The sequence below is a fragment of the Tamandua tetradactyla genome, chromosome 25, assembly GCF_023851605.1.
Source record: "Tamandua tetradactyla isolate mTamTet1 chromosome 25, mTamTet1.pri, whole genome shotgun sequence".
Lineage (NCBI taxonomy): Eukaryota > Metazoa > Chordata > Mammalia > Pilosa > Myrmecophagidae > Tamandua > Tamandua tetradactyla.
In genome coordinates this window covers 34,265,111-34,326,058 of record NC_135351.1, presented here as the reverse complement: position 1 = coordinate 34,326,058, position 60,948 = coordinate 34,265,111, and the positions used below count along the sequence as shown (strand labels likewise).

The window sequence follows — 60,948 nt, the reverse complement described above, 5'->3', positions numbered from 1 at the left end:
TAGCATATGAGGCTTCCCAAGCCCCATTCACAGGTGACCCTGAAGGACAGTGGTGAAGGAAAATCCCCCCATTGAGCAAAATTTGATCAATATATTTGGTTGTTCACCATGTCTGGAATGAGAAATGGCCAGAAGTAGAGATCTACCTTTATTCATGGGTGGTTGCTAATGGTTTGTCCAGTGCTCAGATATGGATTAGAAGATTTGTGACAAGTAAGGTCTATGGGTGTACTTCTCTGAATGGGAAGGTATCTGTGTCCTATGAATGCCCACTAAAGGTATCCACTTCAGAGAAGACTCTTAATCAGGTGAACAAAATGTCATACTGTGGGTTTCAATGAGTCTCTTTTCCTAGCCACCCCTGTGCTTGCCCAATGAATGATGCAAAAATGACCGTGTGGTAGGGATAGAGACTATGCATGGGTTCATCAAGACAGACTTCTCCTTACCAAGGCTAACCTGGCTGACACTACTTCTGAGTGCCTAACTAGCCAGCCGAGATCAAATTAGGTCCCTGATATGGCACCATTCTCCAAGGTCATAAGCAAACAACCTAGTGGTTGATTGATTGCCTTGGACCACTTCCATTATGGAGGGAGCAAAGATTCATCCTCACTGGAATAAACACATATTCTGGAAATGGATTTGCCTTCACTGACCATAATGTTTCTGCTTGCACTGCTATCTGTGAACTCAAAAAATGCCTTATATACCACCAGGACATTCCATGCAATGTTGTATCTGATCAGTGACCTCATTTCATAGCGAAGGAAGTGCAGCAATGGGACTGTGCCTATGGGATTAACTGGTCTTATTACATACACAATCATCTAGATACAACTAGTTTAACTGAAAGAAGAAATGACTTACGGAAGACTCAGTACTGGTCCCAATTAGGAGACAATGCTTGGGAATGATGGGATTCTGTTTTATAGGTTGTTTTGAACCATAGACCATTATATGGTGCTATCTCCCCCAAGCCAAAACACATTTGAGTCAAGAAATGGAAGTGGGACTGTCTCTTCTCATACTTTTACCAAATAATTCATTCTCAGAATTTTTCCTTCTTTACCTGGCAACGTTGACCACTGCTGGTTTGGAGATCTTAGTCCCCAGGGGGAGATGCTTCCATCAGGGGACACAACAATGGTTCCAGTAAGTTGGAAGATAAGACTATCACCTAGACTTCTAATGCAACTGAACCAAAAATCAGAAACAGGGAATAGTCTACTGGCTGGAGTGGTTGATCCTGTTTTCCAAGGGAAAATTGCTTTGTTTCTATACAGTGGAGGCAAGGAGAATGATCTACAACTCAGGGGATTCTCTGGGGTTCTTCTTAGTGCATCCATGTATGATATTAAGGATAATGGAAAACTTCAGTAACCAAAAATAAAAGATACAATGTTTGAGGTACTCCAAGTCTTTGGGTCACTCCACCATGTAAAGAATCCCAACCAACTGAGGTTCTAGTTAACAGTAGGGGAAATACAGAATGGGTAGTGAAAGAAGGATGCTAGAGAAATTAATTATATCCTTGTGAACAATTACAGAGACAAAGACTGTAATGTCTTTACATATTTCCTATTGGTTTGTTATATGTGTTTATTTGTATTTATTCCCCATTTTCTCCTTATCATTGATTTCTACTTTTATTATATATTCAAATTGTTAGAAATTAACCTTACAATTTAGTCTTTAGGTAACAGAATATTCGGTGGTACTATGACTGAATTTAAGGCTTGATTAATATAGCCAGTGATGCATGGAATAATGCATAATATTTTGTATGTCCTCATTCTGGAGGAAGGGCAAGATGAGAACTACACGTGGTTGTATCTTGCCAGGTAGAAACACAGTATTTTTTTCTTTTTTCTTTTTTTTTTGTAGAAGAGCATATATAGAAGCTGGATAGTCAGGCAGGTTCCCTTAGTGTATATGCCTCCTGCAACACATGAGCTTCCCCAGTGCCCATCTCCTGCAGCTCTCTCCCCTGTCCCTGCCATCCCCTCTCCCTCAGGTGGTTTTGTAGCAGAGTGCCCCCAGTGAGAAACGTCCCTGTGAACTGCTTTCCTTAGCACTAGAAGGAGAGATTTCCAGCCAATTATGTCTGCAAAACATCATGGCAAGTCCTCTGTCATCCAGAGAGCCACAGTCATGCCCTCTCCAACAGGTCTGAATCTCAGCCATGTAAAGAGGGGAGAAGGCTCTTCCCCGGGTGCGCCATCTCAGCCTTAAGCCTAGCGGCTGCTCCTTATCTGTGCTATTCCTATGATCTTTAGAGTTCTCTTTACTTCTTAATAGCCAGTCACTCAATATTCCAATCCCCTGTTATAGGGGATAATTCTTTATGTTATACTGTCTCTGTCCAAATTACTGTGTGATTTATCTCTTCATTGGACTCAGACTGATGCATTACACCACCTTCCTGGCTGTGTGGTTGATTTGGAAGTGGACATGTGCCCAAGCCCAGCCAAGGAGTGTCCTGCCCAAGGTTTTACTGGGGTAGAAACTGGGGAAAAGAGCAATTTCCTTTTCTGGTGGTGAAACTGGGAAGATGTGACTTAAGAGCTATAAACTGACATTCTCCTCTGCAAGGAAGAGAATAACGCTTACTACAGAGGACAAAACCGACATGGAGAGAGAAGCAGAGACAGAAGATGGAGAGAAAAAGAGAAGCCCATGTAAAACTGCTTGCATGGAAAGACCCAGTGGCATAATGATTAATTCATCTTAAATTTATCTGTAAGTTTAACAGCATCCCAATACATGGGCAGAACTACCTTTTATGGAATTATTCAGATTCTAAATTTCATCTGGAAAAGAAAATGCAAGAGCATATCATAGAAAATTTTGCAAAAGAAGAACATTACTACTGCCAGAAATAAAAACACACTAAAAAGCCATAAATAATGCACTGTTTTATGGCATTTGTCATATGTATCCTTGGCTCTGTTAGATTTTATCATTGAAAGATGATAAAAAAGATCCTTGGCTCTGTTAGATTTTATCATTGAATCTGTATCCATCTAGTTTGCTTATAGATGATTATGTAACTTTCTACACAGATGGTATATGAGTACATATCTTTGTTTCAATTCAGAAAATACACGCACAAACAAGCACATACACACACACAAAGTGGTCTCCATTTGTTCCCCTCTTCCTACCAGCCCACTGCCCTCCTCAGAAACAGCACTCTAATGTGACATCTAATTTATATGCTCCAGAAGTTTTCCACTGTTTTAGATTTCTGTTTGACACTTCATCCAGGATGTTGGTGCTGCTATGAATTTATTTTTCTGCTTGTATTTTCTCTGTCATTTTAATAGATGTTTGGAGGGGCACAGAGGTAAATATGGGTCTTTATATCACCTACTGGAAGCTATTTTGGTTGGTCATTTGATAAATAATTCACAAGATAAAGCTGCCAGAAATTTGTATGTCCTAAACAACATTATTTTGAAATATATTAAGTAAAAGTATTATTTAGAAATGAAATTCACCCTTTAGTGGTAGAAAAGTTACCCACTTTATTTTCATTCTGGAAACTGTATCATACTTAGCAACTCAGTTAAGTTTGGGGGTATAAGTTGTTACAAGAAGAGTGTCTGGAAGACTTGTGTTGTTCGAAAGAGGGGTTAAGGTGTGCTTAATTTTAAACCTTGAGTTGTTAAATATGATTACTAAAAGAATATTACTAATCCTAAAAGAATAAAATTACTATATAAGTAACCTGTCTAGCAGAAGGCAAAAATAGAAGAAGAAAATGAATATGTAAACAAATATAAAGAAAGTCAAGAAAGGAGAAAAAGAAGCACAGAAAAATAAAACAAATAGAAAGTACAAAGTAAGATAGAAACAAGTCCTAAATTTCCAGTAAGCATAGTTCATGTGAATGGATTGAACTCACCAGTAAAAAGACAGAAAATACAATAATACATGAAAAATAATTCAACCATGTTCTGTGTATAAACATATTGAGCTTACCAGAGAAGGACAAAAATTTTTTCATTGGATTTAAAATATAAACAGTTCTGATTGACTAAGATGGCAGTGTGAGATGTTTCCCACAGAATCTTTGAACAACTAGAAAAACTGGAAGAGCTATCTTCCTCAAAACACCAGAAAACAGTTAAAAAGTTACAGTAACTGGACAAGAATCAAATGAAGGAAACAAGATTTAAAAACAGAAGGCAAGTCTCATGGCACCCTTGTTGGTCCCTCCCAGGCACCCCACCCCACCATGCAGTTTGGAGCCAGCCTGTGCTCCCACTGTGGGGCCCTGGTTCTACTTTGGAAAGAACAGAGTCACCCCCTATGGGGTGACTCTGTACATACTGGGGTGTCTGTGTGTGGGTGCCCATCTGTGAGGTGGCAGCCTGCAAGACAGAACCAGGAAACTTGTCTTGTGCTCACCCTCCAAAAATGTATCTTGCAGGAAGAAGTAGCTTATAAGAAACAATTAAGTAAAAACGGCCTGGGGCAAAGCCTTACCTGCTTCAAGTCATACAACAGGGCTTCTGGGCGGGAATGAGAGTCTATTTCATAAGGAGTGGACAAGGCATTTGAATTCCTATATATGGAGGAATTCTTAAGCCCCCGTAGTGAGCATAAGACCAGGGCAAGACAGGCTCTGAGATGTCAGAGTGAATCCTGCTCTTCACTTTCTTGATAGAAGGGCTAAATTCTGAAGGAGAGCACCAGCCAAGGCAGAGCCAGTTCGCAATGACTGCGAAAAGTGATTTTGCATTGGTTTGTTTGTTTTATTACTCCTGGCATGCAAGGAAATCTCTGCTATATCACCTGCAGAGCTAGACACAAAAGGAAGAGAAAACTCTGGAACTAAATCGCAGAGTTAACAATTTAAAAATTTTAAAATGTACAATATGCAATGAAAGAATACAGGAAAAAGAAAGAGGAAATGATGGCCCATACAAAGGAACACATAAAAATCCAGATACCATCAACAAAGATGGCCAGACTTTGGACATACCAGAAAAAGACTCTAAAAAAAAAATCATCTTTGATATGCTTAAAGAGATAAAGAAAAACAAAGAGAAATAGCTAAAGGATATCAAGAAAACAATGAATGAACAATATAAGGATCCCAATAAAGAGATAAAAATTTTAAAAGGAACCAAACAGAAATATCAGAGTGTGAAGATCACAATAACCCTAGAGGGTTTCAAGGACAGATTGGAGTTGGCAGAAGAAAGAATCAGTGATCTTGAAGGCAAGACATTTGAAATGACTCAGGCTGAGGAGCAGAAAGGGAAAAAAGAATAAAAAAAGCAAACAGAGCATAAGCGATCTGTGGGATACCATCAGATGTATTAATGTACACGTTATGGGAGTTCCAGAAGGAGAAGAAAGAGAGAAAGGGGCAGAAGGACTATTCAAAGAAATAATGGCAGAAAACTTGCCAAATTTAATGAGAGACATGAATATGAATATTCAAGAAGTTCAATGAACACCAAACAAGATAAACCTGAAGAGAACCATGCCCAGACACATATTAGTCAAACTTTCAAATGCCAAGGACAAAGAGAAACTTCTGAAAGTACAGGAGAAAAACAAAAGGGAGTCCTAGTAATCCTAAGTGCTAATTTCTCATCAGAAATCTTGGAGGCAAGAAGGCAGTAGGGTAAAATATTTAAAGTGCTGAAAGGAAACCACTGCTGACCAATAATTTCATATCTTGTGAGACTGTCTTTCAAAACTGAGGGGGAAATTAAGACATTCCAAGATAAACAAAAGCTGAGGGATTTCATCACTAGATGGGCCCCACCTTCTGGTGATTCTTCAGAAAGTTAATAGTAGAATTACTGTATGACTTGGTGTGCCAGTTTGAAAGTACTATACACTCTAGAAAAGCTATGTTTTAATCCTAACCCAATCTTGTGGGAGCAACTGTTTCTTTTAATCCTGATTCAATACTGTAGGCTGGAAACTTTTGTTAGATTATATCCACAGAGATGTGACACCCCCAATTGTGGGTATAATCTTTTGATTAGATGGCGATGTGACCCTTCTAGGTGGGTCTTGATCAGATTTCTAGAATCTTTAAAAGCAGAAGCATTTTGGAGAGCTGAAACAATAAAAGTGATAGAAACCACAGAAGCCTCAGAGCCAACAGAAGCTTCACATCAGAACTGACAGACGTGGACACATGGAAAACAGACACAGATGTTTGGAGATGCTTGGAGGCCAGCAGACATTGCCATGAGATGTTAAGCAAGCCAGAACCTGGAAAGAGGCAAGGGAAGCCAAGAGATGAAAGCCAGCCCCAGAGAAGCAAAGTGAGGGACCCCGACAGGAATAGAGACTGAAAGCAGTAGAGCCCAGGAACAAGGGACCAACAGATACCAGCCATATGACTTCCCAGTTGACAGAGATGTTCCAGACACATTGGACTTTCTTCAGTGAAGGTAACCTCTTGTTGGTGCCTTCATTTGAACACTTTCACTTTCTTAGAACTGTAAATCTGTAACTTATTAAATTCCCCTTAATAAAAGCCATTCCAGTTCTGGTATATTGCATTCTGGTAGCTTGCAAACTAACATACCTGACAATCTCACTTAGAAGTGAGGCAGGAACTCAGATATTTGCCCTTGATGTAAGTAGCATTATTGATAATTCCTAAAAGGTGAAAGCAATCTGAGTGCCCACCAACCAATGAATGGATAAACAAAATGTGATAAATACATACAATGGAATATTATTTAGCCATGAAAAGAAATGAAGTTTGGATATATGCAACAACATGGACAAACACTGAAGACATCATGTTTAGTGAAATATGCCACACATAGTAGAAAATATTATATGATATCACTGATATGAAATAATTAGAATAAGCAAACTCACAGTCAGAATATAGCCTACCAGGGGATGGGGTGGGGCTAGGGAATAAGGAGTTAAGGCTTAAAATGCTCAAAGCTCCTATTTGAAATTATAGAAATGTTTTGATAATGGATTGTGGCAATGGTAATAAAACATTGTGAACATAATTAACAGCACTAAAATATATACTTGAATATGGTTAAATGGGAAATTTTGTATATGTACTACCACAATAAAAAAAAATTTTAATGTAAGACTATGCAACACAATCAGTGAGCCCTAAAGCAAACTATGGGCCATAGTTTGTAATACAATTATAGCAATATTCTTTCATAAATTGTAACAAAGTAACCACACTAATGCAAAGCATTAATAATATGGAAGAGTGGGTGTGGAAGTGTTCTAGTTTCCTAGCTGCTGGAATGCAATATACCAGAAACAGAATGGCTTTTAAAAAAAGGGAATTTAAAGAGTTGCTAGTTTACAGTTCTAAGGTTGAGAAAATGGCCCAATAAAACAAGTCTATAGAAATGTCCAATCAAAGGCATCCAGGGAAAGACACCTTGGTTCAAGAAGGCCAATGAAGTTCAGGATTTCTCTCTCATCTGGAAGGGCACATGGCAAACACAGTCAGAGTTTTTCTCTCATCTGGAAAGGCAGATGGTAAATACAATCAGGGTTCCTCTGTCATCTGGAAGGGCATATGGCAAACACGGTGTCATCTGCTAGCTTCTTCTCCTGCCTTCTTGTTTCATGAAGCTCCCCGGAAGGCGTTTTCCTTCTTCATCTCCAACGGTCACTGGCTGGTGGACTTTGCTTCTTGTGGCTATGTCGTTCTGCTCTGCTCTCTCTGAATCTGTCATTCTCCAGAATGTTTCCTCTTTTATAGGACCTCAGAAACTTACCAAGACCCACCCAAATGGGCAGAGATATGTTGTCACCTCATCCAGCTTAACAACCACACTTGATTAAATCACACCTCCAAGGAGATGATCTAATTATAGTTTCAAACATACAGTATTGAATAGGGATTATTCTACCTTTACGAAATGGGATTTTGATTAAAACATGGCTTTTCTAGGGGACATATATCCTTTCAAACCAGTGCAGGGAGGTATAGGGGAACTCTTTAATTCAGTTTGCTAAGGTTGCCGGAATGCAATGTACTAGGAATGGATTGGCTTTTTTTTTTTTCATTAAAAAAAATTAACAAAACATTTAGAAATCATTCCATTCTACATGTACAATCGGTAATTCTTAATATCATCACATATTTGCATATTCATCATTTCTTAGTACATTTGCATCGATTTAGAAAAAGAAATAAAAAGACAACAGAATAAGAATTAAAACGATAATGGATAGAAAAAAAAACCTATACCTCACATGCAGCTTCATTCAATGTTTTAACATAATTGCATTACAATTAGGTAGTATTGTGCTGTCCATTTCTGAGTTTTTATATCCAGTCCTGTTGCACAGTCTGTATCCCTTCAGCTCCAATTACCCCTTCTCTTATTTTTTTTTTAATTAACAGAAAAAAAGAAATTAACCCAACATTTAGAAATCATACCATTCTACATATGCAATCAGTAATTCTTAACATCATCACATAGATGCATGATCATCGTTTCTTAGTACATTTGCATCGGTTTAGAAGAACTAGCAACACAACCGAAAAAGATATAGAATGTTAATATAGAGAAAAAAATAAAAGTAATAGTAGTAAAAACAAAACAAAACAAAACAAAACTGGATTGGCTTTTATAAAGGGAATTTATTAAGGTACAAGTTACAATTCTAAGTCCATGAAAATGTCCAAATTAAGGCATCATCAAGAGGCTATCTTCTCGGAGAAAAGGCAGCGTCCGTCTTCCTCTGTCACATGGGAAGACGTCTGCTGACCCTCCTGGATTGGTTTCAAAATGGCTCTCTCAGATCCCATGGGTCCTTGTGGCTTCTACTGGGGAGCTTTCCTTCTGCATCTCTAAGACATCTGTGTCTGGTTTCATCTCTTTGCTCTTTATTTCAGCTCTAGCTCTTTCTCTCTCCATGAACTCTTAAGGACCACAGTAAACTAACTGAAGCATCTTGAATGGGTGGGGTCTCCATATAATCAAAAGGTCCCATCTCCATGGAAACAAGCTAACAAAAGGTCTGACCCAAACAAAGCTCTGCTCCCACAAGATTGGATTGGGATTGAAAGAACATGGCTTTTCTGGGGTACATAACAGTTTCAAACCAGCACACTCTGTGTTTTCAGCATGATTTTTCCATGTATCTACAATTTTTATAATAAAAAATAAACAAGCAAAAAACCGTATATTGTCTGCAAAAGTTTATTATCTATTTTTAATGAATGCAAAGGTTGAATGCTAAAAAATGAAAATGATTCCAGGTGCATACTAACTATAAAAGTTGGTAGCTAATTAATATCAGAAAAAAATGAAATATAAAGTTATAGGTTTATGATGAGAAATTGATGAATAAATCAGAGTGAGTATATATATACTTGAATGTGGTTAAACTTCTCTGAACTATTGATAGATAAAGCAGACAAAAATTAATAGATATATAGGGGATTTAATTAGCACAATTGCAAACTTGTTAAGAATAAAGCCTAAGAATTCATTAGCTAAACATACAACTTAACAAGTTAGAAAAAGAAAAACTGAAGAAATGCTAAGAAAGTTTAAAAAATACGAAGATAAAGACAGAAACTAGGGAAATAGAAAACAGAGAAAATAGAGAGGATTCTATTGATTTTTTTTTTAAAGTAATAAAACCGACAATACTCAGGTGAGTCTGACCAAGAAAAGCAAGAGATAAAACCAGGATAAACCCAATCAGTAATGAAAAAGTAAGTCCTGATATAGCAACGATTAGAAAGGATATTGCCATGGATAACTTTATACTAATACATTTGAGCATTCTGAGAAATGGATAGTTTCTTAGGAAAAAAATAACTTAGCTAAAGCAACTCAGGAAGGAAAAAAAATGGACTTCTGGATTCTAGAAATTGGCCAAACTTCCTGCTAAAAATAACTAAAAATGCTGGGGGGAAAAAATCTATAAGCCTTTCATAAGAGCATGAACTGAAAAGAGAATAGGAAACTGAGACCAAAATTAAGAACAAGAAGAACCAAGAGACATAAATAAGCATTAAAAGGTGCCTTTGTTCTTTGGGTATCTGCTAAACTGAGAGTTTGAACTTTTATTGTGATGTTCTCACTAGGTGAAGGGGACAACAAATGCCCAGGGGTTGTATAAGGTGGAAAGTTGAGTAGGAGGTCCTACTGGCACTAAGGTGGGATATGAAAGGCCTATATCCTGAGGGTAGGAATATACCTACAGTTAACTTGCCTTCTTACAGCTATTTTCATCACCTCTGTGGTTCAGGGAATTTCAGGCTTTTAATTTATATTTAGGTGTTCCTCCCACACCAATAGTACCCCTGGATGCCTAGCAGAAACAAACAGACCCTTTCTCTAGGAAAGTAGATGCTTATTAGCCTTCAAATTATTCTTATAAATAAATTTTCGAGTACAATTCTTAGCACATGCATATCCAGACTTAAAATGAGCACACTGAAAAGCACCATGCATCTTTGGTGAGACCTGGCTGTGTAAGTCCATGGGAACCAGCTTCAGAAACCCTTTGCATGAAGATAGTGCCAAAGCGAAGAAGGAAGCTCCTGCCCCTCCCCAAACCAAAACCAAAGCAAAAGCTTTGAAAGCCAGGAAGGTAGTACTGAAAGACACCCACAGCCACAAAAAGAAGATCCACACTTCACCCAAATTCTGCCAGCCCAAGACGCTGCATCTCAGAAGACAACCCAAATATCCTTGGAAGAATGCCTCCAGGAGAAACAGGCTTGACCACCATGCCATCATCAAGTTCCCTTTGACCACTGAGTCAGCCTGAAGAAGACTGAAGACAACAAAACACTTGTGTTCATTGTGGATGTCAAGGCCAATAAGCACCAGAGCAAACAGGCTGTGAAGACGCTCTATGACATTGATGTGGTCAAGGTCAACACTCTGATCAGGTCTGATGGAGCGAAGAAGGCATATGTTCCACTGGCTCCTGACTATGATGCTTTGGATGTTACCAACAAAATTGGGATCATCTAAACTGAGTTCAGCTGGCAAATTCTAAATATAAGTTTTTTGACTATAAAAAATAAAATAAAGTAACATGAGCACATAAGAAAAGATGATTATATGAGCAAAACCAGCAGTTTTAATAGACAACAGAAACAAAACCACAAATACTTAATATTTGGATTTAGCAGGTTACGAAACAGGTAATAAAACAACTATGTTTCTTATTTAAAAAATAAAAGATTAATTGGAATTATCTGCAGGAAAAAATTATATAGCAGATTCAAAAAATGACAAAGTGGATGACTAACTATATGCTAACAAACTGGACAACTTAGATGAAATGGACAAATTTCTGGAAACATGAACTAATGATGCTGACTCAAGAAGAAATAGAAGATCCTAACAAACCAATTACAAGCAAAGAGATTCAATCAATCATCAAAAATTTTCCTGCAAAGAAAAGTCCAGGGTCAGACGGCTTTACAAGGGAATTTTAACAAACATTTCAAAAAAGCTAATACCTATTCTGCTCAAACTCCTCCAAAAAACTGAAGAAATAGCAACACTACTGAACTCATTTTATGAAACTAACATCCCTTTAATTTCAAAACCAGACAATGATGTTACAATCAAGGAAAAGTAAAGACCAGTCTCCTTAAATGAATATGAATGCAAAAATTCTTAACAAAATTTTAGCAAATTGAATCCAACAATATGTTAAAAGAATTGAACATCACAACCAAGTGGGATTTGTACCAGGAATGCAAGGGTGGTTCAACCCAAGAGAGTTAATGTTATACATCACATTAACAAATCAAAAGGGAAAAAAATCACATGATCATATCAATTGATGCTGAAAAAGCATTTGACAAAAGTCAGCACCCTTTTCTGTAAAAACTCTTCAAAAGGTAGGAATCAAAGGAAACTTCCTTAATATCATAAAAGGTATATATGAAAAACTCACAGCCAGCATTATTCTCAACAGTGAGAGATTGAAAGCATTCCTTCTAAGATTGGGCACAAAACAAGGGTGCCCATTGTCACTACTATTATTCAATATTGTACTAGATGTTCTAGCTAGAGTGATATGGCAGAAGAAAGTAATAAAAGGCATCCAAATAGGAAGGAAGTAAAACTTTCATTATTTTCAAATGTCATGATCCTATATGTGGAAAATCCTGAGAAATCTATGATAAAGCTACTTGAGCTGATAAACAAATTCAGCACAGTGATGGGATACAAGATTAATATACAAAAATCTGTAATGTTTCTATGTATAAGTAATGGCATTGATGAGGAGACCATTGAGAAAAAAAAACATTTAAAATAGCCATTAAAATAATCAAGTATTTAGGAATAAACTTCACCAGGGATGTAAAGGACTTGTATATAGAAAACAATAAACCATTGCTGAGGGAAATAGAGGAAAATCTTAATAGATAGAAAGATATTCCATACTCATGGATAGGAAGGTTAAATGTTGTTAAGCTGTTAATTCTACCCAAACTGATCTACAGATTCAATGCAATATCAATGAATTCCAACGACATATTTTGAAAATTTGGAAAAGCAAGTTATCAAATTTGTTTGGAAGCGAAAGAAACATTGAATAGCTAAAGACGTCTTAAAAAGGAAGAGTGAAGAGGATTATTAACACTTTCCAACTTTAAAGCTTACTATAGAGCCACGGTGGTCAAAATAGCATGGTACTGGCACAAAGATAGAAGTATTGATCAGTGGAACTGAATTAAGAGCACAGAGATTGATCATAAAATCTATGGTCAATTAATCTTTGACAAGGCCTCCAAATCTCTTGAATTTGGACAGAATAATGTTTTCAATAAATGGGCATGAGAACTGGATACTGATAACCAACAGTGGGGTTCAATCTTTTGTTAAAACCATCAACTGAGTTCTTAATTTCAGATATTGTATTGTTTGGGTCCATTTGATTTTTTTTTCAAAAGATACTGATTAACACAAAGAGGGCCCTTATCTTAAACCCTATACAAAAATGAACTCAAAATGGATCAAAGACCTAAATATGAGTCAGTATGATAAAACTCCTAGAGGAAAACATCTTCAAAATCTAGTGATAGGAGGTAGCTTCTTGAACTTTACACCCAAAGCACAAGCCAGAAAAGAAAAAATAGATCAATAGTATAATCAAAAGCTTCTGTGTCTCAAAGGAATTTGTCAAAAAGGTGAAGAGGCAGCTAACTCAATGGAAGAAAATATTTGGTAACACATATCAGATAAACATTTGGTATCATGTGTATATAAAGAAATTACACAACTTAAAAACAAAAAACAAATAACCTAATTATAAAATGGATCAGAGATATGAATAAACATTTTTCCAAAGAGCAAATACAAATTGCTAAAAAGCATATGAATAGATGCTCATCTTCATTAGCTGTAAGGGAAATGTAAATCAAAGCTACAATGAGATATCTCACATCTATAAGAATGGCTGCTATTAAACAAAGAGGAAACTATAAATGTTAGAGAAGATGTGGAGAAATTGGAACAGTTATTTACTGTTGGTGGGAATATATAGTGGTACAGCCACCGCGGAAGACAGTTTGGCAGTTCCTCAGAAAACTAAATATTAAGTTGCCCTATGACCCAGCAATAGTACTACTTGTTATATACCCAGAAGAGCTGAAAGCAATTACACGAATAGACATTTGTACACCAATGTTCATAGTGGCGCTAGTCATAGTTTTCAAAAGATGGAAATAACCCAAGTGCCCCTCAACTGATGAGTGGATAAACAAAATGTGGTGTGTATACACATGCTAGAATATTATGCAGCAGTAAGATGAAATGATGTCCTGAAGCATGTGACAACATGGATGAACCCAGAGGATATAATGCTGAATGAAATAAGCCAGACACAAAAGGTTAGATATAGCATGATTTCCCTATTATGACTCTTGTAAAGAGAGCAAACTCCAAATCATATGGCCCAGGAAGAAAATCTGTATTCATATATAGCACTGAACTAGATGTTGCATCTCTGCAGCTAGAGAAAGCAAATGACTTCACAAGCAACAACTTCCATATGTTTCACGCTTTTAACATTGACTATTCATAATAAGGATTTTTAAAAAAAAGACATAGCTCACGGTAAACAAAAAAAAAAAAGAAAAAGAAAAAGAAAAAAAAAAAGAAATACAAAGAGATTCAGTGTAGCCTTTATCATTTTTCCCAATAGCAACATTTTGCAAAACACAATCAAGATATTGACATTGATACAATCCATTGAATTAAAAAAAGAATGTCCTATTTTTCATGGAGAAGGGTGAGTGAAATCTGATCTTTTTTTTTTTTTACTTTTTATTTTGAAAAAAAAAAAGAATCAAATGGACCCAAATAATACAGTATCTGAAATTAAGAACTCAGTTGATGGTTTTAACAGAAGATTGAACCCCACTTGAAAACAAATTAATCAACTAGAAGATAGGTCAGAAAAGTAATGTAAAAAATGAAACAGAAAGATAAAAATATAGAATAGAAGGTAAGAAAAATAGAAGAATAGGGAAGGAAGGATTAACACACATTTAATCATAATTCAGGAAAGAGAGGATAGAGAAAATGGGACAGAATATCTGGAGAGATAATGCCTGAAAATTTTCCAGGACAGGTGAAAGATATGAATGCACAGACTGAAAAAGCCTAATGAATTTCAAGGAGGATGGATAAAAAGAAACCCATATCTTAAAACTTCCTAGTGAAGTAGCAGAAAAAGAAATCCAAAAAAGAAAATCTCAAATGCGTAATAAGCAAAGAAGGAAGGCTTAAATTAGCATTCAACAAAACATTAAGACCAGCAAAAGAAGCTTACATAATTTAAAGAGAAATTAATTAAATGAAAAGCAATCATACAAGAGAAGAAATAGAGCCAAAAAAATGGTTCTATGAAATGACGAATGAATTTACAAATATCTGTTTAATTGAAATGGAGTAAAAGATAGAAAATGTACAAATAATTACTATCAGGAATATAAAAAAGGGGGTATCATTACAGATTCTGGGAGAAACTCAATATATAAAGTAAGTACTTTTTTCCCAAATTGACTTACAGATTGAGTACAATTCCAGCTGAGATCCCTACAAAGTTTTTAGAGGAATTTGACACACACTCTTGAAGCAGAACAAGATTGGAGGAAAGTGTGATACTTTTCTTTCCAGTTAATAAGAATCATTACAAAGCTGAATGGTTAAATGATGAGTTTTTGGTACAGGATTAGTTAAATTGACCAGTAAAAACAGAATAAAGAGTCAAAAAATATACTCACTCAAATAGGGGAACTTGATATATGTGTCAGAGGTTACATTACGATGGGGAAAGGATTGATATTACCAAATGATGTTTGGTATTAGTAAGATTGGTCATCTGTAAGGAAAATAAAATAGGACACTTTATACCATACAGAAAAATCACTTCCAAGTTGATTAAAGCCTTAAGTGTGAAAAGCAAAATTTTAAGACTTTTAAAGTAAGAGAATAATGGAATAATAACTTTATAATCTCAGGACAGGGAAGTTTCTCTCTTTTTTTTTTTTCACATGGGCAGGCACCGGGAATCGAACCCGGGTCCTCGGGCTTGGCAGGCAAGCATTCTTACCTGCTGAGCCACCGTGGCCCGGGAAGTTTCTCTTAAACAAGATATAAAAAGGCACTAATCATAAAATAGTTTAATTTTACATTAAAGTTAATAATCCCAGCCCATGAAAAACACCTTAATGAAATAGAAAAACAAACTACAAATGAGAAGGATTTATTTGCAACATACAGAAATGCCAAAGTTATTGTAGTATCCAGTTTAAATGAAAAATTTCTATAAATCAATTTTTCCCAGTAGAAAAATGGGAAAACATACGAAGAAGCATTTCACAGTAGAGGTAACATGCTAGTATGAACAAATGCATGAATAAAACATAAGGAAAAAGGTCAGTCTTAGTGGTCATCAGGATAGCTCTGGACACCCAGGGCACACGTATAGGGGCACTCAAAGCCCTATCATCACAATAGGAAAAACTTATAAACAACTGAAATGTCTCTTGAAAGGAGAATGGATAAATTGTGGGTGTGCTTATACGAAGGAATATTGTATAGCAGAAAAGTAAATAAACTAAAGCCATAAGCAATCACATGGGTTCATTCTAGCAATGTAATATTGAGTGTCATGAGCAAGTTGCAAACACTGCATAGAGTTTGATACCAGCTCAAAGACAAACAAAACTAAGCTCACGTAAAGCTTAGTACAGCAAGGATAAAAAAATAAATAAAAACGACTTTTAAAAAAGTAAAGGTATTTTAAACGCAAAATTTAGGAAACCGTTTTTTCTTTTAATTTAATTTATGTTGCATTATGAAACCAAAATGACATATAAACGTAAACATCCTTAACAAAGAAACATTCCATGTGCGGTGTACAATCAATATACTACTATGCAATATTATCGCATAGTAGCATATTCATCACCACGATCGATTTTTATAACATATGCATCACTCCAGAAAAAGAAATAAAAAAAAAAATAAAAACTCACATATATCATACCCCTTATCCCTCCCTCTCACTGACCACTAGTATTTCCATCTACTCAATAGATTTTAACCTTTGTTCCCCCTATTTTTTCCCTATACTCCCTTACCACACCCTTTCATTGCGCACTAGTATTTCAATCTACTCAATTTATTTTAACCTTTTGTTCCCCCTATTATTTGTTTATTTTTAGTCCATATTTTTTACTCATCTTTCAATATCGTGGATAAAAGGAGCATCAGATACAAGGTTTTCACAATCACATAGTCACATTGCAAAAGCTATATCATTATAAATTCATCTCCAAGAAACATGGCTACTGGAACACAGCTCTACATTTCAGGCACTTCCCTCTAGCCTCTCTAATTAACCTTTAACTAAAAAGGGGATATCTATAAAATGCGTAAGAATAACCTCCAGGATAATATCTCGACTCTGAGGAAACTGTTTTTTACTTCTGTTGTGAGGCAAGGGGATGGGATGAGAAGTCAGATTTTTTTTTTTTATCATTTGTGATGTCTCCCACGTTTGTATTATTTGTCATGCTTTCAATAGCAGCATATTCATTAAAGTCAAGATAAGTCAAGGAACTTCCTATCACCATCATTTTTTGTGTGTGTTCATTCTAGAAGTTCTAGCCAGCATAAGGAGAAAAAAAAAGGAAATATTAGTAATAACCACAGAGTAAAATGATTTTTATTTGCATATGATGGTATTGTCTGGAAAATCCAATACAACCAAATTAAAACAAAACTAATGAAACTTCAATAAGGTGACCAATCACAGGTAAAATAGGTGCCATATATTGGGTATTGCTGTGTGTCAGAAGCTCTGCTGGACACTTCGCATTTGTTGTTTCAATGAATTCTCAAAAACAACCCTATAATGTATGTTAGTATCCCTAAGAAGATGAGGAAAAGTTGAATAACTTGCTCCAGTGGCAGAAAAATGTGAACATCTCTGTCTGATTCCAAAGTTTGCATCCTTAAATATTTTGGTATATTGTCTCCAAATAAATATTCAAACTGAGAGATTTTCTCAATAGCAAAAATAACCATTGATCAGGAAGTTTGTCCAAGGAAAAATACTTCAAATGGAAAACATTATCAAAGCAGGGGAAGTATGTGTCATAACTAAAGTAAATACACTTCAAATGGTCCAAATATATATGCGGGGTGATCAAGATTTTCCTCTCCTGAACAATGCTGCTAAAGACATTACAAATTCTTCTTCTATGACCCTCTTTTTTCTAGATACTTTCCAGAATGTTACCCTTCTGTTAACTTATCTTTTTTTTAGACAGACTACAATATTATTGATAGGTATTGCTTTCCCCCACTGAAACTATGCCTTGATTAGTTTGCTGTATTTACATTTCTCCTCTAAGCAGCTGTTAAAGTGAATTCCATTAACAATTGGATCTCTCTAGTTTTCCTCTGAGATGGCAGTTTGATAGGTAAGGAGATCTTAGCACATTTTCTAGGGTATGGATAAAAAATGCTTAACCAGTGTTTTCTAGATCATTTATAACTGCTCACAATCTTCCTCAATTCCTTTTGTCCTGGAAACCCACCAACTTTCAAGTAGGTTGGATTAGCTTCTTGTTTTTGTATGTTCCACTTGGAAAGTGCTGGGAACATCCCACCTCTCAGCCTCCCTCACTTCTTTACTACTCTCGGGAGTGTGTTTTTTTCACCAGCTGCTGAGGACTTTGTCTACCATCATCCTCTCAGTTCTAAGCCTAATTTTAACAGGTTCAGGTTCCGAGTTGCATCAGTTTTGGAACTGTAAATTGTAACTGTAAGGGATTTGGGGGATTATCTAATCCAGTTTTGTAAATGAGGAAACACAGTTCCACCCTATTTTTCCTACTAGTTTCTTTCAAACCTCATTCTACAAAACTTGATGTTATGAGTTGAACTGTTTCCCCCCAAAGACATGTAGAAGTTCTAACCCCCACGACCTCAGCATGTGACCTTATTTGGAAGTAAGATCATTTCAGACTGGATTAGTTAAATTAAAATGAGGTTATACGGAGTAGGGTGATCTCTACTCCAGCATGACTGGTATCCTCATAAGAAGGGGAGATGACGCTCTGGCAGAAATTGGGAGAACACATGTGAGGTCTGAGGCAGATGTTGAAGTGCCAAGCGACACCAAGGATTGCTGACGACTGCCAGAGCCAGGGAGAAGAAGGGACCAGATTCTTCCCTACAGAGTTCAGGCCGCATGGCCCTGCCAACACCTTGATTTCACACTTCTCACCTCTAGAATTGTGAGAAAATACCTTTCTCTAGTTGTAAGTCATCCGGTTTGTGGGACATTGTTACAGAAACCTTAGGGAACTAACACAGTTCTGCCACGGATGATGATACCTATTCAGGAACAATGAAGATCCCTGCTGTGAAATGACAGGAAAGGAAATGGGAGAGAACAAGGCTGCCACCGTGTGTTCTGTTGCATAAACGGTAAGTAGGGGAAATTAGACAAGATGAATTTCCATTCATTAGAACTGAAATTACCAGCCTTTTGTAACTGTTATTCTACATCAGGGTTCTCCAGGGAAACAGAACCAACAGGAGATATATAGTATATAAATGTTATGAGGTATGTTATAGCAATTAGCTCACACGGGGATCGGCAAATCCAAATTCCACAGGGCAGGCTACAGGTTGGGGATGCTAATGAAGGTTTTTAATGAGTTTCCCAGGAGAAGCTGGTTGGCTAAAGTACAAATGGAAATTCTTCTTTCTGACTACTGAAATCCTCAGTTCTCCCTTTAAGGCGTTTGAATGATTGGATGAGGAGTTTCCTCTCCTTGCTGATGGCATTCTTCTTTGTTGGTTGTAGATGTAATCAATGGTAGATGCAATTAACTTACTGATGATTTAAATCCATGAAATATCCTCACAGCAATAATCAAACCAGGGCTTACTTGATCAAACAACTGGGCAGCATCACCTAGCCAAGTTGACTCATGAACTTAATCATTGCGGTTACCATGACTCACTTAGTGAGATTTACAAGAAAATGGAATCCTCCCCAGGTTACAATAGTAACCTCCCTGGTGGAGTTGCTTCACCTAACCATGGAGCTGTCAAAAGTCTGTGACAGGTGTTTATGGATTGAGGCCCACAAAAGGCCCTTAGGCATGTATGCTTTATCTTAAAAATAGTCTTAGATATAAACAATTTAATTTTATAAAACTAAATTATGTAATTTATATTATTTATTAAACATATATGTAATCCGTGTTAGGATATTAGATTTCACAAGTTCCTTTTCTTCATTCCTACTTTGTTTCACAATCAGATAATTTTGGCTTGCTAGTCACGTGACATAAATGAGATAATTTAATCAAGTGGCATTTAACGACTGCTAAGTGAAGCAAGTAAAATTATTTTGCATATATTCAGTCAGCCTCGCTATTTTGCTTTCAGTGGTAAAGTATGTTCTGTTGTAATTTGAGTGTTGCAGAAATGTGCGCCGGGATCTATTTCTGGTTAAACACAAAATGGAAGCATGAGGGAGGCTCACAGCTTGAGTTACACAGAGGCGTGCACTGTGGGTGTAACCCTCCTAGCAAGTAGACCTGGAGTAAGAAGCAAAAATATTGTAAAATATGTAAAAAAATATTTCTACATCAGCTGCTATTCTGGTCCTAGACAAAGGCAAATTGATCATGCGGAGTAACCCCATGACCACCCTACCACCTGGAATTAAAGAGAATGGGCAGGGTCACCATATCAATAACTCTTTCCCTGCTAATCTAAAAGATTTGGAGATGGGCTGCCCCTCTGCAAAACAGCTTGACCTTCTTAAATGAACCTATCCTCTTAAAGGAGCAGTATCCTTTATTAATTGAAAGCAGCCGAAAACTAAGTTAGTCCCATTTGCTACTTTTAAAAATAAAAAATCTATAATATTTGTAGTAAAAACAAAAGCATAACAGAGGGGAAGCAAAGGGCAACCATATGGGCGCTGGCCTCACAGAGAGGTTCAGAACTGGAGCTCTGGAGTCAGACCTATTTGATTCTAGTTCTAGTGCTAACCGCTTAGGTGGTGTGCTTGGTCAAGTCATTTACCCTCAACAGTCCTCAGTTTCTTCATCTGAAAAGTGGGTCTTCTATGTCTAGCACTTAATTAGTGTTCCAAGAATGGTCAGCTAACAGAACCGCCTGGCAGCAGAGATGTGTACACCAGTTTCAGGAAGGCTCACGGTGAAATTATTACATTTCCTAGAGAAAAACCTTACTTCTGTTGCATTTATTAGTAATTCACAGAAAAGTTGTGTCATCCAAAAAGTAACCGCTGGTGGATTTCACAGAGGCAGGAACTTAGTTGAGGCACCACATTTTCAGCCTAGAACCTGACTTTTCTTAGCACTCCACGAAATCATTAGTTCCTTGGTGACAGATTCAGGCCGAGTTAGCGAACACAGCACCGATTCTCTAGGAAGATGGTCTCAGGTTTTTTGATCTGTCACTTACTGGCTGTGTGTCTTGGAGTGCCAGTCTCCTTGCATGTAAGACAAAAATAAGAATATTAGCAAGTACTTATGTATAGCTTACTATGTAATATGGTGCTCATTAGGTAATCCCACTTGAGAGAGAATGTATGTAAGCACGTCTTAAGAACATTTCAATAAATATTTCTTTCCCCTAGGAATTTGTTGACGCTGAAGAAACCTGGAATTTGATTACTATTTTGTAAGACTAGAAAGATAAGAACATAGGAGTAATTGTTTTGGTGGTATATTAGTTATCAATTTATTGCCCCTTAGCTCCAAATCCTCTTTGATTGCCTGCTTTAGGCATTTCTCTTTTCCAGCTCACACCATATTGAGCTTTGTCAGCAGGGGGTGCTGGAGGGACACTGAAGGTAGAAGAGGCTCCTCTTTTTGGTCCTTTTGAGAGCCTCTCAGCCTGCTACTGCAGTCAGGCTCCAGCCAGCATTGACTGGTGACCAACAGAATACAATTCCACCCAGCAGCTCCTCAGGACTTCTCCCCACAGTGGACATCTCCTCCCTGCAGTAGACTTCTCCTTCTTGCAGTGGACTTCTCCCTACAGTGGACTTCTCCTCCATCGGATTTCTTTTCTATCAGCGGATTTATCCTCCATCCAGGGGATTTCTCCTTCCTGCAGAGGACTGCTCCTCCATCCAGGGTACTTCTCCATCCAGTGGATTCCTCCAGTGTGGCCTAAAGACCAGCCTTGGGGTAGGACCTCTCTTCCAAGTTTGCTCCCTCTGAATACCCTCCCTCAACTCTATGGTACTTGTTAGCATTCTCCCTTAATAACTAATCCTCTGCAATGTTCAATCATTTTTTTAAAAATAATCTTTCCTTGTTCAAACTACTATATAGTTCCTGTCCTCTAATTTGATCCTGGCTATAAAAGTGGTCCTTGACCTTACCTCTGAAAACACAATCAACCTTTTTTTTCTACCAATAAAGTACATTCTTGTGATAAAATTTTCTCTGTCCTTCACATCTTTCTGGGAAGTTATGACCATACAATGAAAATTTGGCTTCTTCATGCCAACCACAACCCGTTCTTGACTCAGATGTATAAATTTCAGTCGACAGTCAACACTGATGGGAGCCTGCAAATGTTGTGCCTTTTCTGGTTATAAGTTGATTTAATTAGAACAATTTGTACCATTCTAGAATCCACCTCACTCACACTGCTGCTTACACCTTCCAGCGGAGGAGACTGGGGAAAGCTTCATGGAAAATGTGCCATTTGATTTAGACCTTCAAGGAAGGATTTTACAAAACTGAAATATGCCTACAATAATGGGAATATTCTAGGCAAAAGGACTAGATGCAGAGGCATTCCTGTTTGCTAACAGCAAACATTTTGATAGGGAAGAAGTGCTGGGAAGGAGTTAGAATGGGATCGTGGAAGGTCTTGAATGCCAGACCAAGAAACACAAGAGGCACAGTGTGTTCCATGAAGATTTAGATTCAGAGGAGGACATATTGAATTCAAGAATGAGTCTAAGAACTAAACAAAGATTCGGAATGAGAAAATTATTACAGTAACCAAAAAATGAAGCAATTTGGACCAAAATGAGGCATGGGAGATTAGGGCAATTGGAATGGAAGGAATGGCTATATAAAAACATTGCAAAGAAAGAATACACTAGACACTGCATGGATAGCTATAAGAGAAGATTCCAGGTAACCCACTGTGTGTGGAAACAGAAACAGACCATTGCAGGGAAAAAGCATTAGTACTGATTTTCCAACCCAGCTTGAGTGTGTTGTGAGTCATAGAAAGTCCCTATAATAAACATAACTGGATATGCTGATGTAGACCAGATACTTCTTTTCATTTGTTTCCCCACTCTCTTGTTGCCTCTTTAAAAAGTATTTGGGGGAGGGGAGGAAAGTTCATATTCTCCCAGATGAAAACTTGGCAGATCTCATAATTAGTATTATTCTTAGATAGTAGACAGTTCCGTGGATCAGGGAGTCTTAGAATGTCAACCCCAAGCTCTTAAACCAACTCTGAACTACATTATATGTTAAAGCTCAACTCCCCAGCTTGGGTTGAGTGGGAAGCTCAACTTCCCACTTGAGAGTGGAAGTGGAAAAGGCACACACGGTAGGCTTCATCTCAGTTTCTCCCCCTTTTTCCTTTTCCTCTACCTCAAGCATTACCAATTTCGTCCTCTCAAATGTTGAAACAGGAAAGGATGGTCTGGAGATTCATAAAAGAGTGGATAGGATCTAGCCTGAAGAAGGCATCACTATAAGCTGGCCAACATTCTCGGCCTGACAGATGTCTGCAGTCCCCTTCTTATGAGCATTAACCCTTGTTCCACATAGGTGTATTTACATTTCAGGTAGCCACTTGAGGCTCTTTCTGATGACTTTTACCTTACCACCTGGGCCCCTCTGCCTCTCTAGTAGTCCATTTGGATTAGACCCAAGATGACTCCTCGTCTGCTCTCTCTCCTGTGGGTGCCAAGCTCTGGACATACAGATGTCAGCACAGCATTCTTTTCTTGGTCTTGCCATGGAGGAAGTTATGTTTATGGCCTGAGGCAGAGCCAGACCTTACACAACCCTCCTGCTGCTGCAGAAACAGCATCTGAAGCTCCCTCAGTAGCCCCAAAGGCTCCTACTCCCCACCAAGAGATGGCAGCTCAGTCCCAAACCACACACAGTATCTCCTTCCAAAGTTGTTCTCACAAAATCTACTTTCTTTCTACACTTTCCTGTTCCTTTTACATTTTTTTATTTGGTTGAGGGGCCAACAGTCATAAAGTCAAATTTGCAGACCATTTTCTTTTTTACGTCTTCATATCTGACTCTATTTTGAGTCTTATGCCAGTTATATCATACTGGCATGAAGTATGAAGTTTCTATGAAGTCTTCATAGAAACTTCAATTTGAATATTCTCTTACACAAGGCTAATCCCAATGATGAAACTATTTTCTAAATTTCTTCTTTCACAAAGCATAACTTCGAGCAATTCTATAATTTTTAAATTTTATATTTAAATTGAAATTGAGGAAGCACTAAATTTATATGTATTTTCATTCCCTTGTTTTAGGAATACTTTCAGACAGCTTCATAGATTTGGTTTATTCATTTCTAGTGTGGCTGCTGTAAGAAGTTTAAGCCACATAGTGGTTTAAAACAAATGTATTATCTTGCAGTTCTGGAGGTCAGAAATCTGAAATGGGTTTCAATGGGCTAAAGTCAAGATAGGGCTCCATCCTTCTGGGAGCGTTAGGCGAGAATCTGTTTTCTTGTCTTTTCCAGTTTCCAGAGCTACCAGTATTTTGGCTTGCGGCCCCACCATCTTCAAATCCAGCAGTGGCCAGTTGAGATTTCCCACATCACATAACTAGGACACTGACTCTTCTGTCTCCCTCCTCCACATTTAAGGACCCATGGGTTTGCTTGGACACACCCAGATAATCCAGTATAATTTTCTTATCATAAAGTTGGCTGATTGGCAACCTTAATTCCATCTGCGGCTTTAATTCTTTTTGTCATGTGTATTGGTCAGGGTTCAACCAGAGAAGCAGAACCAATAGGAGATACTGATATTTCTTGTAAGAAATCAGTGTATGTGATTGAGGAGGCTGGCTGGATAAGTCTAAATCCACAGCAAATGCCATCAGAAAGTGTAGGCTAGAGCTTTGGGGCAAGGACTGAAGGTGCTGTCCACAGGTAACATTTCTCCTTCCTCCAAGAACCCTTAGCTCTGCCATTAAAGCCTTTCAGTGGATTGAATCGGGCCCACCCAGATAATTCAGATTATCCAGACAATCTTCCTTGCTTAAAGTCAATTGATAAGGGACTTTAATCCACATCTATGAAGTAATTTCACAGCAATAACTGGATTTGTATTTGTTTAAGTAACTGGGCCTTTAACATAACCAAGTTGACATATAAAAAGACCATCACAGTCCACCTCTTGTCAACATGGCACCCATTCACATCTCTTTAAACCATATTTAATCTCTAAAGACAACAACAAAGTCATACACCCACCTAACATGATACAATTATTTTCTATACAATAGAAACCATATAATCCTTTCCCAGGAAAAGGATGCAAAATCCTTGGATGAAATCTACTTGTCTCTTTTGATATCATATATCTTAAATACCATGAGGTAAATTTAGCTATCACTAATTCATCCTACGTTAGATAATAAGGGGAGAAGAGAGGAAAGAAAACAAAAATATTTCCATGATATAAATATGTATGTATGTATATATAAGTATATATTCAAAAAAATAAAGAAGAAATACTCCTATTACAGTTCTCATTTCTACACCTGGTCACATGGTCATAGCTGGTATTTATAGCTACCTTCTTCCACTACATATTCTGTATTCCCTTCACCCTTGGCAAACACCTTGGATGAATGTAGCTCTCCATCTGCTGGGGTGACACAAACCTTCATTCCTAGAGGGTATGGCTCATTGGTAGTCCTGCCTGGACTGGGTTGTTGTAGTTTTCCACTTACTTTAATCACAGGGCATGGTAGTACTAAGAGACACCCTAAGGATCTCTTTATTCCAGGTAAACTCTTCTTTACCTCCTTTGTACAGTAGCAGTCCAATTTCCCCCTTGGTAGTCAGAATGAATCATCCCAGCCAGTAAAATAACACCTTTCTTCACCTGTTGATTCAGAGGCATGAGGAGCTCAAAGTGGTCAGGTGGCAGCCTTAACTTCCAGTCCATTGCAATCATTGCTGTGTCTTCAGGGGGAAGACCTCCTCCCTTTTGAACTAAGACCACTAGACCAGCAGAGCATAAGGTTGTGGGACAGGAACCAAAAAAAGTTTATTGCATCGCTAAAGGTAATATTAAGTGATGCCACTATTTCTACTCCTTGGTTCCTGGACTGTTGGAGAAATAGTTTATAATGGCACAAAATAAATTATATTTAGTGCCTCATCATCTTGCTTGGTTTAGTCACCAGTTCCTCTTTTGAGTGACCACCCCAGTTAGCCCTGACCTGGACATAACCAGTACTAGCAAGGCCTCTACCTCCATGTGATTTCGATGAGAAGTGCAGCCCTCCATCTCCCCAAATAGCCCTCACCACTTCTGTCCTTCATACTGCATAATTTCTTAGCAGGGCATGTGCTTCCGTATGGCTTGGATGATAAAATATGCCACCAACTTCCCCAACTGGCCTTTGCTGCTGCTTCTTTTCACATCATATGGTTTAAACCTGCCATTCCCAGATCCATGGGAAAGCACTACTCTTCCCCTCAGAGTCACAATAAAGGCAAGAGCCTGGGGCCCATACTCTGGCTTCCTCCCTGCCCCTCTCCTGACCCTCTTGGAATCCTAGGTTAAATAAGCCCCGGGCCCCCCTGCTGCCCTCATTCTACCTCTCCCCTTCCAGGGTCATTGAACTAACAAGGTTGGCTTCTTTCATGCACTCTCAGCTGTCTGGCTATCTGTGTATTTCATCACCCAAAGAACTTCCACGTAACATCCAAAATACAGTACCATAGATTGGATGTTCATTTAGAACAAACACATACTGACTCTTAGAGAACATTTGCTGCAGCCCCACGAGACATTACCTACCTGGTGCTGTAACTGAGTCTTCAAAAGGCCATTTCAGCATTTCATCTATTCAGCTGCTTCAGGATGATGAGGGACATGGTAAGACCAGGGAATTCTGTAAGCATGTGCCCATTCCCATACTTCATTTGCTGGGAATTGAGTTCCTGGACTAGACACACTGCTGTGTGGAAACAATAGATGAGACATTCCTTAAGTCTACTCCAGAGCACAGGCTGAAGCTGCTGTTCACAGGTGGAATTTCTTCTTCATTAAGGAAGCCTCAGTTTTGCTTTTAAGTTCTTTCAATGGATAAAATCAGATGCTCCCAGATTATCCTGAATTACTGTTTACTTAAAGTCAGCTAATTGCAGATGTTAACCAAACTATAAGATACCGTCACAGCAACACCTAGAGTAGTTTCTGACTGTGCAAGTGAAAACTTTAACCTGGTCCAATTGACATGTCAAAAAGATGACCGTACCATATAACAACACATTCACAAGTTTCAGGGATTAGAACACATACCTCTTTGGAAGGCCATTGTTCAACCTGTACATATGAACAATACAAGCCAGGCTAAAATTTAAAAAAAATGAAAGAAGAAGTATGAAAAAGGAAAAGGGGAATGAAAGGGTTAAGAAGGAGCCTGTGTTGGAGTTGGTATTTGCTGAATATTCACTATGATCTTTCCAGCTATGATTTGTCCATGATCTTTTAAACATATGCGCAAAAAGGTGATGCATTATATCCTTCACAGTATTAAAAAGAGAAAACAGGCCAGTTGGCAGGAGAAACACAATCATGGCTGGTATTCCGGAATATCAGTGAAATTGGTGAGCATACTTTGTCAGATAATATATAATGTTCTTGACAATACTCAGAATAAACACAGTAACACATAATATACATCAATAAATGATGATATTTTATATCATATTTTGTATATAACCCAGCAGAATTGAGTAAATGATTTCCTACCCACAGACAATCTTATGTGGTAGCCAGTTCTCTGCTACGTGGCTTTATAATCAAGGACAGATTTAAAAATTTTTAGCAGCTAGGATGTGTATGCTTCTGGCTAGTCTCTGTTTTGGTTGATTCTCTCAACTGAAATTCAGGAAGAGTTGCAGGCATCTGGTTTGTTTCCAGTTACGGGTTATTAAAAATAAAGTTCCTATAAACATTCATTTTTTTGTGTGTGAAGACATGCCTTCATTTCTCTGGAATAAATATCTGGGGGTACAACTGCGAGGTCATTTGGAAACTGCATGTTTAGTTTGTTTAAAAGAAACTACCAAACTATTTTCCAGATTATCTGTACCATTTTACATTCCCACCAGCAAAGTATTAGTGGCAGTGTCTCTGCATCCTTGCCAGCATTTCTTATTTCAGCCTTTCTGAGAGGCATGTAGTGATATTTCAGTTTGATTCAAATTTGTATTTCCTTAATGACTAATGGAGTTGAATATCTTTCCTTGTACTTATTTGTTATCTGTATTACCTTGTTCAGTGAAATGTCTCTTCGTATCTTCTATGTTCTAATGAAATTGTTTACTGGTTTTCTGTTGAGTTTTGAGAGGTCTTTATATATGTTAGATGTTTGTCTTTTGTTGGATATATAGTTTGCAAATATATCCTCACAGTTTGCACCTTGTTTTTTGCCCTCTTCACAGGGTTCTTTCATGGAGCAAAAGTTTTAATTATTAAGAAGCCCAATTTATCATTTTTTTCCTTTTTTGTATCATGCTTTTAGTGTCTAGTCTAAGAACTCTGCCTGGTCTTAGATCCTAAAGATTTTCTCCTATGTTTTTTAAGTTGCATTTTACATTTTATGATTTAAGCCCATGGTCCATTTTGCGTTAATTTTCTATATGGTGTGAGATTTAGGTTGAGGTTTTTATTTTTTGCTTTATTTTTGCATATGTCTGTCCAATTACTCCATGGCCGTTTGTTGGAAAGACTATCCTTCCTTCATTGAATTGCTTTTGTACATTTATCTAAAAACAGTTGGGGGTGGGCCATGGTGGTTCAGCAGGCAGAGTTCTCACATGCCATGCCAGAAACCTGGGTTTGATTCCCAGTGCCTGCCCATGCAAAAACAAAAACAAAACAATTGGGCATATCTGTATAGGTCTGCTTATGGGTTCGTTCTTCTGTAGCATTGATCTATGTGTCTATCTTTCTGTCAGTTCACACTGCCTTGAGTATTCTAGCTAAAAGATAAGTCTTGAAATAGATTGATTCTTCCCATTTTATTCTTCTATTTCTAAATGGTTTTAGCTATTCTAATTCCTTTGACTTTCCTTTAAACTTTATAATTATCTTGTCTACATCTACAAAAAAATTGTTGGATTTTGATGGTGTGCCAGTTTGAAACCGTTTTGTACCCAAGAAAAGCCAAGTTCTTTAATCCTCTTTCAGTATTGCTGGGAAGGAACTTTCTTATTGTTTCCATGGAGATGTTACCCACCCAATTGTGGGTGGTAACTTTTGATTAAATGGTTTCCATGGAGATGTGTCTCCACCCATTCAAGGTGGAGTTGCTTACTGGAGCCCTTTAAGAGGGAAGCACTTTGGCAAAAACTCAGAGCCAACAGGATCAAAAGAGCCCACAGTGCCAACAGAGCTCGCATAGCCAGAGACCTTTGGAGATGCAGAGGGAAGGTACCCCCAGGGAAGCCTTATGAAGTGAGGAGAGGAAAGTAGCAGATGTTGCCATGTGTCTTCCCAGCTGAGAGATGTGTCCAGAACCCAAAGACCCCAGCAGACGCCAGCCACATGACTTCCCAACTGACAGGGATGTTCTGGACAACATCAGCATTCCTTGAGTGAAGGTAACCTCTCGTTGGTGCCTTAACTTGGAAATTTTCATGGCCTTAAAACAGTAAATTTGCAATTTAATGAATCCCTTTTTAAAAAGCCATTCCATTTCTGGTATATTGCATTCTGGCAGCTTACAAACTAAAACATATAAGAATTGTGTTAACCCTATATATGAGGTTGCAGAAAACTGACATCTTTACTGTGTTGTGTCTTCTACTCTGTCTTAGTTTCTAGGATACGAAGATAAATACCAAATAATAGGTTGATTTAACTGACAATAATTTATTGGCTTATGATTTTGGGGCTGGAAAAAGTCTAAATTGAGGTTTCCTCAAGGCAGCCCTTTCTCTCAAAAGACTGTGGTGCTCTGGGTTGGCTGCCAGCAATCTTTGGTGTTCCTTGGCTTTTCTATCATATGGTAATGCACATGGTTATGCCTTCTCCTTTCTCTTCCGGGTTCCCTTCACTTCCAGCTTCTTCTCCTACGTTTGGATTTCTCATCATAAAATTTCCAGTAATAGGGATAAGACCCAACCTCATTCAATTGGACCATTCCTTAATTTAAAATAACATCTTTGAAAGGTCCTATTTATAGTGGATTCATACACACATGAATGGATCAAGACTAAGAACATGTTTCTTTCTTAGTAAAGAATTCAACCTACTACACACTCCATGAACATGGTATATTTCTCCATTTTAAAAAAAGTCTTCTTTGGTTTCTTTCATCAACATTTTGACATCTTCAGCATACAAGCTCTATACATGGTTTACTGGGTTTGCACCTAAGTATTTCATTTTTATTTTTTAGCAATTGTAAATGTATTTTAATTTTGGTGTCCTTATGTTCATCTCTGATATATGGAAATACAATTGAATTCTATATGTTTATCTTATATCCTTCAACCTTGCTGAACTAACTTATAAATTTTAGGAGTTCATTTGGTGTTTTTGTTTGTTTGTTGGATTTTGGTGCATTCCTTGGTATCTTCTATATGGAAAATCATGCTATATCTATGCTAGTTTGGTAGCTGCTGGAATTCAGCATACCAGAAATGGAATCACTTTTTACAAAGGAGAATTCAATAAATTGCTAGTTTACAGTTCTAAGGCCATGAAAATGCCCCAATTGAAGCAAGTCTATAAAAATGCCTAAATTAAGGCACCAACAAGAGGTTACCTTCACTCAAGAAAGGCCAATGAAGTTCAAGATTTCTCTCTCAACTGGAAAGGCCCATGGTAAACATGGTGACATCTTCTAGCTTTCTCTCCAGGCTTCTTGTTTCATAAAGCTCCCCCAGGAACATATATATACCTTCTTCATCTCCAACGGTCTCTGGCTGCATGGGCTCTGTGATTTTCATGGCTGTCTCGTTATTTTTCAAAACGCTTCCTCTTTTAAAGAATTCCAGTAAACTAATCAAGACACACCTCTAATAAATGTTAATACTCACAGTTGGGTGTTTCAGAGCTCCATGGAGGTAATCTAATTAAATTTCCAACATACAGCATTGAATAGAGTTTAAAAGAAACAGCTGCCCCACAAGATTGGATTAAGATTAGCCACCTCTCTTCTAGGGTGCATAATCCTTTCAAACCAGCACACTATCTTAATAGGATCTTTGAAGACACTATTTACAAATGAGTTTACACCCACAGGACTGAGGGTCAGGATTTGAATATGTCATCATTGGGGACATGATTCAATCCATAACAATGGACAATATTGAATTTGCCCTTAAAAAAAGGGTTGGGAATGCTTTATTTTCTACCTAAAATATCCTTAGGGATCTGCTCCTCATCAGGAAATGGAAATTTGACATAGCATAGTAGTGGTAGAAAAATAAAACTGGTTTATGTTCTTATCCCTATGATGTTGAAACTGTTAAGTCAACATGTGACATACACATGTATGCATGCATGTATGTATGTGTATATATACTTGTTAGCATATATGTTTATGGATTTTTCTTTCCCTAAGCACAGAAAACTATTTGCAAGGATCTGCCCTCCATTATTAATAGTGGTCAAAATCAATAGGTTTTTAATTTTATAAATGAAAAAGTTTCCCTTATCAACAAACAGAAATCAGACCACACATTTGATAAAGGTGAAAAAGGCTTCCAGGATGGATGAGAACAAATCTGCCCCATTTGTCCTGCACCCAACCCAGCGCTCTGAGCACACCAGCTCAAGTAGTGAGTGCCCTCTTTTTGCCTCATGAATTCCTAGGAATACGACCCCATATGGGGTTGTAAAATGCAGGAATTTCTGGTGGACTGGCCGTAGGAGCCCAGTTGGAGAGTCGGGGATGTCCCCTCACAGTCCTCAGAGGGGTGGTCTCTGGCCCGCTTACCACGTCCCTGCTGCGGGAAAGACTGACCTCTGGAACCAGTGTCAGTTTCTTGGGAGAGAAGACGCCCCAAGGGTTGCTTCCCCTTCTCTGCTGATCTTCCTGGAACAGATCTCTGGGGGTCTTTTCACGACCAACTATAAAGAATCCCCTCGCTCTGCGACTGGCTCAAAGACTCAGCCTGGAGGGTGCTCTCCCGGGACCCCGTTCCTTCAGCACCGCAGCCGTCAGCCCAGGAGCAGGTCCCACCCAGTTTCTCACCTCCCCCGCGCCAAGGCGCTCTTCCTCCTCCATCTCCAGCCCCTGCTGCGCGCAGCTACTCTTCTTTTCTGCAAGGTGACGCTTCTTCCGCGGACTCCACAGCCGTCCCCTCCAGTCTAGATTGCTTTGGGAAACAGGTCATCAGGCACGGACGTGCATTAGTTCTGATGTTGAGCAGAGTTCACGCTGTTTCTCAAAGGACTAGTGAGCCTGAGCCAACCAAGGGGCGCCCCTGGGTCCCGGTTCTTTAAGTCCCTCAACATTTCCTAACAAAGTTAATAAAGGAAACAGTGACCAGACCATTCAGCGGAGCCTCTAGGGGGCGGTGGTGCCTAAGGCCAGTTGTCAGCATCCCTGGCAGCCAGAAGACCCAAATAAACCGGTCTGAACTGTCTTTTCGCACGGTTCTTGGACACTTCTTTGGGCAGAAAACTGTGTTTATTTTTATTTTTACTTATTTATTTTTGTAAAAGCTTCATGAATAAAGTTACCAAGTCTAGGTTTGAAACCAGACTGGAAAAATAACAATAAGGTATCTTTGACAAAGATTTAGAAGAATAATATTCAATGCTCACAAAGGCTTATTGTAATAAGCATTCTCATACACTACTGTGGAGAGTTTAAATGGATACAGCCTTTCTGGAAAGCAATATGGCAATATTTATAAATAATCACTTGCAGGACTAGCTCTTAAAGAAAACAATCCAAGAGACAATCAAAGACATAAGGATATATTAAGATGTTCAGTGCAGTATTATTTATCATAGGAAATGTTCCAAAATAGAGGATTATTTACATAAACTATGGTTTATGCATTAAATGGAAGGTTTCCCAATCCATAAAGATCACTTTTTCCAAAAAATATTTAGGATGTGATAGAAAGCTTATTTTATAACATTAATGCAACCAAATATAGAATATGAACTGTATTTATAGTAGAAATCTAATATTGGAATCTTAGTCTATCTCTCTGGAAGTAAACTTTTTCTTTCGAAATGCTTTAAAATAATCATGGATTATTTTTAGAATCAGCAAAAATCAAAAAGCAAGTTAATTAAAAGAAAGAAAAAAAAGAGCCTGGGCCCTGGCTGAAATACAGCATGCACCAGTGTCGCATCTTGAGATAACAGGTCCTTCCTTCTTTATTGGATCTGACACAACCTAAGTTTCCTACCCAGAATTATTGTGTTCGAATTCTGAGGCAGAAGGGAGTAAAGAGTAAAATGCAAATTTAATCGAGTCCTGGGAATCCTCTTCTATTTTCCCTTCCTGAAGGGAAACCATCACATATGTGAAAAAGATAATGGAATTCAACATCATATACTCGGTGAGTTTATAATATTCAAAAGAGAAGAAAGAGTAAATATTGATGTTGGACACAAAAGGGTTTGGGAGGTTTGAATATTGTTGGAGAGGAAGGTCCTGAAGATGAAGCAGCAAGCTTGGCAGGTAGGAAATTGCTTCGGTTTGCTAAAGCTGTCAGAACACAATATGCTAGAAATGGATTGGCTTTTAAGGGGAACTTATTAAGTTACAAGTTTACAGATCTAAGGCCCTGAAAATGTCCCAATTAAGGCATCAACAAGAAGGCACCTTCTCAGAGGAAAGGCAGCCGCATGTGGAACACCTGTTAGCTGAGAAGGCAGGTGGCTGGCAGTTGCTTGTCCTTGCTCCAGGTTCATTGCTTTCAGCTTCTGATTCCAGTGGCTTTCTCTTTTTAAGTGTCTGAGGGTCTTTTCGTAAGTTCTCTGGGGCAAACTTTGGATTTCATTTCTTAGTTTAGCATCTCTAAATGATTGTGTTCTGGTTTTACCTCTCTGCTTTCTGTGTCAGCTCTGAGCTCTTTCTTTCTCCATGAGCTTTTTAATTTTTTCAACGTTTTTTTTTTTTTTCTTTGCATGGGCAGGCACCTGGAATCGAACCAGTGAACCTGGGTCTCCAGCATGGCAGGTGAAAACTCTGCCACTAAGCCACTGTGGCCCGCCCTTTAACGTTTTTCTAATTATGAAAAATAGCATACATGCAAAAAAGCAATAAATTTCTAAGGACATTTTAACAAATAGTTATACAACAGTTTTTAAAGTTTGATATGGGTTACAGTTCCATGATTTTTCATTTTTCCTTCCAGCTGCTCTCCATGAGCATTTTTAAGGACTTGATTACAGTAATTAAGACCCAAATGGGTGGGGCTATATCTCCATGGAACTAATCTAATCGAAAGGTCCCACAATTGGGTGGGTCACATCTTCACGGAAACAACCTAAACAAAATATCCCACCCAAACAGGTGTGCCCCCACAAAAGAAGATTGGATTAGGATTAAAGGAACATGGCTTTTCTAGGGTACATAACAGTTTGAAACCAGCACAGAAATGAAAACTTGATCTTGGGTGTATATATAGCTCTCATAGAGCAGAGCTGATTTGTGTTAATTTTTCAGTAATAGAAATAAATTTCTGCTAACTCATCTAACACATCCTGCACATTTTTTTGCTTTGGACCAAACACGTATATTTCCAAAATAGCTGCTGTATAGCAGAATTCTGGGTAGCAGAATAGTGATCTACCTTACATAATCCATCTCCAAATGGCCTGAAATTCACTTTCAGGATTATGAAATAAAGAGCTTCCAGGGTAATCACTTTGGATGTAGGAAGAGCACTTTAAAATCACCTCCCCAGACCCCCACCCACCACTGGGAGATGAGTTTGTCTGGAGTACTCCATGCTGGAATGGCTTTATGAATGGCAGGCCGAAGTATCTGTAGCTTAATGGCTGTAGTGCAATGAGGGAAGCCAGCATCATTGGTGCTTTCCAGGATGCAAGGCTGACCTGCCCTTCTAGGTCCTTGCAGAGATTCTACATGTACTAAAGAAGACCCAAGATGGAGATCAGGAAGACGCATCTTATTTATCCATTTCCAGTGTGTAGCACAGGGTTGTGCATACAGTGGACACTCAGTGGGGGATGCATGGGGTGAAATGAGTCACTGTATGTCATTATTCTCAGATGCATAATTTTCACGTTTCTGAGATTGGGATACATCTTAGCATGGGCCTGTTTGAAGTATATCTGGGTTAAGTTGCCTTCAAAAAATTACCCACTGATTAGTATGTAAAAATGCTATTTTGTTCACAGGAAGGCATGGAAACAGAGAAGATGCATTTGTTATTGGAGGAGTGTGCTGGTTTGAAAGGATGTATGGACCCTAGAAAAGCCATGTTTTAATCAAAATCCCATTTTGTAAAATGGCAGAATAATCCCTATTCAATACTATATGTTTGAAACTGTAATCAGATCATCTCTCTGGAGATGTCTCCCAATCAAGAGTGGTTGTTAAGCTGGACCAGGGGAGATGTGTCTCCACCCATTTGGGTGGGTCTTAATTAGTTTACTGGAGTCCTGTAAAAGTAAACATTTTAGAGAATGAGAGATTCAGAGAGAGCAGAGAGTGCTGCACCACCATGAAGCAGAGAGTCCATCAGCCAGCGCTTTGGAGATGAAGAAGGAAAATGCCTCCCAGGGAGCTTCATGAAACAGGAAGCCAAGAGAAGAAGCTAGCAGATGACGCTGTGCTCACCATGTGCCTTTCCAGATGAGAGAGAAACTCTGACTGTGTTCACCATGTGCGCTTCCACTTCAGAGAGAAACCGTGAACTTCATCGGCCTTCTTGAATCAAGGTATCTTTCCCTGAATGCCTTAGATTGGACATTTCTATAGACTTGTTTTAATTGGGGCATTTTCTCAGCCTTAGAACTGTAAACTAGCAATTCATTAAATTCCTCTTTTTAAAAGTCATTCCATTTCTGGTATATTGCATTCTGGCAGCTAGCAAACTAGAACAAGGAATATCCATAATTCTGTATTTTCTTACAAAATAACATCTAAGTGCTGCACAGGACATAAGAAAGGGCAAAAACCACAAATAAGTGACCTGTGGTTACATTTTTTTACTGAGATACATGCAAAGGAGTGCCTATCACTTGCTGCATTCATTTCCTAAGGCTGTCATAACAAATGACCACAAACTTGGTGGCTTAAAAGAATGGAAACTCTCCTGCTCTGGAGTTGGGCACTTCAACATCAGTTTTGCTGGGCTGAAATTAAGAGGTCGGCAGGGCCACTGGAGGCGCTTGGGGAGAATCTGTTCCTTGCCCCATCCAGCTTCTGATGGCTGCCAGCATCCCTCTTTTGTGGGTTCTGCCCCTGTCTACATATCACTTTCTATTGCATTGTAATGCTGGCTGGGTGGAGCAGGCTGCTGAGCTCAGGGCACAACAGAAATTTTCAGCAAATGATACCTTTATTCCTTGCACAGAATAAAGAGTCCAGAAAGGACAAATAATTTCCTTGTAATTTACACTGCAAAAAGAATCCAAAGAAGCGGGGCAAGAAATCCCATCTCTGCTGGTGACTGAAAACTGACACTGCTCTGGGTGGAGTTGGTAGATGGCAGCTCCTCATGCCACTTCGAGCCAGAGAAGAGACACTAATCTATTGGTTTGAGAGTGTTTTTAATACACCTACAGGCAGGGTGTCCTGCCACTGAGATTTCCTGTTCTGATCAGCATCTGGGGCTGCTTATTCCTGGTTTCCAGGACTATGGGCTGGTTGGGCCTTTTCATTAGACTTAACCTCTCTGCAGCCTGTGGAAGGGCACACAACAGAAGAGGAGGCGTGGCAGCGGGAAGGCCAAGAATGGTCATTTAGCTTGTGTTTCTGACTTCCCCAAAGAAGAAGGTGGGGCAGATGAGATCTGGACAATGACTTAAGGCTCCTTAACAGATGTCTGTGACTCCCCTAAACCCTCTATGTTCTCCTATAAAGACACTTGTGATGGCGTTTATCCATCAGATTATCCAAGGTAATCTTCCCATCTCAAGATCCTTAACCAAAATAAGTTCATTTTTACAGGTTCTAGGGATTAAGACTTGATGACTTTGGGACCACTATTCAGCCCACTACACTTGCCAGACAATGTAAACAGAATCAGAAACTTCCAAATTTCTAGAAACCTGAAGAAAGGAAGTTTGGTGCGACTAATCTATGTTGATATTTTCTTTACCTTCCTTTCTAACAAGATCAAGGAATGGTCAGGTTTGAAACCAACAGAATGGATACCAGCGGCTTGAAAGAAAATCAGTGATTATAAAAAAGCACTCTTTTAGGAAAGGCTTTTAATAACCCAAAGGACAACATTAGGTGGTAAATCATTATGCATTGACATGCTAAAGTGTTAAATAATTCAGAAGAGCCAGACTCTGAATGTGAAGATGTTTTAGGTAGACTGATTATAAAAAATGGTCTCAATTCTCTACTTCTCTCTGTATCCATATTCTTTGGAATGTGACTGTGCAACTTTTCCTTACAGGAGGTAGAATCTATTTTCCCATCCCTTGAATCTGGGCTGCACTTGTGTCTGGCTTTAAGCACCAGAGCACAGCAAAAGGGATGTTATGCCAATTCTGAACCAAGGCCCAAGAGGTCTTGTGAGCATCTTTTCCCTGCTCAGTTGCCATGAGAACAAGTCCAGGCTCGCCTGCTGGGTGATGGCACATGAAGCTCAGTCACCCCCAGCCAGTAGCCCCAGCCAGTAGCCAACAAACCACCAGACATCTAGTGAGGCCATTTCATGCTAGCGAGCCAAATTCATAGCCACCCACAGACGGGTGAGCAAGCCTAGAGAAAACGACAAAGCTGGGCCCAAATCAACAGAACTACCCAGCCGACCCACGGACTTATGAGCAATAATGAATGTTTGCTGTTTTAATCCATTGGGTTTTGGGGTCATTTATTAGATGACAAAAACTAAATGATACATAATGGATGACAAGGATTTTAATAACTGGTAAAAAAATAATTACAAATGATTCAGAATGAATTAGATTCTGAATGTGAAACAAGTTTCAGCATCATTTCTAAGAATGATATAGGGAAAGAGATTTTAGTAAGTGTAAAGGAGGTTTTAAAATAAGTATAGAATTAAAAAGCTAAGTGATAGGCAAGCCTTGTCATCCTTCTATTGTCAGTAATTCTTTCTTATAGCTATCGTATGACACTAAGATAAAGGTATGTTTTATTCTGGCCACAATCTTTCTTAATTTCCTTTACCATGAAGATTCTCTTATGTTCAGGTAAAAGACCATTTCAGGGGCAATAAAACACAATAATTCTATGCTAAGTTTTCTGTCTCTCACTTCCCACCAAGCTTTGTTGATTCAGTTCCCCTCCCTGAGTCTTAATTGCCCTACATGAAAGTGTGGATGATAATATCACCTGGGAAGTATTGTTTTGAAGATGAGATATGATAGAGCATATCTGTGAGGTGCAAATGAATGAAGAAAATTAGTAAAGTTGAATCAATGGTGGTGTTTCTCAAATATGCTCACTAATAGCGTTCTATTGGCTAAAAAGTGATGGTGATTATGTCAATAAAATTGTTCTGTCAATACAGAAAATCATCTAAGTTATATGAATATGTTTTCTGTTGTTGTTATTCTACCCTTTTCCCACATCATGGATACAATAAGAGCTGTGAACATGTTTTTTCAAATACAAGATGTTCACCATTGGTATAATAGAATAAAATCATGCCACAGGCATGATTGCATTAGATTGCATTTGTAGCAAGCAGATTTTGGATTCTTGCCTCACCTAGAGACCCTATATCAAAGATTTGCCCCTCCTGTCCATCCGTCCTCAGGTGACTACAGCTAATGGAACAGCTGACTTGGAGAATCAAATTATAGCTTGCTAGAATACATCAATAGTGGACCCTATACTGAACATCAAATTAAGAGATGCTGAGATGGAAATTTTGGATAGTGGAGTTCGCACCTGAATGTTCTTTTCAGAACCAAAGTCAGCAACTTAACCAGCCTAGCCCCTATAAAATGAAATGGGAAGTTCATGATGAGCAGAGAGCACAGAGCACAGAAAATTGCGTTCAGAGGAGAAAATACAGAAGATTGGCAGAGGTCTCAGAGAGCCCCAGAGGAAGAGAACAAATTTCACTCTTGACTTGCCAGTGGATTTTCCCTAAGTCTTGGCTACTGTTTACTTTCTGCCTGAAGATGTCAGCCAGATTGCTTGGACTGCCTTACAATAACTCATTCCCCTTTTAATTTGACCCAGATTGAGTAAATTTGTGTTATTTGTAACCCTGCTGGTTTGAAAAATTATACTGGCTTTAGAGAAATCTTGGATTTTATTTATTCCTTGATGGGGAGAGAAAGTATGCTCTTTTTTTTTTTTTAATGGCCAGAGAAGGAACTTTTGAGTAGGAAATGGATACCTGGAAATAATAGATCAGAGGACAACAAAAGATGGTGGCATTTACATAGAGTGTAAAAGAAGAAAAATAATTCTAGATGAGATTTGCTAACAAATGACCCAAGAGCGAAGAAGAAAAGCTTAGAGGTGGCTGCTTCTCAGGGGTGGTCAAGATATTGGATGGGAAACAAATTAATTGGAAAGACACAGGATGATCATATAATTATTTTCAGCACTTGGTTTATAATTTAATGATTAAAAGAAGGGGAGAAGAGGGGAAAGAAAATAACATTAATTAGTACCTATTACATACTAGGCATTGTTCACATACATTATCTTACTAAAGCAGTCATTATTATACCTTTTAATTATTATACATTTAACTGATGGGAAAACCCAAGTCCTGCAAAGGTCAACAATTTTGTCCAAGGGCTCGGTGCAAAGCTCTTGCCATTCTACCAGGATCTAACCTACGTAAATAAAAGTTAACCAATTATTTATCACCAACTGGATTAGTTTTAAAATGAGATCATGTGAACATTTTATTCTTATAAAGTGTCTTGGGTTATTCCCATTATTCAAAGGATTTTTTTAAGCTAATGAGTCTGGCCTGAAGTTCACATTAATTCGAAATAATTCATGACATCTTCCACTGGAAAGGGAAAGAACAGATTTCATCTGAATGGTGGAAAGAGCAGTTTAAACATCACACACCCACTGCTTGCTTTATTCTTATCTTCTCAAATTTGCATCTAAAAGTCAGCGTAAGAGGTTCAGGTTCAATTTAACCACAGCTAACCCCTGTCATCTCTGCTCCAGTTGCCCTCTCTTATGCTACTTGCTTCTCCATAACCTCAAAGAGTTTATGATTCATTCATGAGTCAACATTTATCGAGTTTTGGGGTGACAGGAGTCACACTGCGAGCTGGGTACCACCGGCGGTGGCGGGATTCTCTGGAGGAGTCTGGTCTCAAAACTCGGTTACATTCAAAAGGAAGTCTTTCTCCGCCAATTCTCACCCCGTCTCCTCCCTCTGCCTGGGGAGGGGATCTCAAGCCTTGTCACCGGTGGTCATCTGGATGCTCCGAGGGAGCCTGCCCAGAACTAAAGGTCAAGGACGCCTACAGGAAAACCAGACGAGCCGGCACGCCACGAGTTCCTCGCGGGAGAGCCAGCATTTGGAGCAAAAGCTGCAAAACTGAGAAAGAATGTGCTGCGAAACCGCCGCGTCCCGCCTGCGCTTCCAGCGCCCCGCCGCGTGGGGTAGACACCCCAGAAACGCGACCCGCGGCGTCTCTGCGCGGGGCGGGACCGCAGCGGCGCAAGCACAGGGCTGCGGTGGAGATGGCGCCCGGAAGGTACCGGGACCCGGGAGGCAGTCGCTCGGCTCCTGGTCTGAACTGCCGGGCTCCTTCCTCCTCTTTCCGCCTAACCTCTCCTCGGGAGCAGAGAAGCCGCGCGGAGGAGCCGCTCCCTTCTCCACCGCTGTGCTCCGGTCCCTCCCTACCCGCCGGCTCCACCCCGCTCTCCCCACCGCCGCATCCCCGCACCCCCACCCCCAGGACGATCTCCCACCTGCCTGACGCCCTGGGCCCCGGATCTGAGCGAACCAACCTACCCGGCCCCGCGCCCAGGCGTGATGGCGAGGATTTATCTAGCCTGGGCTTGGCCTCTGCGCAGCTAAGGCGTCTCAGGAGGAGTGAGTACTGGACGCCGAGACTTCCCTCCCCTTTAGGAGTCACAAAAGGGGCGGACAGCAGCCCGGCTCTTACCCACCCGGGTCTTTAATTCATCCCCGGAGGACTGAAATCTGTCTTGGGGAGCACAGGATGAGCGCATCCTTCTCCACACACCCGGGGCGCACACATATTCTAAGAATTCGTGGTTTGATTTCTAGGCTGTTATTGAAGCATCATCCACTGCTTCCCATCGTGGAGTGAATAGAAAATTAAACTAAAGACCGCAAAATGCAGCCTCTTAAATTTCCTTTTCAGGCGTTTTCTGTCTCTCTGCCTTAACTCTGTTTCCCAAAAGAGGCAGAACTCAAAACAGTGATGCTCAAAGTGTGGTCTTGGACTAGCAAAATCACTATCACCTGGGAATATATTCTAAATACAAACTCTCAGGGGCGTGGAGTCCAAAAATCTGCTTCCAGGAGCCCGCCAAGTGATTCTGAGACCCACGGAAGAGCCACTGATCTAAATGTGTTGGTAGGAAGTTTTCCACTGATCACTAAATATGGCCAAAGGAGGCTGGAGTTTGTTTGGGACTTCCCTTCTTTGAGAGAAGTCTAGGTTTTCACAGTAAGAAAGCCTAATAGAAGCACACCGAGTTACTTGTGGGAAGTCTTGCAAGCAATGAGAGAGAGAGAGACAGAGAGATACAAACAGAGAGAGAGAGAGGGAGGGAGGGAGGGAGAGGGAGAGAGACTTCCTTGCACAATCTCCAGTAGTTTAAACATCACTGGATCCCTCCCGAGGATTTGCAGACATGCCTGAGATACTTCATTCTCTCTCCAGAAGCCCCTTGGGTGCTTCCATCTCCTGGTTGTTTCCAAAAGCATCTTCTAAGATAGTTTCCATGACTAGGAGGACACAGCCAGGACACTCCCCACCACTCACCCTCAACTATATAGGGCTGCAGCAAAAGAAATCCCCCACTCCTATTTGGATCGGGCAACACCCTGTACCTGGGCTGAGCTGGGCCAGGCTGGGTGTTTCCCCACTCTTGGGGTAGATGCAAGGCAAATCGCAGGCACAGGGAAGTGGGCTCTGGTGGGCTAGGGGTGCTGACACTCTGTGTTCTGGTATAGGAGGAGGAGGGAGGAGAGATGTTCAGAATGTGGGTGATTGGGGATGTGGAGGTCATTGTCAAGTTCCCAGGGCTAGTGCTAGCCACAACCCAACCGTTCCCATCATGCTGGTCACGCCATCTGGTCGACCAGCCGAGGGGTCTGTGTGCACCCAAGCCCCGCTGTGGACCAGGCCTCAGAGAGAACTGGGCGACCCACTGCCAGACACCAGTATCCACCTTCTCTTATTTGCTGTCCCAGGCCTTTTCTTTGCTCTCCGATGTTTTCCCCTGGATTCTAGAGTTCTAGGAAATGGTTAAGTTGGTAGAAAGATCTGTACACATTTGGAGAGCACTTGGTAGGGATGGAAGGTGGGCGAGAACCGGGTTGCAACTTTCAACATTTCTTCAAAATTTCAACTTTAGGCATTGCATCAAAGAGAGGTGTTTTGTGCAGTAAAAGGACTCTCTTCTGTACATGATAAACATATACCATGTGAGCTTCTTGCCTGTGACACTCAGTTCTGATGAATTAGAGTCTAGAACAGATAGCTCACTTTGGGCCATTTAGTAAATGAACCACCATTTGCACAGAGCCTTTCCTTTACTAAACTATTGCAGAGATAGGCTCTCATTTAAAGCCCAACAAGATTTGTGAGAAGAAAGAGGAAAATATAACTATGATTATTTTTTGTTACTATCATCATCATTATCCCTGTTTCCGGAAATGACAAAAGAGGATTCCCTTTCAGGAAACAGGTAGCTGGAGGCAGAACCTGGGCTCAAACCCACAGCTGCAGTGTTCTTAGGTTCACGCCTAAAGCAAAGGCTTCAAATTATAGGAGACGAGAGAGAAGGAAAAAAAAAATCCGTCTGAAGCTTGGGGTGGTGGGAGAGTGAGCAATCAGAGGCCACCTCTTCTCTGTGGCCCCATTGGGTAAAGGGCGCAAGATTTGGGACGTCTGGTGTGTAAGGCCTCCGTGGGAGCGTCGCGCTGGGACTCAGAGCCGGCTGGAGCTCTGGATAGGTCGAGGCGAGGGCACGGGTGTTTTGGTAGAAGTGACACAGAAACCCAGCTTTGGGGAAGATGGCCTTGGAAAAGCCCTTCCGGGGCGCAAACGACAGACGCTAAGGCCAGGAGCTGCCAGATCCCGAGCCCTTGGAGCGTGGAGACCTGCACTCGGGACCGTGGTAGCGGTCCCTCGAGGAGAGCGCGCGGGCCGCAGCGCATCCCGCGTCCGCACCCGCAGCGCCTGCTGCTTTCTCGCCTCCCGCGCGGGCTCCACCCCGCATGCAGCCTTTGGAGGTGGTGGGAGGTAAGTGGAGGGCTGGGGGGCGGTGGGCACGAGGGGGCTCTTAGTCCAGGTACCAAAGTGAGCGGAGCAAAAGAAGAAGAAAGAAAACATCGAAAAGAAAGGGCAAACGAAGCGGAAGTTTCCAGGCCCTCTGCGAGGAATAACAGTATAAATAACCGAGACGTCGTGTAAACACTGCGGTCATAACCCCGAACATTAAACAGCCCCGGTGGCATCTGGCTCATCGGCCGCCGCGGGCTGCGCTGGGGCAGCGAGGGAGCCCCGGCCCAGGCTCCCGGGCCTCGGCTCTCTGTTTATCTCAACTTAATCTCCCCCCACGAGCTGTTCCGTAGCCTGGAAGATGTTTAAACTAAAACCCAGCCCTCCGGAAGTCGTGGCGGGGAGCTGGACGCAGGAGCTAAACCGCACGTGCAACCTAGGCAGTCACATTTATTGTGGTTAGAATTAATCAATTAAATAATGAGAAGGAATTTATTATGTACGTCGCAGGCAGCACTTTGAAATCGGAAGATACATCCTAAAGGTTGTAGAAGGTACATTTCCCGCAGCGCCAAGGTTTCCTCGCTATAGCTTGCAAACTTGGGTTGTTTAGGTTCCCTTCCCACGCCTGGAAAGTTATCACATGTAGAATTCACCTTCCTGCCGGTGTCAGCATGACACTGCGGAGTACGTGGAAAGCTGATTGTTTTTTTCTGGTGTGTGTGTTTTCTCTTAAACTACGCAACTGTTATAACTTTAATCTTGTCCATTCTTTGTTTACAGTTATATCATTTCTAATTGTCTTAGAAAAATAACCTGCAAATATGATAGGCAAGAGCTTCTTTTAAGGTCTCTGCAAAATAGAATCTGCACCTTCGTCATGGAACTCATATTTAGACATTTTCTCTGTCGAGGAATTTGGGTTGAGGTTCAAAAGAACCGCGTTTGTAATCACATTTGCCTGTAGTTCCCCACTTTCCATCCCAAAGGAAAAAAAAATCCGCACCAACGAAAGGGCTTTTAGCAATATAAAGAAAGATTTATTTTCGAAAGTAGCAAAACTCGTTTGAAAAAAATATATATATCTTTAGGTGAATTACTTTATAAATGTGACTGTCAAAGTCAGCTATTCTATGATCTACATTTTACAACATATTGTACAAAAGATACAAGTTGATAGGTTCTTCTTATCTATTTATAGATTTATAATTACATATTGCACTTGGACCAGCAAGGCTCGCAGGGTCAGTCATTCACGGTAGGAGTTAATAAAGTTAAATAGATGGGAATCTTTCTAAGTACAATCGATCTCCTCTGGTTTGGAAACGAATCTCCTCGTCGCTGTAAAGTGTTCTCGCGGGGTGGGAGAGGGAGGAGCGCCGTGAGGGGGAAGCAGAGACAGAGCGCGGCGAGGGCAGGGGTCGCCTTCCCGGGGCCGCTGCCCCCCGGGAGCGCGCCTTTCCCAGGCTCGCACCTCCAAGGTCAGGACGCCGTGGTCCCACACAAGCGGCTCGCGGTCACTTCTTTCAGGTCACTCTCGGGTTTCCCGGCCACCATAAAGGGCCACGTCTGCAGGAGAGAAGAGGGTGGAGGAGGTAAGTGGCGCGGAAGGAGGGGGGCGCGGTGAGGGGAGGCGGTGGGATGGAAAGACTGGTTATTTCTACAATTTACTCGGTGTTCCCGTGCGCCTCGGGACTGGGATAAAAGGGGGAAAAAAGAGAGAGAGAGAGAGAGAGAAAGCCGCAATGGCGCCAAGGCATAGTTCCGGGTGATGGTGGTGGTGGGGGACCTTTAAAATCAGAGCAGAGAGGGGTTTAACCTGGGCGCGAAGTTGCAGGAGAAGAAGCCTTGGGAAGGCTGGTCTGGCTCGCGCCCCCTGCTGAGGCGGTGGGCAGGTTCCCGCGCGCTCCCGCAGTCACCGCTATCTCCCTAGACACTTTCGTTCCCTCCGCCGCAAACAGGGGCTTTGGCCACACTTCCTCAATTCATCGCTAGCTCTTCAGAGGGAAAAAAAATGACGCTAACAAACGAATACACACGCGTAATTAAAGATCACCCTCCTCTAAAGCCGAGGAGGTGTGGCTTTCTCTTTCCTTCTCCCTGCTATTTTATGATAAAGCGGATTTAAGTTCCTTGTTCAACGATGAAGGTATAGCAGCAACTGTAACATGGTCTAAGCAACGCTTTCATTTCAGGTTCAGATTTTAGGACGCTATTTACTCTTCACTCATCTAATTTTAACAAATGAGCTCGTAATTCGAGGGGAAACAAGATTTTTCAGCACAAAGGGTGTTTTTGTACCCTCCCCCCAATTTCTGAAACTATGTGAGAAGACGATTCCAACCTCTCCGCAGTTGGATGATAAGACTTTTAAGGGGACACCTCCCGTTCTTATCATATATAAACAGAGGCGCTAGTAAATTGTTGTTTAGAGCCTGGAAGTTTTTAAATGAACGCAAATGAGACAGGGATTAAAATATATTTCTTCAATATTAATATGCATTTGAGAAAAACGTTAGGGTCAGTGAGCATTACTTTTGTTGACATGCTTTGACTAAGCATGAGACTCAAAGCACTACTTTTTGAAGCTAATATGTTTTTGAATCTCGGATAAGAGTAGCCTCTTTTAATATTAGTACAAGACTATATTCGTGAAAAGTTGCTGATTATGCTGATATTTGCTAGAACATCTGGGATTTTAAAATGTGAAAGCGCAGAATATATTAGTAGTTGGAAGACTTATATGGGCAATTATGGGGGTTATAAATGTGTCCATAACTAGAGGGCCGAAATATACTTGGGAAATAAAATGTATGGCATGGATTTTGCAAGAATTAGAGGGGAAAATCAAGCGCTACCCGCCAGCTAAAAGAAGAATGAAAGGAATATGGAGAAAGCAAATACAGCACGGCAAAGGGAACCTGTAAACAATGGCTCTGAAGGTGGAAAAGCGAAACGCAACCAGTCTAGGAGTGTGGCCCCCGCCAGTGTCCCTGTCGGGCGGCACTAGCCCCTCCACGACAGCCCGATGGCGCGGGGCGGGCGCGGAGGTCCCTCTTCTTTGCCAGCTGAGTACACTCGCAGCCCCCCAGTTGGGCTGCCACGTCAAGCTCCCGCCTAAATCACGCGGCTCGGGTGGATGGTAGGGAAGAGCGCGCGGGCCGCGTGGGGACGCCGGCAGCCGGGCCCTGGACGCGCTGGCCCCCGGGTGGCGGAGGAGTTCGAGTCCCCGCACCCAGCGCCCCCACCCGCAGCCCAGCGCGCACTGCTCCCGGGAGGGGCGGGGGCAGGCCGCGGGCGCTGGGCGGGGACCCCGGGGGGGCCCAGCAGCCCCCGCCCGAGGCGCGAGGTCACTTACCAGGTTGACCGGGTGGATGTAACCGTTCTCGTATTTGTCGTTGGCCAGGATCTGCCTCAAGTGGGCGATGTAGCTGGACGCCAGCCTGAGGGTGTCCAGCTTGGAGAGCTTGGTGTCCGGGGGCACCCAGGGCAGGGTGGTCTTGAGCCTGGAGAAGGCCTTGCTCAGCACCCGCATCCGGGCCCGCTCGCGCGCGTTGGCCGCGTTGCGCTGGACCTGCTTCCCCTCCTGGCTGACCCCGCCCAGGGGGTCCTTCTTGGTGGGCGCCTTTCTCCTCTTGCCCAGGCCGCCGCGGCCCTTCTGCGGAGACGCGTTCTCGCAGTTGGAGCTCTCCTCCGTGCTCTCGTTGGAAGTCGCAAACTCCTTGTTCGAGTCCATTTTCAGGCCGTCGCATTCCAGCATCTCCACCTCTTGAAGGTCCTCCCCATCGCTGAGGGAGCCGGTGGACATGTTTGGAGGAGCGATGAGAGAGAGAGAGACAGACAGACAGAGAGAGAGAGAGAGAGAGAGGAAGAGAGAGATATCCCGAGACCAGTGGGATCCCCGGGTCTGAAGTAGCCCCTGGCGTTGGGACTTGGGGGTCTGGCTGCGGGTGTGACAGCCCTTTCTTTCTGAGAGTTGTGGAGCGCGGGGGCTTCTGTGTGAAGGAGACTGCCGCTCTCTTTCCCCACCCCCGAGTCGTGGCCGTAGGGGAGTGTGAGAGAGCGCTGAGGAATTTGGTGGACACCAGGAATTTATCTGGGGAATAGAGAGGCGGATCCTTGCAGACCAGGGGAGGGGCCTACTAGGCCACAGCTACACTGCTCGACCCCTTTCACAACTGGAGGGAAACTCTCTTGCGCACATACTCCCTCTCCAACGAGTAAAGCAAATCCACTCAACTGCAGCCCACCTCTTCCACTGGCGCCCAGGCCAAGGAGGAACAAGCTCCGCCCCCAGCCGGTTGCCCCTGCCCATCTCCTAAGGCTTTCTTTCCACTCTTAAGAGGTCACTGCTGCTTGTTTCTGAGAGTTTGGGAAGATGACCAAATCCTTTGCTTTTTCTGGGCCTTCCTACCCAGAAATCTTTCAAGTCTCCCCCTCTGTAAGAATGCACCAGTTAAAACCAGGCAGAGATCAGCTGCCTCCTGCCAACACCCCATAATACTCTATTATGGCTTTTCCAAGATATCTTCCTACCTTTCCTGGGGTAAATTAAGAAAACAAGTGCCTCATGCAGTCTTTATGGGGAGGACAGAGAAAGCACAAAAGGATCCATCTGCCCCTGGTCCCGTTAGGGCTGTCAGGGAACCCCCAGCATGGACATAAACACACCTGACCATTGAACACCCACATGGTTGGTAGGTGTGGGGCAGGGTTAGGTTAATGGAGTGTGTGGAAACTATTTTGTTCCTTGATAATCCTTTCTTAATGAAATAAAAAATCTCCCCTAAACTTATTTCTAGAAATAAGAAAAGCATTTAATCTTGTCTTAAGAGTCTGAGTTGCTTTCAGACATCCCCTTGCTTGGGCTCTCTTGGACTGCACACCCTTTTGATGATTTAGATGCTGGGTGATTTTGATGCTCCCTACTTAAGGAACAAATTCTGCCTCCTTCTCCTTTCATCCTTTTTGCCCCCAGGAGTTTGCCTGTGAAAATGACATCGAGAAACACTGGGCAACCAATACCCTTTGGAAAAGATTCTTTGGCACCCTTTGCCCCATCCCCAACCACCTTTTTGGGGGAAGAAGAAAATCTTCTGGGGAGTAAGCAGGAAAATAAAAGGGACAAAAACCCAAGGGACTGAAGGAAATTGACAAAATGAAATCAAGGAGACCAAATGTAGGAGTCACTCTTACCAGGTCCTCCATAGGCTTTATTTCATTGCAGTTAGGTATTGAAGATGAGGGGCTAGAACCAAACTTAATAGCAGCTCCCGAGTTTTTGGCTCAGAGTCTACCCCCTCTCCTACATTAAGATATCATATCTCTAATCCTGGGCTCAGCTGGGAATTCACTAACCTCTAACGTTTTGTTTTGTTAGCGGGGTCTTGTTTGCTTTCCCTGTATGCTGTAAACTAAACACATTGTCAGCAAATCAGTCTTTATAAATGAATTAGTGAGAGACCCCCTCCCCCGCCATAATATCTTTGCCGAGGATCGAAAATTTGTTAATCACCAGTGCAGAGATTTATGAGCACTCTTATTTTCTGTTGTTTGTGCAGGTGGAGATTTAAATGACCATATCCACCACCAAGATTTATTGCGGGATTGATTGATGTTATAAAGCAGGAAAAAGACTCTTCCCACAGCAGGGATGACAGAAATATCAAGTTGAAGTGCCTTTGTCTTCATGCACAAATGACCCAGGAGGACAATGAAGGAAATAGAATAATTTTAGGATGAAAACAAAGGACATAGAATAATTTCATCTGAGATCCAGGACAGCATTAAGAGAACACTCCACAGGCCTGTGAAACATTTCCTTGCTGATTCCCAAACTATTGTCTTTTGATCTGACTCCCTTTTCTCCGTCTTGAAAGGTTACATGTAACTTTCATGTAAAACATGAAAGTTAAAGTTATTTTTAGATTAAAAGAGCTGTGTGAAAATGGGCGTTGGTCAGCACTTGTAAAATGTGTGTGTGTAGCTATTGGGATAGCTGCAAAATAACTACACATCCTGGGCTCCAGGATGGAGTGATAATTAAGAATTAGAATTAGGGCCTTAACATCTCTATGCTATTTAGCAGTAAAGGGTTTCTTGGAGGCAATTTTTTTTGTTTCTGTTTTTTGCTCATTTTTGTTTGGTTTAGTTTGAAGTGGTTCCCTGCTACACCATAGGTTTTAGGCTGCTCAGGTTGTTTGGGGGATAATAACAATCAGAGTTATTCATACCACTGGATAGATTTCTCCTGTCTTTATGTATATGTTTTTCAGTCTGAAATTTTAAAATACCAATTTCTGGAAGGAAGCCAAACAAGCTTCATACCGCAAGCTGGTTTTTGTGCCTAGCAATTATTTTTCTTTAGATAAGCAATAACTAAATTGCATGTCCACTTAGCCTGCAGTGATACATTCCAGTTGGGAGGGGCTAGTGGGTTGATCATGAACTTCGATGTGTTTCTAAAACTCTACTGGGACGGCTGCCAGTTTGGGAGGAAGATGTGCAGAGAGTTTGTCATTTAGGTATTGTAATGTGAAGTCTTGAAGAAAGTAGATTAATATGAATTAATACTCTTTCCCCTTGTTTGTATCTATCCCTGCTTAGGGACAAATGGGTGGGAAAGATGGTTTGTTGGATTCGACTGAGTAAATCAGCTCTGCTGTAACTTAAGCTGTGCCAAATTCTCCCAAAATATAAACTATATTCTGTGAGAAGAGAAGCACTTTTAAGAAGCTGTATTAACTCTTTCAATAATAAGAGGAATATGTTGGACAACACTGCTTTAGGGCACTAACTGGAAAATCAGTGGTTTAAAGGCATTAAGTAGTTTCCAAAAATTCTTACCTTACTTTTAAACCACGTTTATGCCCCAGAAGTATCTGCCAATTTGCTACAGGCTTCTAAACAATTTGCTTTTGCAAAAAAGGCTCTCTTTGAAAGATTTCAATGCTAAGGAAAATTTATCTCCAAAAGTTGTAAAATGAGGGTTAGGCATGGAATGTATCCTTGAACTTAAATCCTGGTTTATCAACTGATAAATTTTGCGGAAGTTCAAATTTGATTCAGTCACGCTTGGCAGGAATAATTTGTTTCCTTTCTTTTGAGAAGGAAAACATCGCGAGCTTATTTCAAACTGACTTAATATGCCATTACATTTTTTTACCCAGGGGGAAAAATACATACTTTTAAATTCAAACTTTAACTCTTTTCTTGTGTTCCTCATCACTTGTCCAGGAAGGGCACAGGCTGGTGAGCTGACAAAACTTCCAACTCTTTCTCCTTTTTTACTTTTCTTCGAATAAGCACCTCCAGATGTGTTGTTCTCTTTTACTTGATGGTAACCACTGCCATTTCAACAATTCACTGATGTTCTGTGCAAATTGATGCCTCAGTTCCAACTTTTATTGGCTGCTGATTGATTGCTTTCCGTCTTCTGCTTGTGATCTCAGTGAAGTCTGACTTTATTTTATTAAATTGTTTGTAAAGTGGGCATTATCTTCCCTTCCTTATTACACACTATACCAGTGCCGGCGTGTTTTACTTTGGCAGCCGGGCAACACATAGTGTTCATGAGATTTGTGGCATCTAAGGAGGTCAGTAATGGTGAGGTGGGTGTTGCTTTTTACCCTGGCACCAGGAGGGCAAGTTTACTTTAGGAACAAGTGGGCTGAAGGAAACTGAGGCTAGGCAGTGAGAAGAAAAAAACCTTACAGACCCAACTTAATGGCCTAAGTTTTTAATATCAGAATAGTTTTATTAGACCTTCTCAGTGTTAGGAAGGAGTGGGGAGAAAACCCTAAAACACTCTTGAGTAACATGCAAGATGCTTTGACTCTGTTCTCTCATTTCATGTAAAATAGCTCCTTTCTGTAGGGAAATAGCTACTTATTTCTTATTCACGAAATAATTGCTCCATGAAATGAAAATCTTAATAGAAAATGTGTGCCACAGACTTTCCCACACATACCACAAAGTTTTAGAAAAACTCTCTTGAGTGATGACTTTGTTGTATCTTAAAATAGAACCTGAAAACAAAACATCACAAGTTTTCCTAAAAAGAATAAACCTTGTGAATTACCTGAAAGAGACCTGGAAAGTACTTATATGTTAACTATGGCTTATTGATGGGCATAAATCAGATGCCAGCTGGAGAAGATGGGTACCAGAATCACATCCTGTGACTGACATTTCAGCCTTGAACAGAGGGGAGTTTGGAGCTTCGATCCTGGGACTAGCAGCAAAGCATGGAGAGTGAATCCCACCTGGACACCTGACCTCAGAAACAAGAAATACTTCCATGTAATGTAGCCCCCCCCCCTTTTTTTGCATGGGCAGGCTCTGGGAATTGAACCTGGGTCTCCCACACAGCAGGCGAGAACTCTGCCACTGAGCCACCATTGCCTGCCCCAGGTGATGTAACCTTTTAAAATAGAACCACAGAGTGATAGATGGTCAGAGTTGGAAGGGCTGGAAACCAAGGAGACCCTCGAGGGTCAAGAACTGAGCAGGTCACACACATCATCTGTGATAGCATGACCACTTGAGCCTATATCCTCTTTTGCCTTGTCATACCACTAAGCTACATTAATTGAATCATTTTTCTCATTCAAATGATGATAATAAATAAGAGCAAGAAATTTTACATTCTGCTGCTCCCTATTTATTTACAAGAACCTGTAATGATTGAACCCTGAATTATATAAAATGAGATTGATTTGAGCCTTCCTGGGATTTAATCCTTAGAACCCTGTCTAGGGGGTTTGAATCATGAAAGGACCAGAAGGACCTTGTTCAATAAAATCTCATCCCTAACTTGGACACCTGACGGCCAGCCCAGGAGCCATTCATTCAATAAACACATGCCCAAATCTGCCCTCTCCATGTCCTCTGGCAAATTCTGGTTCACACCACCAAAATGATTAAAACAGTCTCCAAAAGGGTATTCCGAATAAGGTGGTCTAAGTCATGCCCTGACTCAAACGCTTCCAAGCTTCCCACTGTGTTTAATGTTCCATCTAAATCCCTTACTGTACCTGCAGGGCTCGCTAATCTGCTCACCATGCTTTAGCCGCACTGACCGTGTGTGCCCTCAAAGACATTGCTCCAGTGTCTCCCTCCGGACTCTTGTCCTTTCTCTGCTCCCCATTTGGGTCCTGTCCTCTGATTCTCTGCATAGCTGACTCCTGGTTTTTCAAGGCTATGCTCAAATGCTGACTTCCCTATCACAACTCCCCTGACCATCCTAATGAGGATATTTCTCTACTTTCTGTTACATCGGCCTCTTTTATTTATTGATAATAAAGAGGAGTAGCTAACATTTACTAGGTCCTTACCATGTGACAAGCTCTTTTTGAAAGCATTTTGTGGATGATCTCATTTAATGCCAATAATAACTTCATGAGGTAGGAACCTTACAGAGGAGGAAACTGAGGCACAGAGAGATTAAGAAACTTGTTTAATTCACAAAGCTGGTGTTCCAATTTTCTATTACTGTGTAATAGATAAAACTGCCTTAAAACAAGCTATTATTAATTCTCTTGGTTCTGTGGGATGGCTGGGCTCAGCTGGGTGATTTTTGGTGTGTCTCGTGTTGTAATCAGAAGGCCACTGGGGTTGAGTTATCTGAAGGGATGACTGGGCTGGACATCAAAGATAAAGTCTTCATCCAAAGATTTATGATATCTTTGTCAAAGATAATGCCCAGAGCCTCAGCGGGAATAACTGGAACAGCTAGAGTCTGGGCGGGTATTTCTCTCTCTGCACTCAGATGTTCCACATGGCTTGGACTTCCTCAATCTGGTAGTCTCAGGTAGCCAAAATTCTTACCTGGTAGCTGGTGGCTTCCTTCAGAGTGAACATTCCAAGACCAGGGTGGAAGGTACAAGTCTTCTTATGATCTGGCCTTGGAAGTTATACAGCATCACTGTTGCCCCATTCTATTGCTCAAATATGAGTCACAGGGCCAGTCCAGATTCATGAGGAGGGTCCTTTATGAAAGCATGACTATCAGAAAGCATGGCTCACTGGGGCACCACCTTTGGAGACTAGTTCCATAATGGATAAATGGCAGAATGGATTTAAACACAATATGACTCTAGAGCCCTCGCTTTAAACCATTCATGTATTCTGAAACTATTTCACTTACTTTGTTATTGTCACTCTCCAACTACAGTGAAAGCTTTTTGAAGGCAGAGACTTTGTGTGTCTTTCTCAGCTGTGTACTTAGAGCGTAAAGCAGAGCTGATACATATTGCACACTTATTAAATATTTATTGAATGAATGAGTGAGTGTTTTACTGTAAATATATGGAAGATATACTATAAATTGGAAGCTATCATTTGGGGTACTAAAAAAAAAACAAAATACAGTGGCTCAAATAAGCTACAAATTTATTTCTCTTAAATAAATGCAGATATAGGCAGGTGTCCAGGATGAGCAGGCGGCTGTATTCCACCAGAACACTCAGGCACCCTGGCTCCCTCTTTGTTGTCGCTATGCCCTCCTTTGGGGACTGCCCTCACGCACCTGAGTGAAATCAGTTTATCCTCACCAACCCTCAGGAAGGGGAAAAGAGGGTTGTAACAACGGGATCTGGAAGTTATGCATATCACTTCTGCTTCCACCTCATTGGTCCATATGACTGAAAAGAAAGTTTGGAAATATAGTCTTTAAATTTTCCTGGCTAAAATTTGGTGCTGGGGGACTCTGTTAGCAAAGAGAAAAAGACTCAGTTCACAATCTCTTCCATTGTATGCTTACAGCAGAAAAGATAAAATTAACTATTCATAAAGAGCTAAGTATTTTGTTCAACCCCAATAGAAAATTAGCTTTATGTATAAGCCAATGTCATCACTTATATGCAGACCTCAAGTCTTCTGCTAAGTTTATAGTTAGCCCAAAAGATGTTCCAGTGGACTTCAGATATTATTTGGAGCCCAGATTTGGCTGAAAAATATTAAGCAACTTCTCTCTGGCTACACATCTGAGAGTACTCATCAAAGTGATTCATTCCACTAATGCCCAAGCTAACTAATGTTGTGGTTTGGAGCTGTACGTACCCCAGAAGATCATGTTCTTAAAGCTTACCCATTTCCTTGGGGGGTAAATCTGTTGTAAGTAGGACCTTCTGATGAAGTTACTTCAATTAAGATGTAGCCCAGGATGGGCCTTAATCCTTTTACTGAAGTCCTTTATATATGGGATGAATACAGAGGAGGGAAAGCCATGGAAAGAAGCTGAAAGTAATGAGAGACCAGCAGACACCACCTTGCCGTGTGGCAGAGGAGCCAAGACTTGCCAGCAGCTGGTCTTTGGCAAGAAAGCATCGCCCTGATTTGGATATTTTTCTCTGCCTCAAAATTGAAAGCTAATGAATTCCCATTGTTTAAAACCAACCCATTTCATGGTATCTGCTTTGAGCAACCTAGGAAACTAAAGCACCCTTAGTGAAACAGCTTTAAAATGTCACCATTTTCAAGCCTAGACCGGTAAAATCGGGCAGGTTGTTAAATCAATTTGCTAGCAACTGTTGGTGTCCGCCAAAGTCCTCCAAGTTGCTTATTTGCTTCCTACTAACCTGATCCCACAACAGGTATATTTACAGGAGGAGAGAATGGGTGGGAAGCTGCTTCTTCTTTTTTTAAATTAAATTTTCTGGCATACTTTCAAGGTTTGGTAATATTTTACCACTTGAAATGATAAATGGACAGAAATGTTTTTTCCTATTACTATTTTCAACTTCCAAACTACCCAGAATTAAGAGAAGATATGGGCACTGGAAAAAACAAAAAACAAAAACAAATGAGAAGTTTTGTAGTGGGTGGAGGTGACGGTAATACAATATTTTGAATGTAATTAACAGCACTGAATGATCTATTTGAATGTAGCTAAAAGGGGGAAATTTTAGGTTCTATATATGTTTCAAGAATAAAACTTTAAAAAACTAAAACATAGGACAGCACAACACAGTGAACCCTCTTGTAAATGATGTACTATAATTAATAGTACAGTTATGAAAATGTTCTTTCATGAATTGTAACAAATATACCACACTAATTCCAATGTGTTAATTATAGGGTGATAGATAGGAACTCTGTATTTTATGCATGATTTTTCTGTAAACCTACAACTTCTTTAATAAACACAACCACCACCACTCCCCACCCAGAAAAATAATTAAAAGACTCCTCTTTACTGGGTGATGAATGTTTCCTATGTAAACTTGGATTGCACCCATAATTTTGATCAACATTATCGTGAATATATTTTACTGGTTTATTACTTAAAAATCTTCCTCAGACTTTCTCCCCTTAACTCTCTGAAGTGATGCCAGATGGGCTTTATTTTATACTTTTAGGTAAAATTAGGTCCTAGAATATAGAAGGTGGGCTTTATATCAAAGTTTAAGTTCTTGAGCTTGATAACTGCACTTAGATGGTTACATAAATGAATATCCTTGTTCTCAAGATGTTCAGAAGATATATAAATGATAGAAAAATATAATGATGCTGCAAATTTGGCAAAATGTTAAGATTGGTGAAGGATAAGGGTACGTTGATGCTCTCTGTAGGGGCTGTATATTATTTCTACAACTGTCCTGTTACTTTGAAATTATTTAAAAATAAAATGTTTAAAGAAAAGAAGAGAGAAGATATGGCAGACTCTTGTGTCATTGAAGGGTTCCTCTAGATTTTATACTAATGACAATAACAGAAATGTCAGTCTTTGGTTGTCTTGGTTTCTCTTCTGGGGAATCATCAGGATTGAAAGCTTTACGTTCAGATTCATGGTCTATGACACAGAGGGTCATCTGATTCTCATTCCTAAAATTTGCAAAGGACAGTCCTCCCAGAGAGAGGAGGACCATTTAGTGAGAAACTCTAAATCAACTCCAAAGAACCATTAGCAGAAGAATTTAGGGATTCTTACTCCAGCGCATTTGAGTATACCACACAGCTCCCACACAGTAATAGACATGGGTTAGATCAATTTAGTAATAAAATTTGCCACACTTTTTGGGGGGCTGGCTCCACAGACAAGATAAACCATTGATTGACTGCTCCAGGCTCATTCCAATTGGCCACTGTGACATATTCTAGATAACACCAGTATTATTTTAAGGTAGAATGTTAGGCAGATACTAAATTTCTTCCTCGCACATGCAGAAGTTCCTTTTCTCTTTTAACTGAAATGCAAAGCCAACCATGAAGAAACAACCTGCCTTGGAAGGGTAGAGTATAAGAATTCTGAAGTGAATTTGGATAGAAGAGTAAATTAACTGCTGGATGAAAAATGGAGAGCTCACACACTATGAAATTATAAAATGTGAAAACGTGTAAGAGAATTATGGTTTTTTTTTTGTTTTTCACTTTTCTTTCTTTTGAGCTATTAGTGTGTATTAGAATACCCTTCCATAAACTGTGAGTCAGGAGACCTGATCCATTATGTAATGTACTAGTTGTGTGAACTTGGACAAGTCCCTTAACTTTACTGCTCTCAGTGTTCTTCTCTTTAAAGTAGTGACAGCAGGGATGGAACCCATAATATTTTGGTGGGATGATTGAGATGATGTTTGGAAAGTGATTTAACTCAGTGCTTGGCAGATAGCAAACACTTACACGTATTGGTGGTTGTGGTGGTGATTGCTGTGATTATTATTTCCACGGCCCTTTTTAAACAATAACATTGCTCTTTTATTTTCCATTTTCACTTTGAGCTAAGGAAAAGGTATATAGAATATAAAACTTTCAATAACAACAAAAACAAAGCAACCCCTTCTCTGAAAACTAAACCCTAAAAATTAGGGCTAGAAGCAATTTCAATGAAAACTAGCGCTCTATTATTTTGGATGAAAAGCATCTTCTAGTTTCAGTCTCAAAATAAAAATCTATTCAGTGTTAAGTTATAGCTAATTTAGTCCACTTTTTGGTGATTTAAATGAAATGATTGTTTCATTAAGAGATTAAGTCAAGGCTATGGTGGAATAAAGATACAGCCTGTTTTATAAGCATCTCATGGGAAGTCACTGATATTACAAGGTGTTTAACACTAGAGGCTAAAAATCCCAACTTTGATTACCATGTAACTAAGAAAAAACCTTTTAAAGTTATCACCAAAGATTAAAGTGCATATACAGTGATTTTTATGAGGTATATTTATTTTAAAATCGTTACAAGGTTGACATCTCTTTTGAACTTTTTGCAGCTTAAAAAATGAAAGAATTATATTAATAAATGATTTTTCTTTTAGCCTAGATGTAAGTCAGGAGACCTGGTCCATTATATAATGTACTAGTTGTGTGAACTTGGACAAGTCCCTTAACTTCACTGCTCTTAGTGTCCTTCTAATGTTCAATTCTAAATGATTACTTCAGCCTCTTAGGAAAGAAAACCAACCATGCTCAGTAAAAATAATCTGCTGCTATACTACTAAATTGACTTCTTTAATTGGACCTCAAAAAAAAAAAAAAAGTCCAGCCAAGAACCAAAATGGCCATGTCCTAGATTTCTGACAATCACTTTCTTTCTTGTAAGGAAAGGTGGATAGTTTCAGTAGCCCTTATCTCTCATATCCATGAATGACTAGTGGATTTAGAGATGTCAAAAATGAGCCTCCAGTTTTGCTTTGTGATTTACACTACATATAACCATGGGTAAGGAACTCAAGTTGGATCTACATGGAGTAAGAAAATCAAAATGGATAAAACAGGATACTTAGTCGTTTGTTTGGGGCATGAAATTTAGATATTGCATCTGGAAATTCTTAAAGTAAATTTAGCATCCCTCTCTATCCCTTGTGGACTCCATTGGCTAAAGATTTCACAATCTTCCTGGGAGGTCTAATAAATAATAAAGAGATAGCCTTAGAGACATTGCATAAATTTATGCAGGTTAGGTAGAATTTCTGATTTTTTCCTTGTCATGATAGTCTTTCTCACTATGGAAAAGAGAGATGCCTGGTTAGTCTGATGTCTTTTTTTTCTTTGTGCTATTTTGATTTGTGCCATTACTTCTGCACATACACTTAAAGGTCAGCATTTGCTCTTCTCTTTAGAGAAAAAAAAAATCTCTTTACTTTAATTTGAAAGATGACATGAATATAAAACGGTCAATAAAAATTTATTCTGGGCTCAGGCAAGCATCCTTGCTGTTTGACTCTTTAGCGGAAAGTTGAAACCAACAGGGCTTGGATTTATTGAGGCAACTGCTCCATTCTGCTATATCCCATCTCTGCTTACACAACCATTTCACCACTCAATGGGAGATCGCTAACTCTGAATTTCTCTTCTTTGTCATGATCTACTAAAACTTTGCAGTGCACAAAATTCTCTTCTTAATGTTGAAAAATGTAAATTGAAAAAGAATGAATATTTGTTCTAAGTAAACAATCATTCTTTAATATTTGAGAAAAGTAAATCAAATAATTATAAACATAGTTAAAAATCAGACAGGAGTGCAAGGGTAGTTCAGTGGTAGAATTCTCACGTGCCATGCAGGAGACCTGGGTTCGATTCCAGGCCCATGCACTTCAAAAAAAAAAGATAAAAAAATTCAACAAATGGTACTGCAATAACCGGATAGCCACATGGAAAAAGAATGAAATGTGACCCCCACCATACAGCATATAAAATAATAATAACAATAATAATAACAATAATAATAATAATAATAATAGAGTGTGTTGGAATTAAGGACTCCATTGTGAAAAAAGATTGTAAAATATATTTAAGGGTCTTCTGAAAATAAGAGACCAGATATTTATTATGGATTCTCCCTTTAATTATGATATTTGTGATAATCTTTTTAAAATTATTATTTAATACTAAGCTATTGATCAGATTCTAGTCCCAGTGGCCCTTGGGACTGATTTCTACAACTTGAGGGTAGACATAAAAAGTATTTTTACTTGCCTTCCTTGAAGAAGTATTGTCGGAACAAAGGTTTTTTATTTGTGTTGCAGGTTTTTAATAGTTATGGAGTGCCTTACGTGGTCCAGATCTCACATAGAGCCATCACACAATAACCTGTCTGGCTTCCACAAACTTGTATTTTAATGCTTTGCATCCTTGGAACCTCGGTGGGTTGAAGGTAGGATAGAGATAGTAAGCCACACTTCCTCCACAGTTCCTTTTTTAATATGGGGTTTGAGGAGACTTAGATCTTGGCCAACTCTTTATTCTAACACAGAAAACACTCAAGCCATGGGAGGGGTGTTAAATAAGACCTTATGAGAGGTTCTCTAGGTGTGTTGCAATCCCCTACTTAGTTGTATTTAGTAAGTGATGTTTGGTTAAGATGTGCTTTTTAAAATAAAACATAGATGTATATTCCAAAAATGACACATTGTATTAGACGTTTATTTTTGATAACTAGAAGTGTTACTGATACATACAATGTGACGGTGAAAAGAGCAATAGTATTTCAGAGCCTCTGCAGGTGGTTTTTGTCTTTTGCCAATAAAAATATAACATAAGAAAAAAACATTTTTTTCACATCCTATAGTACACATGAATTTTTAAATCAAATGACTGATATCTGTTTTTAGAGGAGTGTTCCGAGTACCATAGGAGCTCAGACCTGTTGAGAAACCAAATATCTGGAACAAGATTTCTTTTTTAATATAACTTGAAAGAAAAAGATAGTGCAAACTAGGCTGGTGGCTGTTTGTAAGACAACAGCACAATCTGACACCTTTAAATTTTCTCTACAAGGAAAATGGTGAGAACGTTAATATCTTCTTTTGACTGCTTGTCATTAGAGGCTTAAACTCTACCCTAGCCTATTTCCCTTACGTAGTCTTTATATGTGCAAAACCATGAGAGGGATTTTAATCATTAGGATAATCCTTGCCAATTTTTTTTCTTCCTTAAATACAAAAATAATGGAGACAAAACAGGTACTTTGGGGAAGAGCTTAAATTGGTCTAAACATTTGCCATCTTTCTCTGATTTACAGACATCATTTTAAGTTTTTATTCTATTTTATTCTTTTAAACATGGGCAGGTACCCCAAATCGAACCTGGGTCTCTGGCATAGCAGGTGAAAATTTTGCCTACTGAGCCACCGTGGCCCACCCCATTTAAAGTTTTTAATAAACAATTTTTAAAAATATTTTAGCTTTAGGTTTGGGTAATATTGAGGTTAAAAATTTTCAGTGAAAATGATATCCAAATGAGTGGAATCCATTTGAGCAAATCATCCTTTTATTCCAGGTTTTCTAAAGTTGATTCATTTTAGAGGCATGTTTGGTACATGAACTTCTACTTCAATTAACCGTCACCACCTCACAATCCAAACCTGACTGAGAGTTGAAAATTTGGGGCCCTGGAAACAAAAACCTTAAACAAATGCCTCTGACAAAAGGAAAAGAAGATTTAATAAAGGGTAGGCAAAGCCGTAAGTTAAAACGAGGGCTGTGCGTAACTGGACAGTGTAAGTAGCTATGGACCGCTTCATGAGTTCCTGAAACCTCAATCGGGCTCCAGGAAGGAAAACAAAGTGTTATAGAAGTTTCCGGTAATCCTTTCTCATTGTGACACAAGATCCCTTGGGAAATCTGCTGCTGTTTCAGGATTTCTCCTCTTCTTC

General features: G+C 40.0%; 1 protein-coding gene, 1 long non-coding RNA gene and 1 pseudogene across 2 annotated transcripts; 1 reads left to right on the top strand and 2 right to left on the bottom strand.

Moving 5' to 3' along the window:
• The first annotated feature begins 10,476 nt into the window (after positions 1–10,476).
• Positions 10,477–10,976, top strand: LOC143668985 (large ribosomal subunit protein uL23 pseudogene; annotated as a pseudogene).
• Positions 10,977–20,578: 9,602 nt separating this feature from the next.
• Positions 20,579–40,966, bottom strand: LOC143669200 (uncharacterized). Its single transcript, XR_013168778.1, has 3 exons — positions 40,893–40,966; positions 26,587–26,746; positions 20,579–21,024 (listed from the first exon to the last, which is right to left on the bottom strand). It is a non-coding gene; the product is annotated as an uncharacterized LOC143669200 (long non-coding RNA).
• Positions 40,967–44,374: 3,408 nt separating this feature from the next.
• Positions 44,375–47,573, bottom strand: TCF21 (transcription factor 21). Its single transcript, XM_077144048.1, has 2 exons — positions 46,718–47,573; positions 44,375–44,928 (listed from the first exon to the last, which is right to left on the bottom strand). The coding sequence occupies exons 1-2, from the start codon at positions 47,165–47,167 to the stop codon at positions 44,842–44,844; spliced, it is 537 nt and encodes a 178-aa protein (XP_077000163.1). The 5' UTR covers positions 47,168–47,573; the 3' UTR covers positions 44,375–44,841.
• Positions 47,574–60,948: the final 13,375 nt, after the last annotated feature.

Bases quoted from the DNA above. Each gene is read 5' to 3' on its own strand.
- TCF21 (XM_077144048.1), bottom strand. From the start codon at position 47,167: ATGTCCACCGGCTCCCTCAGCGATGGGGAGGACCTTCAAGAGGTGGAG. The intron at 44,929-46,717 runs GTAAGTGACCTC...TCTCTCCTGCAG, and splicing joins ACATCCACCCGGTCAACCTG to ACGTGGCCCTTTATGGTGGC.